At 48.1% G+C, this 71,053-nt stretch overlaps 1 protein-coding gene across 1 annotated transcript; it reads left to right on the plus strand.

The window, feature by feature from the left end:
- Nucleotides 1–1,842: 1,842 nt before the first annotated feature.
- On the plus strand, nt 1,843–22,770 carry TRIM29 (tripartite motif containing 29). Its single transcript, XM_050323234.1, has 9 exons — nt 1,843–2,735; nt 9,525–9,620; nt 10,768–11,001; nt 11,348–11,546; nt 13,716–13,799; nt 17,023–17,082; nt 18,209–18,310; nt 19,368–19,444; nt 20,597–22,770. Exons 1-9 carry the CDS (start codon nt 1,881–1,883, stop codon nt 20,657–20,659), a joined length of 1,770 nt encoding a protein of 589 aa, XP_050179191.1. The 5' UTR covers nt 1,843–1,880; the 3' UTR covers nt 20,660–22,770.
- Nucleotides 22,771–71,053: the final 48,283 nt, after the last annotated feature.

Here is a 71,053-nt window from a genome sequence, read left to right on the forward strand (position 1 = left end):
AGCAAAACAAGAGAAACCAAGGCCACCTTCTTCCACATTAGACCTCTTCATACAGATGTTTTTTGTTCCTTAGGTATTAAATGCTGACTGGAAAAGCTCTACTGAGTCTCCTCTGTACACGTGAGAACAGGCACCTCCACCCTCCAGTATTTTTAATTACTTGGAGATCTGCAGGACTGTTGATGTTATAAAGAACAGCTCAGCCCAGACAGCCAGGGGGGAAGAAATACATGCATGTCAGTCAAATTTTTCTTTTATGAAATTGGTTTTCTAAAAAATAGCATTGCCCTTTCCTACTTGTGACTCATGAAAGACTGTGGCCCTATTAATAAAACAATGTCCATTCGAAATCACTGCAAAAGGTGTGGCCTTTCCCAACAACCATTATCCCCCAAAAAATCCTGTGTACTGAGCCATTTCTCATAGACAGAGTGCCATAATGACATCCAGGCAGTCAGAAGGGCAGGATCTCTAAGCCAAGAGTTGTCTCTTTTTCCTCCAAAGGAGCTGCAGACCTGGACTTTTCCTCCACTGCTTCAATCACTTCCAGCAGGGGTTTCATTACAGATGTTTGATGAGACATCATTACAGCTAAAAAATCACATTCTCCAGCAACACCACCATTGCATTCTGTGAAAATTAAATTAAGCCCAAATCTTTGGCGTGGTTAATTTACATCCTGGGCATCAATCTCAGAGAAATCTCACTGAAATCCAGGGCATAATCCGAAATGATGTGATACGAGATCAACCTCCTCCTTTTGAAGCTGCCAGTGCTTATAAAGAGCCTTTTCCTTCTGAAATCTGTGATTCCAACAAGGGAGCATTTCCCAGGAATACAGCAAGTGAAGCCAGATCTATTTTTAAAACTTAAACCTTTCAGTTCTTTTTTTTTTTTTTTTTCCTTGCAAGAAATATTTTGGCCGGGTAGCTGCAAAATAGTTCCTCTTCCAGGTGTGTTCCAGGTGTGTCTCTGAGCTCAGCGTGGACATTTATGGGAAGAGCTACATGGGATCCACCTGAACCCTTATCTCCCAACACACAATGGGGGTTTTTGTCTTACTGGGCCTGTTTTGGATATTGCACGGAAGAGCAGGACCAGCCTGGTTTTTCTTGAGGCCAGCTGTGTTGTTCTGATGGATTTCCAGGTCTAGATGGATGGATGGACCTTGCACAAACCCAAAATAAAGATAATAGGGTCTCTTAAAGCCAGTATTAACCATATTTCCCCTGCCTGTCCTGCTGAGCACAGTGAGCCCTCGGGGGAGCCCCGCTGCAGAACGCTTCATTCTGGGCGTTCGTTTTAATTACAGCCCTAATTATTTTTGGTGCATGTGGATGACCCAGTTAACAAACCCATCCTGGGCATCTCGTGGGGCTCTCCACCCCTGCCCCTCTCTGCAAGGAGGGAACCTCAGCTCCTGGCAACAGGGAGCAGGATTATTTTTGAAACAAGCGGTCGGACTGGTTGCCACATCTTAATGAAAATGATTTCTTCTTCTTCTTTTTTTTTTTTTCAAAAGGCATTTTCTATGTATATAAACAGCCCTTCCTCCCAAACCTGGTTAGACAAGAATGTTCCTGGGTGTGGACTGCCTTGTATAATTAACTGCACAGCTGTAGCTTCTGATCCCTCAACGTCTGCTCCTTTCTTCCCCCCTCTTGCATCTCCCCAGCACAACCCAGGCTCTCTCCTCCTCCTCCTCCTCCTCCCCGCGGGAGCTCCAGGTGCGTCACTTTGGGCAGAAGGTTTCCCGCATTCCACAGCCATTCCCTGCTGAGACAACGACCGGGCAGGAGGAACCCGCTTTGGAGGGGGCTGAGAGGCAGGAGCTTGGGGGGAACCAGTGAGCACAGAGGCCACCTTGCCCTGCTTAGACCATGGAGACGGGGAGCGCAGCGAGGACAAACGGGACCGCCGGGAAGGCCGAGGATGTGAAGAGCCCAACCACGCCGAAGAAAGAAGAGGAGGCGAAGAAGGCGACGAGCCCTGGCGGGGGTGAGAAAGAAGCTATAAAAGGCACGGGCGGCGCTGCGCTGGAGACGGGGCAAATCAAGAGCTCCCTCTTCTCTGGGAGTGACTGGAAGAGGCCCATCATTCAGTTTGTGGAGTCATCCGACGAGAAGAGGTCAACCTACTTCAGCATGGACTCGGCTGACTCCAAGAAGATGCAGTATGCCAGCGGACAGATAGGAGACATGAGGAGGCCAGCCCTCTCCTTCCCAGAGAAAGGCGACCTCAGGAAGTCCCTCTTCTCCTTGGATTCCAAAAAGAGCTTCCTGCCCAGCGACGGGGAGGGGAGGAAGTCCCTGTTCTCTGCGGGGCAGATGGGGGACCTGAAGAAATCTTCTCTGCCTCTGGTGGAGACGGGGGACCTGAGAAGACCCTTCAACAAGCCGGACAGAGCAGCTGGCTCACGGCCCAGGGTGAAGCTCGAGGATGTTCTGTGTGACTCCTGCATCGACAACAAGCAAAAGGCTGTGAAGTCCTGCCTGGTGTGCCAGGCTTCCTTCTGTGAGCTGCACCTCAAGCCCCACCTGGAGGGAGCAGCTTTCCGGGACCACCAGCTCCTGGACCCCATCAGGGACTTCGAAGCAAGAAAATGCCCTGTGCATGGGAAGACCATGGAGCTGTTCTGTCAGACAGACCAGATGTGCATCTGCTACCTCTGCATGTTCCAAGAGCACAAGAACCACAGCACAGTGACGGTGGAGATCGAGAAAGCGGGGAAAGAGGTAATTCTCTCTTTGTTTCGTGCTCCCAGCAGTCTGTAGATGTTGATGTGACACCCCAGCCTTTTCTCCAGCCTGCAGTCTCTGCTCAGGCCATGCCTGTGTGCAGTCCTGGGGTGCAGGGGTGGTGGATGGGAAGTGTTTAGCAGAGGACTGGTATTACCTGGGTGCTGCTGTGATGGGGCTGTTGTTCTCCTGAGGGCTGGTTGCAGCAGCACAACGCTGGTGGTGTGTTGCAGACTGGATTGGGGGATGGAGAGTGTGGTTTCCACCCCTGGTTGCACACCTGACTTTAAGCAGAAGCTGAATCAAAGCCCTAGAAAAACCCAGTCTGGAGTTTTGATGGTGTTTGTGTAGTGCTACCCACAGTCAGAAGGGTGGGCATCAGGTTCCTCCAGGTGGTCAGATCAGAGGCTGCTAAAGTTACTGGTGGGTACTGGGTGACTGTTGAAAATTGCCATCTCAGCTCCTTAGAGTGAGATTATGGGTGTTTTACTTATCTGTTATGGATATAATAATGAACAGTGTCAAGCCACACCTATGGGAAGAGGCTTTTGAAGCTTAGATGAAGAAAGAACCCTGGTGCAAGCACAAAACATGATCATTTCCCCTGGAGTGCTGCTACAATGGGTTTAGAGGATGGACATCTAAGGAGATGCAGACAGGGCTCTCTAATGAAATGCCTTTCACCTTTGTTTGCTCAAAGCCTCATGCTGTTTGCTTTCTGGGTGGGTGGATGATTATTCCACAAGATCAGGGTCTCACCAGGTTCACTGCTCGCACATCCCCGTGGTAAAAGCATGTCCTGGCCTAGAAACCCTCCAAGCAGACAGGGCAGGAGAGGTGGCAGAAAGGAGACCCATGAAATGATAATGGCAAACAGTGTGCCTGGAGTCCCACAGCCGGTCCGTGGCAGACACTGGAAGGGCACCCAGACCTGCTAAATCCTATTCTCAGGCACAGCCCCAGCCAGTGCTCTGATGTGGTGAGCAGGCAAATACAGGTACCTGCTCTTAGAAATTCTGGAGTTACCCTCAACTGGAAGAGCAGTTTCTAAGGAGCTGGCAAGATTTATCTCCCAAGGCTGAAAGAGCATCTTATGCTGAGCTTATCTCTGTCTCCCTGTTTGGTCTTTCTTGCCATGTCATCTCCAACTTGCAGCTTTGCCGAAACCAGACAAAGCTTTTTCCATGCCCCAGCCTTTCTTCAATTCCTGCAGGGCTTGCCAGCCTGCTGTTTGTTCCATAATTGCTTCTCCTTGTGGTTTTGATGTCAGCTCTGAACATCTCCCAGTCCTGACACGAAGCTGTGTCTGGTGTCTGCCAGGGTGTCCGATCCCTCTGAGCTGTTTCTGCTGGAATGAGCTTAACAGTTGCTTCCTGAGGAAGCAAAGCCAGCCAGATCTTCTTCCTGTGGCTGGATGGATCTGCAACACTTTGCTTTTAAAGATTGAGCAGATTTACCTATGATTTAAGTGATCTTTGATTTCTCCCTCCAAGTTCTTGGAGTCCTTGTGCCGCTCATTAGCTCCACTCTTTAGTTCCTGCACTGTCCCTGTGCTGATCCTGCTGCTGCTGAGCCTGAAGGATTTAGGGCTTTATCAATCTGAATCACACACATGTGCAAGTTTCTCCTGAGGACGAGTTCTGTCCTGTTGTAACTTGAGCGAGTGTTCACTCAGACAAAAACAATTAACAGAAGAGCTGTTGCTTACAAATGTTTATTCCTAGCCCTGGTTTATTCACCCTAGGTGGAGCCTTAGCAAGAACCACAAAGAGGAATGAGCATTTCCAACCCTTTGTGTGTACCACCTCCCCTTATCAAGCCTTGCAAATTAGAGCTGGAATGTGACCACAAATTGGAAAAGTGGCCACTTTGAGGGCCTTTGTGGAAGGGAGAAGCAAAAGACCCACAGCAGGTCATCCCTATCCCTGCCCCGTTTTCACGGCTTGGAATCCAAGCAGCTCCAGGGTAGCTTTGCTACCTCCAAATTTGCTGACTGTGCCACTGGACTGGTGACCAGAATATAAAGAGAGCATTTCACACAGTGGTGATGCCAAGGATTAACTGGTTCACCTGCAAGGATTCCCCAGTCCCTGGCTGTTCTGTGACTCCAAAACTGGAGGGGATTCCAGGAGAACTGGTGTTTTTATGTGGTGCTTGCACTTAAGCCTGACTGTCACTCTGGGTGCTCAGTAATTTGGTGGCACAAAACTGTCACATCATCAGGTGGTTTAGGTGCATCTGTCCTTTTGCACCAGTGGAAGGCACAGGGACTCAGACAGAGCCATTTGTTCTGAGTTTCCACCCAGTGCTATTTGCATATTTTACCCAGCAAACCTTTAATGCCTTCCCCAAATCCACTTGGCATTAGTTTCCTGCTGCAGATTTAAAGGAAAAGTAAGCCCTGCACCAGAATCAGTGCAAGAAACAGCCAAGGAAAAATCTGTGAGGCTGGGGAATAACCACTCACGCCTGAGAAGTGAGAATTGTCTACAGCAGCTTGTACACTCCAATAAAACCCCTTGGCCAGCTTGATTCATCAGCAGAACCAGAGCCCCCCTTGCAGACAGCATCCTTCATTCTGAAAGGGGATCCTTCACTCCAAACCTGTTTTACAGGCCTGTTCTCAAAAACGAGACAACTTCACCTCTGCCTGCCGGTCCCAGAGCCGTAAATAACCTGCCATCACCTCCCCCAGCACCAGCCTCGGTGCCCAGTGTGGCAGGCCAGCTCTGCCAAGAGGCACTTTGGTTTTAGTTTGCTTTATTTCTCTAAGCCTTCACCTTTAAAGAAAGGTTCATGTTGTAGCTCAGGTACAGGGGGCTGCTGTGCAGGGAGGGGAGCTGGGCGTTCCTGGGCTCCAGACTTCGCAGAGGCAGAACCAGGGATGGATCCGGGGGGATTTCCATCCCCTCTGCCTTGCTTTCACTGACCAGGGAGCAAACAGGGGTGTCTCATATGGCAGCGTTCATGGAATGTCACGGGATCAGCATGGAATGCCAACATTCCACTGATGCAGTGTGGCTGTGAGACCTCATCTACAGCAGTTGTGGGTCACCTGTGGACATGGATGCTCCTTCCCCAGAGGTGGTGCAGTCACTGCAGGATGCTCTTCCTAGCTGGAAAGCTGGAAAAGTGACCTGCTGCGAGCTGGGATTGGAGTAGATTTGCCTGTTTGCCAGCTTTCTGCATTAATGCCTCTCCAGTGAGGGCAGAATCCAGGGAAAAATCCATCAGTTTGCAACTCTCCAATCCACCAATCTGGAATTCTCTTCCAACTGTGCAGAGAGCCTTTTCTGGCCTCTGCTCCCACAGAGGCATTTTTGCAGGATGCTGGCAGAGATTTTAGCCCACTCAGGGGAAAATGCAGTTGTAAAACCAGCAGAACTGATACCTCCAACAAATTCCTGACTTCTCAGCCGTGTCCCTTCCAACACTGGCCCTGCACTGGGACAACTCGTTTGAACAGCACTTCTCCAGCTTCATTACTGGGTTGGGATGTTGCTGCCAGTAATTAGCACAGCTCTCCCAGGCTGGTGACACAGGGGTGTTCCCTGATTCAGCCACTGGGTTCCCAGAGCATTAAGGGCATGATGATGCTTGCACTGCTGCCTTGCAGAAACGAGTCGCATCATGATGCAAGATTCATAATCTCAGGTCCTCTCCACAGCCCAAGGGCTGGGTACAGTTGTGGATGTTTAGTTGGACACTCTGAACTTTCACTTAGGCCTCTTGGCTGGCCTAATTAACTCAGGCTCTAGCAGGGGATCCAATCTAAGCTCAAAGACTCTCAGTGCTATCATTTCTCAACTTGCTCTGCTCAGACTGAATGGTCCAAACTTGTATTTCCTAGATCTTCTTCACTGTTACTGTTATTTCTGCACTGTAGGGACTCCCCCTGCCATGGGTGGTGTTTCTGTGTTATCTGTCACTGGCATCTTCTGAGCCCCAATGGATTTGTTCTGGAGAGAGAATTGGGGTTTGTAGCCCCTGGAATATCTGAGAAATACAAAGAAAGCTGGGAGAGAAGTTTCCAGCTGGGATGAAGTTGAGGTGACTGTGCCCAGTACCTGTAATTATACATGTATGTGATATACTGGACAGCTGGACCAGCCTTTCAACCAGTCCCAGGCTGAACAGGGTCCTAAAACCATCATGAAATCATGATGTGGTCCCTCTCCAGAGCACCCTTACGAATCCTTATGCCCATGTCACCAGTTCTTGCACTATTCCAGAGTCTCCCTGGACCTCCTCTGAACACCTCTTTCTATGATTTTTTTTTTTTGGTTGTATTTTTTAATGTTTGTAGTATCACACAACCACACCTCCCTTCACCTCCCCTGCCCTTGCTGGTGTCTGTGCTGGTGTTTCCTTTTGCCATCAGAAGGGGTGTTTTAACCCCTGCCAAACCTGGATGAGTGTGGTATTTGCATTCTGGCGATTGGATCTATCTCTGTAATTTCCATTTGCAAGTCATAAATCTCTCACTCTAAATTGTTGTGTGGGTCTGCCCTTAAATAGTTGTTGCATCCCATCCCAGAGGCACCCAAACTATCTTTCTGGGCCAAGGGATGTTACAACTGCAACAAGCTTAGTAGCACTTTTGAGCAAGTAATAGTTTCCAAAACTCCTTGGAGATCCATCTTAATTAAAAAGGACTATAAAAGTATCATGTTGTTATCACCACCTTCCAGCCATCACCTGACTTTTTTGGTTTTCCCTGATATCTTTCTCTTCAAATCCCCTGTGTTTGGGAGTGTCTGTGTGGCTGTGAAAGGTCTGCTCTCCTCCAAAAAAATCCCTCACATTCTTGCCACAAGAATATCCTGATATTTAGGGATGAGGAGGGAAATGATTGCTCAGGAGATGTGCTTTTTGAACTGCTTTGCTAACAGTGGATACCATCTGCATGTAGCTCTGTGGCTCAGGAAAGCAACTTGCATTTTAGTGTGATTTCTCACATTGGTTAATGCAGTGCAATGGGGAAAAAATGATCTAAGAATGTTTTTATCTTGTTGTGTTTTCCTGCTGTGCAAAGAGTGTTGATCCAGAGGACATTCTCACATGGATTCCTCCAAGTCAGTCTCTCGAAAATGTGGAAACTATTGGATCAAACTCATGTCTTTGCTCTTTTGATCAGTAACAGAGAAAATTTTCTCATCTTGAAACGTGTGTGGTTGCCTGATGAACCTGTACCACAAAACCCTTTCATATGTACCCTGAAAAAGATGAGATTCAGCTCATGACCCCATTCCATTCACTCCTGAATGCTGTCAGGGTGTTTGGATCATATTTAAAGGGCCAACAACAAGGACAGTGACAGTGTGAGCATGCAGCTTCTCTGGCCCTGAGACACTTTTGAGTGCATTTCTCTTTTTGGTTCCCCTTTCTCATGTTTTACAAGGCAGCAAAGCAACTGTGGAATTGCTCTCCCTCTGTAAATGGCGAATGTCTAAACTGGAGCAGCAGGAGTCAGTGGCTGTGCCTGATTCCAGCTCAGGGGGATGCTCAGACTCTGCTGTGACCGGCACCAAGACAGGAGCCCTGATGGGCTGCTCTGATCTGGGCTGCTGGACACCTTGTTGCCTTCTCTCCATCCTGAGTGGAGAACTGGGAAGTTTTTAACTCCCACTCTGAGGGTGATCAATAAAGACCCAGATTTTCATGCTGTGTTACGTTCCTGGACAGACAGCTGGGCGAGGTGCGTGGGAGCGGATTAACCCATCCAGTATCTCCCCTGCCTCTAATTATTGCCCTCAATACGAGTGGGTTTGGGTCATGCAACCCTTTGCCAGCAGATCCCACAGGAGCAGCAGGTCTGCAGGACTTTTCTGGCACGACACAGCCCGGCTGTGAACACGGGTCATTTTCTGCCAGCTGTGTAGTTCCTCAAGAGCTCTGGGCTGAGTGTCCCACAGCCAGATTGCCTGTAGTCATAGCTGTGCACGCAGGAAACGCAGGAACACCTTGAAACGCGTCAACAAAGGCTTTGTCATGATGTGCTGGGCAGGTTTGTGGTGAGTGTGAAGGGCCCAGGGAGGGGCTGCCCAGTTAACGGCACAGGGCAGTCCTGACAGCCCAGCCCTGGGCTCAGCCCTCAGCTCCAGTCCCATGGGCTGCCCTGCAAGTGTCTGCTCTCAGCTCCTCTGGGAAGCCAGTGCACAGCCAAATGCAAATGAACCCCAGTGAAGTTGCTGATCTAAGCCAAGCAAGTTGACTACACCTCATCCCTCCTCCTTTTGTGTGCCTTTTTTTTTTTTCTTCTTTTTTTATTTTATTTTTTTTTTTCCAAGCATTCCCCAGCTTCATCATAACATGAAAGCCTCTCAATTCAGAGCGAATTAATCCACAATCCTGTCCAAACAGAATTCCTGCCGGAGGCATCATCCTCTTGTTGCAACACTCGTCAAACGTCATTCCGTAATTAGATGAAAACTGTTATTGCTGCAGAAGGCACACCCTGGGACGGGCCCTGCCCTGCACACACAGCTGAATTTTGAAACAGGCCTCTTCCCCCTCCAGCTCATGACTCTCATGTGATTAAAGGAGGCAGGGTGGAAGGTGGGTGCTGGTGCTGAGGGAGCCGGCTCTCCTGACCCAGCCGGCGGCTCTGGGCTGCTGTCCAGTGGCAGCACATGATCTCCATCTCAAGCGGTGCCAGGAGCCCGTGCCTCGCAGCCACTCCTGCTCGGGGCCAGGCGCAGCAGAGGGAGCACAGGGCTGCTTTGAAGTGGGCCACCCTCAGCCCCAGCTCATGAGACTCCCTCCTTCCCTCCCCCTCTCTCCCAGGCCGAGCTCTCGCTGCAGAAGGAGCAGCTGCAGCTGAAGATCATCGAGGTGGAGGATGAAGTGGACAAGTGGCAGAAGGAGAGGGACCGTATCAAGGTGTGTGTGAGATGTTAAAGCCTCTTATTGCTTTCTCTTCCACTCTCCCACATCCTCCTTTCCTCAATTTCCCCGCCACCCCCAGCTCTGACTCACTCCATCCCTCTCCCAATCCTTGGCGACAGAGCTCCTACTGGAGCTGCCTTGCGACACATCCCGGGGGAGATCGAGGAGAGGCAGCGCAGCCTCGTTACAAAACCACCCCAGGCACCTCCCTGCTCTGGGTGCCTGGTGGTTCTTCAGTCCCCAGTAGCCAGGCAGAGTCAGAAACAAAGGTGTGCTGCTCCTCTTCCCGCCAGACCACACGCAGGGATAACCCGCAGGAGGGCTCTGGATAACCCAAACTGAGATAAGGCAGCACTTCCACCACCAAACACCTTATTTATAGTGGAACAGCTTATTTCCATACTGATATAAGGCTCCTTTATAATTCTTTCACCCTGGTAGGGGTTGGAATGTAGCAATGGTATTATGTTGGGTTTTTTTCATTTATGCCCTAACTGAATAGAGCAGTGAAAACACTATTTGGAGACGCCCCAGAAAATTTGCATAATATTAATAGACAAAGCCATTCTTCTCCCTTTCATGTGGTGCACACACAGTGGCTCACCAGTCCTGCTTTTCATCTGCTTTATTATTACTATTATTATTACTATTATTATTATTGGAAACCTGACCTAGAAATTTTAACTCTGAATATAGTTACATCCACAGTCTTTCTGAGGAATATTTCAGAGGGACCTCGAGGTCAGGTTTGTAAAAAGTGTTTCAGCACCTTTCATCCTTTGAAATGGGAGGAATTTGATGTTCAAATTGTTGAGGAGCCAGAAGCGTGATTTAGAAGGTTAAACAGTGTTTTTAAATATCACCTAAGAGTGCAGTTTATGAATTGGAATAAAAGATCTGCTCTTACAGTCGGGAAGACATCATGCCCTTTGGAGTGCATACACATAATCATTGCAGGAACAACTATTACTTCTCTTGGCACAACTTCTCTGGTGCTAAAACTTGCATACCTGGAGTCTCCATAGTCTTGGACATATCCCCCTCTGTGTCTCTCTGTTAGCAAAGTTGCTCCCTGAAAAGTTGAATATTTTCTTTCTCCCGTGTCTTTTCCTGCTCCTCCTCTCTCTGGACTGCCCCTCAGAATTACACCACCAACGAGAAAGCCACGGTGGACCAGCATTTCAAGGAGCTGATCCGTGACCTGGAGAGGCAGAGAGACGAGGTGAAGGCTGCCCTGGACCAGAGGGAAAAGATTGCATCGGAGAACGTGAAAGAAATCGTGGATGAGCTGGAGGAGAGGGCAAAGCTGCTGCGGGAGGACAAGGAGAACAGGGAGCAGATCCACCAGATCAGTGACTCCGTGCTCTTCCTGCAGGTAACTAAGACTCCATTGTGATTTTCTCTTTTCCCACTGAAGACAGGATTTGCCCTAAGGACAAGTCCCAAGTGAGTTTAACACGTGTTCACCTTCTCCAGTTCAATGCACACCCAAGTCAGGAGCTTGCCTTGACACTTGAAGCTGTTTCTGCTCTGGGAGGTGAAGAATGAACTTGGACATGCAGGTTGTTTTACAGGTGGCTACAGCTCATGGACAGAGCATTTGTCCTCCCCTCTTCAGCTCTCATACTTCTTGGAGCCTAAGATTAGCCAGTTCCCTGGGATCTGCCCTCCATCTCTCATGTTCCTCAGTAACCTCTGCTCCCTTCTTTTTATTTTGGCAGGAATTTGGGGCTCTGATGAGGAATTACGTGCCCCCTCCCTCTCTCCCAACCTACAGCGTGCTGCTGGAAGGGGAGAGCATGAGCCCATCCATGGGGCTCCTCAGGGATGACCTGCTCAACGTCTGCATGAGGCACGTGGAGAAGATCTGCAAGGCAGACCTGGGCCGCAACTTCATCGAGAGGAACCACATGGAGAACGGTAAAACAGCCCAGAAATCCTCCCCCCTCTTTCTCCTTCCCCCATCACTGAAAATCTGCTGTATGAAAAGTCTGGTTTTCCAAGTGGAGAGGTCTCCAGTTTGGGGTTCAGTTAAGCTACAGCTGGAACTGGGATAAAACTCCCTCTGTTCCTGCCTGTCCTGAGCCAGAGGGCTCAAGGGACACACAGGGTCCCCACACCTCAGTGCTTCTTAAGGACAGCTGATGTTTCTCAGGTGAATAAATGGTCATTATCACAGCAGGGCAACGAATCTTCCAAGGTTGTAACCCACTACCTTTCAGTGACTCCCAATTAGCTCTGAATAAAGGATTTATCTTGCATCAGGCTCACACCTAAGATTAGGAGGATGAAGAGCAACCAAGGTTCACTTCCCACAAGCAGCCTTTGTAACCTTGGGCATGTTGCTTAATCCCATGAAATGACCTCTTGCCCCAAGAATAACAGGGATGGGAGTTAACAGTTATCTCACCAGGCTGCTGGAGGATATAATCTATTAGTAATTGAGGAACCCCAGATACCAGAACAATAAAGGTCAAGAAGCTGGATGCGTAATGTGAGGATAAATGGCATCCTGCTCTTCAGGAGGGTGTGTGGCTCAAAAAGATGCAGGAATAACCTCAAGTCCAGTTCATCCGAATCTGCTGCAAATCTGCAAGATCCCTGTTAATTCACTCAAGCTCACAGCACTTAACATTCCTCCTGAGTTAATGCACTACACTGTCTGGTGCCCCCATCTTCCATGAGACATGACTTAGATGGACCAGATACTTCTGGACAAGAGAACCAACCCTGCAGAAAAGTACAGAGACCACACTCCAAGTGCTCCTGATGCACAGCTAGATTTTAAAACTCCCCCCTGCCCTTAAAGTAGTACCAGGAATTGAACATTATTTATCTTTCAACAGTTAACACTGCCTCAGTCCTGCTTATATTAATACTCCACATGCTGAGAAATTTGGCTATAACTTGGTACAAGTAGAGGACAAGCAGCTCAGACCCAAAAATCCCTTCTGCACGTTTTTCACCTGAAACATTTTGCAGAATTTCCATCTGCTGTGCTGGTTTTTGCCACTCCTGAGGCTAATAATACGATTTGGCTTGGCCACTTGTGCAACCCAACAGTTCTGGTAGCTCAGGATAAAGACTGACCACTCCTTGATACTTGATCACTTTTAGTTGGGGTCTCCTCCTTTTACTGGTGCCACTGGTACTTGAAATCCGTGGAATTCAAGTGGCAAAACATTTCTGAGCAGGGCAACTAAACCCTGCCAGAAACCTGGGTACTTCCAGAGGCTTTACCAGGGATTTAATGGACACAGCTTGGAGTCTGCCTAATGAAAAGAACAGTGGTATCCACTCAGTTGGGAAATGTTATTTAAGGTGAGTCTCAGGAACTTCAGAGCTCTCCCTTTTCCAAGCTACAGTTACACATGAAAGAGGGCAGCACTCTGCACCCAGTGACTGCAAGGAAATAGCTCCACAATTACTTAATGGATTTAATTAACTCGGACTCCCCCTGAGTCACTGCAACAAATTCATTTGCTACTGGCTTGATGTTCTGGTGTAAAAACCTTCCCAGGAAGAAATACTGTATTAATGGAATGAAACCTGCTTAATAGCAGACTCCAAAGGGAATCCACTTGCTTTTAGTTGTCATAACAGGTACCTACGTAGCAGAGTGGCAAGGAGACAAATAATCAGGAAGCATCCAGGGAGTTTAAATAACACAGAAATAAACTGGAGAAATAAAATAAAAGTTTGTTCAGTGACTTAAGAATCAAAGAATGGAACTATTTAAACACGGGAACCAAATCTGTCTTCCTTGCAGAGAACAATAGGTTTGTATAGGCCTTCAAAGAGAGTATTTTTGTGAGCAAGTGTACTGATAAAACATCATTTCCTGTGGATCAGTGTCAGAAAACCAAACCCAGGCTGTGAAAGAACTGTTAAAAGAGCAGATTTCATCCACTTTGCATGAGGCTTGAACCGACCAGCCTTGCCCAAGAGTCTAGAGCTGTTTGCTACTTTATTTTAGCATCTTCCTCTAAAAACTGGAGGAGCAACTGAGCCTTCCCAGTTATCCCCTTCCCCCTCCTGCCCTCCCTCTCAGGGCCACTCAACTTCCCCCTCCCTGCTCTGCTTCTCCAGGTGACCACCGGTTCATGATGAACAACTACGAGTGGAACCAGCCTGACAACCTGAAGAGGTTTTCCATGTTCCTGTCTCCCAAAGGTATGGCACCCTACATACAGGTGCTCAGGCTTCCTCCAAACACAGCTTAGGGAAGGATTCTCATTGATAACAAGTCCCAAAATTTGCTTTCCCTCCATCCCACTGCATGTTTATGCCGAGTCTTCCCTCCAGCTTACAGAGCTCTGGGAAGGTTTTGCCTTTTCATCTCAAACAGGGCAGAAAAAGAGAAGAGCTGGAGTGGCTGAACTCCTTCAAAGAGTGTAGTTTGTGAGTGTATGGTTTTAAGATGTCTCGCTGGGTTAAAGTCAGTGCTGTTCTCCACCCAAAGCTTATCTCACTGTGCCATCAAGTGTGAAAGCTGCTCTAGGCTTGCTCTGCATTAGGATTTTACTTTCACCAGCAAACATGCTTTCTCCTTGCAGGAAAAGGACAGAAGAAGTGAGAAATGTATCCTAAAAAAAACAACCAGGAGGCTGGAGTTCCTTTCTGAGCTCTGACAACAAGAGCCCTGGTGATTTGCTTATGTCCCAGTTGTTGCATGACCACGACAGGATGAGCCTTGGGAGGGGATGAGTGTTCTCAACACATTCACTTCCCAAATGACAATTGCCATTTCTAAATCAGCACCAGGGCCCTGCAGAGCGAGGAGCTGAGGGTGCTGAAAGCCCAGGCAAGGCAGTGCCTGGGGAAAACAAAAGGGCAGGAAGGGTAGCACAAAATAAGCCACCGAATTTCAGCCCTGCCAGCGTTTGCCAGAGGCTTCCAGCTGCAGAGCCAGCTGGTGGGCAGGGATGTGCCCCAGCAATTAGCAGTGGCACTGCCCTGAGGGTGTATTCCTGCTCTGTGCTGGGGTTTCCTGGGGACAGCCCAGCTCCCAACACTGAGCCCTTTGTCTGGAGCTCCCCTTTGCCCTTCTCCTCAGCTCCCTGCCCACGCCTGGCAGCTCTGGCAGCCCTGCCTGGCGCCCAGGGGGTGAGGGGGTTGTTTGGAGCAGATGCCAGGGGCAGGGCTGGCATTCCCAGGCTTCAGCAGGGCTGTTTCACACAGCCCCCACCCCCAAGATCAGGGGGCAGAGGGGCATTTTGCCAGAGGTTGGTTTTGCGTGGAGCCTGTCTCCAAACACCTCAGGGCTTTACAGACTTTTGCAAGACTTTTCAGCCTTGAGGGAAGTTTGAAAATTAATTCTAGAACTGCACAAGCTTAACCCAATCTCTACCCAAAAATGGGAGGCTTTGGGTTCAGGTGGGAACAGCCCCACGTGCATTTGAAGAGCGTGGATGGGAGGAACAATGCCATCCTGCTGTCACTGGGAAAAGCCATTTTTGGCAGTGCCACAGCACTGTAGTGCCTGAACTCCCCTCTGCTCCTCCCTGGGAGTAAAAGCTCCCTGGCTGCCTGCTGGGATCCAGCATCCCAACCTCCTGAAGAGCCAGGAGGGATCACCAGGGACTGCGAAATCCAGGGTTTCTCCTTTAGTGCTGTCTGCCCTGAGCACTGGGAGGTCTGGAAAACGTGCAGTTCAGTGGCCCCTCAAATACTGGGGGAGCATTTATTCCACCTACACATCCGAGAGCACAGCCTGTGCTGCCTCCCACATTCCTCATCCCGTGTTTTCTACCAACAAAGTCACTTTGTCCAGAACAACTAAAGCACGTGGTTGCACTCAGAGCCTCTGCTGAAATGGGGTTTCTCCAGCAGGGTCAGGGCTCCAGCATGACAGAAAGGATCCAGCTGCTGAAACCACACTGATGGGGAATTTGGGAGCAGAATGAATCAGTAGGCAAAGCAGGAGATGTGACCCACTTATCTGGCTGGCCTGATGAATAATGCAACATAGCCATCATCATTTCACTCTCTGGAGCTTTCTGTGCTCTCCCCACGTGTCATGTCCAAGTCCAGCACTACAGTTCATTGCATCTTTTCTGAGGAATTCTGTGAAATGGGAGGAGAAAAAGAGGACCACCCCTTTGCACTGTGTCATGTGCACAGAATCCTTGAGGATCTCATGAGAGTTTAGTTAACACACCCTTTTTTCTGGCTTGGTTTGGGTCACTGCAAACTCTGCCTGAGGCCACAGTGGAAAATTTTCTGGATTGAGGAATGCTGCCCAAGTAGTGCTCTGTGCTAATTGCAGTGACCTAAACTAAGAAACTGCTTGGATTTGAGCTGAGCCCATAAGGTTTTAAGCCCTGCTTAAATTCAAGGAGACTTCCACTGCTCTTGTCATTAAAGAGAGTATCATAAATAATGGTTTCACACTGAGAGGAGGTGTAGGTTAGATATTAGGAAGAAATTCTTTATTCAGAGGCTGGTGAGGCCCTGGAACATGTTGCCCATCCCTGGAAGTGTCCAAGGCCAGGTTGGACAGGGCTTGGAGACACCTGGTCTGGTGGAAGGTGTCCCTGCCCGTGGGACATCATCACCACTGGATGATCTTTAAAATCCCTTCCAACCCAAACCATTCTATAATTCTAGCATAAAACATTTACCTGCAGGGATGGCATAATGAGGCAGAGGGGAGACATAAAATGTTTCAAAAGATAGAGGGACAATTTTTTTTTCAACTGCTCGATGCTCCTTTCTGTCCTCTCCCACTAAGCTTTCTTCTCCTGATGCTGCAAACAGTTTGGCCAAAGCCAGGAGGAGGTTGGAAAGACCATCTCGTGCCTTTGGAAGTCTTTGGGTGAAGAGCAGGAGGGACTCAGGCACCCAAGAGAGGGAGAGAGAACTGTGTAAACAGAAACAGGGCTCCTCCAGAGCAGCAGCCCACAGGATGGCAGCATAGCAGCTCCAAGTGTTCATCTTGGCTTTGCTTTACTGGGAGCCCAGTGCCTCACAAAAGGGCTACAACAGCACCAGGGTGAAGCCCTGGAGGACATTGCCTGTCCCAGTGAGACAGCCCGTGCTCCTGAGGGAAATGTTCCTCCCTTTGCATCTCCCGAGCTCTAAATCCAAGCTCTGCATGCAGATCCCTCTGCAGAATAGTCCTGTTGAGTGGACAGACCTGAGTTGGCAATTTTCTGCAGCTCAAGGCAGCTCTGAGGCAGGGAGAGCTTTGTTCTCTACATGAGAAGTCTGTTCACCATTCCCTAGAACTCAGGGAAAAAAAGACCAGGCTTTCCTGTGCTCCCTGCACCCAGATTTCTGCTCTGGGGTTGCTCCCAAATCGGTGGGGACCTGTTTCCTAGAGCAATGCCAGGCCCAAGCCTTGGAGCCAGCTCACCAGGAGCCGACTGCTGAACTGGATGCTCTTGTTTTACAGCCAATTTCAACCCACGATCATGGGAATTTTCCTCCTTCCAAGCGACCGAGGAAACACTTGGTACGGGTAATTCCCACTTCACTTTGAGAGGATCTAACCCCCCGTGCCACAGCTTTCTGGCTGCCTAACCAACCTCTCCTGCTTCCCCTCTCAGCTGTCCTGTCACCTGTCAGTCACTGTCTCCCAGAGCTGGCTGATCAGCACTGTCTGCACACACCAAACCCAGGGAGAGGCATCCCTGGTTCTCCTTGTTCAGACAGTGAAAGGAGGTGGAAAACACAGGAGCCACCAAACCCCCACCCACAACACTCCGTGTGGAGGCTGTGGCAGAACCAGGGGAGGACTCCAAATACTCCCAGCCAGTCTCAGAAGCACGAGGCTGCTCCTCTCCATCCCACAAACAAACACCTTTTGCTTAGTTCCTAAGTTCTCAGGGACTGAGAGGTCGCTCCCTGCCTGCACAGCATCCAGCAGGGTTGGGGAATGGGGTGCTTTGAGCACCGAGAACCAGCAGCAGGGAGCCTTTTCTTCCCAGATCCCCATCTTCCCTTTCCTCACCTGTATTTTCTTTCTTTGCTTCATTCATGCTCAGAGGGTCCAGCCTTTCCCTTCACTCAAGAGGCAGCCACGGCCACCCTACCTGGGGTTGCTCTGGTGACTCACAGGCACACCCAAGTCATTCCTGCTTGCCATGCCACAGGCAGGGCTGTCTCCCTCTCATCTCTCTGCTCTCAGATTCATTCTGGCAGCCAGGGCCTGACCCCGAGGAGGCCAGGAGGGGAAGCCTTGCTTTAATTTCCATGGGCTTTGAATAAAGCCTCAAACTGCTCGGAGGCAAGGGAGCCTTGGGCAGCCGTGGAGTCATTACTCCTGTCTCTGGAGATGCCCTTTACCTGCGAGGAAGCTGCTGCTCTTCAGTCACACCTGCACTCTGGGTCTCTCCAGAGAAAGGCTCTTCCCTGCCTGGAGCACTGGGATCACTCCACACTCACACACTGTGCACACCAGGCTGACTGCTCTCAGCTGCCCTTTCTCGCCCAGAGAAGAGGGACAAAGCCTCTCGTTCCCACCCACCCCCAAGCCGGTCGGAGGCAGCTTTACAGGGGGTGTGTGTTGAAAATGCTCGGGCTGCTCCACTGCAGCCTGTGGGACACCGTGGAATAACACAACCTCTTCTATCTTCCAGTAGGCAATGGTACTAAGCTGCCTTTTCAGTTCTCCTCGGTGGGACAGAATCCGCCCGGTGACTTCAGCAAACAGTCTGACGGGAGCCTCTTCACTAAGACCGGTACTAGGAATTGAGTATTCCCCCTTCCTCCTGCCCCTTTTTGAGCTGGTAACACACTTCATCCTGTTCTTGCTCCCCCAGAGAAGGCCTGGAGCAATGCTGACTGCCAGTCTCTTAGATACCCGCACATGCTTTCACGAGCAACTCTGCTGAACCAGGGCAACAGGAGTTTATTAAGCAGTGTTAGCAACTGTTATGAAGTTTTATCTAGTGAAGAGGTGAAGGGGTCTAAAATTTCGTTTGTAATGGGTAGAGACAAGTTTTAGATGATTTTAGAGGCGAGGAAGATACCAGGGAATGATGTCCATGGCCATTTGCCCCTCCAGCCTCACCAGTGTCCTCCTGAAAGATTTAAGAGACACTGAGTACAACCTTAAAAAAAAAAAATAAATACACAGTAGCTGCCTGTCCTCTTTCACCTGAACCAGAATCCCACATTCACCATCTCATCCTCCTCTTTTCACGAGTTCAAGGGCACCAGAGGTGGAATCCAAGAGCACCAGCACCTGCCAAGGAGAGTCACAAGGAGAGTTAGTAATTTGCAGATGGAGATGGTGGGGAAAGGCCATTGTCTGATACCCTGAAACAGGCTGTGACACAGCAGGGCTGGTGTTATTTTTGAGTCAGAACAGAGCTGGTGTGGTAGAAGGGGGTTAGGGCTTATCACACCGCCAGAGGTGCTGTCATGAACCCCAGGCCTCAGCTCTTTGCACTAATTAAACAGCCCAGGGTGCTCTTTGCAAGAGTCAGAATGCTGAGTTTGGGATTTGGCCTGAACTTAATTGGTCTGATTGCATTCCACCTCCCTGCATTCCTCAGACGTTTTAATTAGCCAGACCTTCTTTACTCCCTTCTCCCTAACTGGCTGGGTGGTGGAGTTGGACTCTGTCTGATGGCTGTTGTGTCCCACCCCAGCAATGGCTGTGTTTCCATGTTTAAGCAATGCAATACTAATGATGTGGCACTTCCAGTCCTGCTGCTCGTCCTGACGCTGGCCAGGGGACACGGGGGTGGTGGCAGGGACTGATCTATAACAGGCTGTTTTATGTTGTCACAGCTTACCCTTCCATAGTGAGACATCAGTCTGCAAAGGTGACGCCACAGACATGGAAATCCACTAAACAGTCTGTATTGGTAAGAAACATCTCCTTGGTGTGAAAGCTTGTGCACATCTCCAGCAGGAGAGCTGCCTCTTGCAGGGACAGCTGAGAATAGGGATGGGCCCTTTGGAAATGGGAGAGGAAAAGCTCCAAGCCAGCAGTTCCTGTTAGGGGTGCAGAATAACCCCCCACCTCCACAGCTCTGGGCTGTGGGGATAATCAATACTGCAAAAATGACATTTTGGAAAGATTTTGCCCTGCACAAATACTGTAAACACACATATGCTTATCCCACACACTCACCAGTTTTTTCTGTCTCCCTTCCTTGCTGATGCTCACATTCGTAGTGACTATTTTATTTTTATAACCTCCATTCACCAGGTAGCTCTGAACCCAACAATTGAGCTGATAAATATAAGCATTTAAAAGTACCAAAATAGAAATGCATGCTCTGGACTGCAGTGTCTCTGCAGGAGCTTTCATGGTCTATTGGTCCAATAATCTAGCTTTTAAAATAGCCTTAAATGTGTATTTAAGTAATATACATTCTAAAAGGTCTGTAAATATGAATTTTCACAAAGGAGCATTCAGTTTAAGGAGGAATGTCTTTTTAACCCCCAGGAAGTTCTTTTAAACGAAGCCCCCCCTCTTCCATATCTTAATTATATTGGAAATTAAAGCCATAAAATGAAAAGAATTTCAACAAAAGGGAACACTGAGCAGGAGGTGTGGGGCACTGAGCAGCAAGATGGGCTGGGTTTGCTCTGCCCATCCTTCCTGCTGTTCCTAATATTAAACTGGTGCTGCACAAGAAAGGGCCAGTGTGTTTCTGTGAGGTGTCTCCCACACTCTGCACGTGAGATCTGGGCAGTGGATCAAACCTAAGCCAGGCTGGGCATTGCAAAACCCAACTGTTCCTGATTTCCACGCTCCCTGCTTCAGTGGTGTGAGCATTTTCTCACCCAGGCTGCAGGTTCTGCCTTGGCCAGTGCAGCCAGTGACCACTATAAATAAACAAATGAATTGGCTGTTGTGTTTGCAGCCCTCCAGAGGCTGCACAACACACCTTTGCCACGAGTTGCTTGTTGTGATGGTGCAGATAGGAGTGAAGAGCCAGGGTGAGAGGTGTAGGTGGCCAGAAAGAGGAGGTGGGTCAAACTCACGTGCCCCAAATTCTCCATTGCAGTCACATTACCGCCCCTTTTACGTCAACAAAGGCAATGGAGCCACTTCCAACGAGGCACCTTGATCCCTGAAGATTTAGGGAAGAGCTGGCAGCACTTGGAGTGAAGACTCAGCTGCGGATTTTCATGGATGTACCTGCTACTATATTAACCTTACTGCTCTAATCTCTGCCAGGGAGAGGGAAGGTGCAGCAGGGAATAACCTTTGCTAGAGGAAACAAGGACTTTTTTGTTTTGTTTGTTTTTTCCCAAATCACCCAATTGCCTTGAAAGCTCCGCAGGCCTTAACAACGTAACCCCCTCCTCTGCTGTCCCCTCCTCGTCCCCTGCCTGTTCCCCTCGCTGCTCTGCCTCTCCTGGGAAGCATGCATGCTTGGGTAGCACCCCCTGTGTCCCCCCTGTGTCCTGAGTGGGTTTTTAGGAGCTGTTCCAATCCTGGTGAAGGTCCCAAGCTTGGGGAGCCCAAAGCTCTGCCCAGAACGGAGAGGTCCCAGCCAGCCACTGGGAGCAGTGACAGGCTAAAAGCTCTTCCCATGCCTCTTCTATACCCTGTCACCCACCCTCTTTTGGGGACACCCAGCCGGGGGCAGGTCCAGCACTGCCACCTCCCTGCATCCCTGCAGGTCCCACCACGCTTCCCCAGGGTCCTCCACCAGCTCAGCTCTGCTCCTTGCCTGCCAAAGAGCCACGACAGGATCTCTGCAGAGCTGCTGCAGCCCAAGGCCTGCTGCTGGTGGAGGGCAGAGAGGCTTTCCATCCCATTAAAGTGCCCCTCCAGCCACCTTTTCAAATTAAGAAATAAAAAAGAAAATCCATCCTGCTAATACAAGATTGATTAGATGCCATAGGTGTTGGGTGCTTTTCTGTTTTCTAGTGGTTTTTCTTAATTCCCCTAAACCAAAATTGATTTATATACTGTAGTTCAGGTATTTTATTTTTTTTTTCCCCTGCAGTGGGCAATGAGAATTAGTCCAAAGTAGCTCTTTGCTCAGGATAATATTTTTTATTTGTCCCCTGGACAGATGAGTCGCATCAGCACCCAGCCTGCAAAGCAGCCAGGGCTGGTTAAGCGTTCCATCATCTCCCTGAGATGATTTTTCCCTCTCCATGGACAAGCTGAGGGGTTGTGTCCATGCTGTGCAGAAGCCTCCCCGGGTCAGTCAGTGGGAGCAGGTGGCCCATGGCAGGGTCAGGGCCCTCCAACCTTGAGAACCGAGACCTAACAGCTACTTTTCATGGCTTGCTCTGCCCCTTTCCTGCCCCCAAATGCCTCCAGCACCTTGCTGAGAGAGGTCCCACCTGTCATTCCCTGAAGATTGTTTTCTGGCTAATCCCTGGGCAAAGATCCTGCTTTTCAATGCAGCACGTACAGAACTGAGGCTGAACGTTGGTCGCTCCAGAGTACTTGAAATGTCACTTTATTTTTTTTTTTTTTTTTTTGCCTTAATGACCAGAGGGGGAAGGGGCTGGTGTGGTAGGGCAGGATGTGAAGAAAGGGAAACTATGGGATAGAGTTGCTTGGGAAAGCCCTGAAGGGTTTGAGTATGTGTGTGAAAGGAGAAAACGAGTCCCCTCCAGGTCTCGCTGGTTTGCCCTCTGAGCAGGTTCCAGTAATCACTTGGGTTCCAGTAAAAGCTTCCACCACCTCCTCTTCATGTTCCAAAATGTGTCTGTGATCCCCCCTCCTCCTCCAAAACCGGGATGTTAAAATCCCCCCTTCCCCACTGCCCTAGGAAGGCTCTGTGGTGCCAGCTGGGCACTGCCCCTTGTGACCAGCCTGAGGACACAAACGTCCCTTTCCTGCTGCTGTCCCCTGCCCTGCCCCACCTCTGCAGCCCCCACAGCCTCTTTGCTCCCCGTCCCCTCCTCCAAATCCTCACAGACCTTGCACACACAGCTTTTCCCAGCCCGTGGAGCTGCTCCTGGGAGGTTGCCAAGCCCCCACCCCACCCCCTTCCAGCCCTGCTGGTGTCCCCCTTGCCCTGCCAGGGGAGCACAGTGGCACCTCTCAGTCCCGGGGATCTGTCAGAGAGGCTTCAGATGTGTTGTGCATGAACTGTTTTTATCATGTTTGTCTCGATCAGCAAAGCAAGAGGAATTCCAGCTCCTCAGACAGGACACGGCTGCGCTGATGTAAATGAGGCCCTTCCCGTGTGCAACACACGCACTGCAGAAATAAAGGAGAGAGCTCCATGTCCGACCAAAACCAACTGAGGTCTGGCTTTGGTGTCTGTGTGTTTTGTAAAAGGGTCTCAGTGAGGTTAAAGCCTCCGAAAAAATATTCTTTTTTTCCGGCTTTTTCGCTGCTTTATGGATGTTTTAAGTCAAGGTCAGTGAAAATTCCCACATCCACTCAAGTCCCTTCATGCAAAGGCATTTTGGGAAATCCCTCAGCCTGTGGCTCTTCCCTGCCAGAGTTACACCTCAGCGATTCCCACTGGAGAAAAACACTTGTTCACGTAGGCACAGGCCAAAATCAGACTGTGAGGGGACTGTTTTGCCCCACCATACACCCAGATCTCCCCATAAGGTTTGTTCTGGGCACCATTGGGACCCTACACCCACTTAAACCCCCTGGAGACCTCTGGTTCTGCACAGCCCAAACATCTTGCCCACATTGTGTCTTCTCCTGCCCCACAGGGAGAGAGTAAAACCCTTTTGGGCTGCTAAAGATGCAGGTTCAAGGCCAGACACACCCTGACAGCTGCTTAAAAGAGCAGTTGTACGTATCAACCTGTGGGGACAAGAACAAAAGCAGGCAAGGATTACTCATTTACCCCAGACAGACCAAGGCAGGGAGCTTTCCAGAGGATGACTGGCATAATCTATCTCCCAGGTATTAGATACCAGCTGTTTTTCCCCAGACTCATTCCTGAAGAGCAAGGATGCCACCAATTCACTTGAGCAGCCAGTAAATCCTTCTTGTTTACCCCACATGGGAGTTGGCACAGAGGAGAGCTCAGCTCTTCCCCATCAATTCCACTCGCTGCCTCCATTACTGTTATTACTGTGATTAAAAAGCAATCAAAGGGAAATCTTCTTCCTGTCCTGAAACTGCTGCAAAACATCTCAGTTCCACCATTTAAGCATGAGAAGAGCAAGTTACAAGCACACCCCCTGCACTCCTGGACTGTGTGACACCAGAAAATAATATTGGAGCTCATGCCCTGAGCAGTCAGAGGCAGGGAGCAGTGTGGGGATGGAGTAATGAACCTCAGAGCTGCGGGGCTGCCTCGTGCCTGCTCGGGGGATCCAGGCAGAGCAGCTCCAGACACGCTGGAATGATCTTCACAGCCTGCTCTGAGCTCAGCACCGCCACCCCCAGCTCAGAGGATGGGATGGCTCCTCTCCCTCTGCTCAGGCAGAATGGGGAGGGGTTGGATCTCGCTCAGGCATCGGCTCTTCATCCCAGGAACATCCCTGAGAGAGGGGGGACAAACCCTGGCACAGGTTGCCCAGAGAAGCCGTGGATGCCCCATCCCTAAAAACATCCAAGGGCGGGTTGGTTTGGGCTCTGAGCAACCTGGTCTGGCTGTGGGGCTGCTCCCAGGGCAGGAGGAGGCTCTGGGGCTGCTCCCAGGGTCTATCCCAGGGCAGCAGGAGGCTCCATGGACATTCCTGGGTCTATCCCAGGGCAGGAGGAGGCTCCATGGACAATCCCAGGGGTTCTATCCCAGGGCAGGAGGAGGCTCTGGGGCTGCTCTCAGGGTCTATCCCAGGGCAGGAGGAGGCTCCGTGGACATTCCCGGGTCTATCCCAGGGCAGGAGGATGCTCCCGGGCCGGTCCTGCCGGCAGGTGTCAGCGCTCCGCCGCTCCATCGCTGCCGGGACTGATTCCATGAATTTCCATGAATCGCCGCCCATCTGACCGCAACCACCGCCTTTTGCCCCTAAAAGTGAGCGGCACCGACTGTCACACCCCTAACAGCGACTCTGTCCTCAATCCTTCCGTATTTATAATCCCAGGCTCCCAGACTGGAACGGTGCCCAAGGGAAACACCGGTAACACGGGGACAGAGCCACTCCTTGGGTGTGAATTCCCTGCAATGTCCAGCTAAGAATCAAGGCAACCACCTCCAAAATATTCCCCTCTAAGAATCCGTTCAGCTCACTCACTTGACTCCTGTCACCAGAGCAACACAGGCCACCGTTTTATCTTTGTACCTATTAACTATAAAGTTTTAAAATGAACAATTCTTCGGGGGCATAAACAAGAATTACGAAATCTAATTGCTCGTGAACCTTTAAATTTTGGCAATATATTATAATGACGTAAATTTACCACTCTCTTGCACAAAGATAACACAGAGATGAAGTGTTTGAATTTGCTAATTAGCTGGCATAAAATACAGGGATGTGTTCTTAATGAAACTATTGGGATGTTCAATCAAAGACTATGATAGCTCCTGAATTTTTATTGCCAAGAATCTGATCTTTAGACTTTTAGCTTGTCAGCCCTTGATATGGCTCCTTATAGTTTAATATTTCCCTTAACCTGGAAAAAAAAAAAAAAAAAAAAAGCTCAGCATTTAAGGCAGATAAAACATGCATGGGTAGCTGTGGTAATTAATTTGCACATTTTAGTGCTTTTAAACTACTAATCTTACACACCTCCAGCAACCACATATCTGGCCCTGGAACAGTGGCCACGGGCTGTTGGGCAAAGCTTCTTATATATGGGAGTAATGAAGGATAAACGTTTTGTCCTTTCAGTTTCTTGTTATTGCTGGATCTTCAGTGCTTTGTAAACATGAGTTTTCAGCCCTTTCTCCCTGAGAAGGCAGGTGAGCGTGGCCTGCAGTGCCTCAGCAGCAGACAGAGAGGCACAGACCAAAGGGAGCAGCTTCCCTGGCACTGCTGATCCTGAATCCTGGGCTCCTGGCTGTGTTTCAGGGAGGATTTAAAGCAGATTCTGAACTTGGATGAGCTCTAGGAAGAGCTTGCCAAGTCCTAGATGCCCCCAAGTCCTGCTGAAGTTGGGGTGGGCTATCCCAAGGCACCAGGAGGATGTCAGGAGCTGCTCACCAACTCCTGGTCCACATCAGCTCGCACTGATTCCATCAAACAGCTCAGCACCAGAGCTGCCTCTAAACTGCTTTTTAAACTCTGCAGCTCATGTGCCACGGGACAGGTGCCTTGGTTTTACAGAAAGGTCTTTCTGTGGGATCCTACGTAGAAACCCATCTCAAACCCCACAGCAGGAGCATCAGCGCCCAGGCCCTGCCTCTCCCTGCTCCAGCAGTCTGACAGACCCCCATTACCTTTTCACATGCCATTTGGCTGCTGTCAGAAGCCAGAAAGCTGCTTAACAGGGAAACCTTTAAAGGCCACAGCCTGCCCATGTGTGCTCTTTACGTGGAGCTTCCTTCAAAGGAAAGATTTACTTCCCATTTTCTCCTCCTGCTCGGGACCTCCAGGGGACGATAGTTCCACAGCCGTGCTCTCCTGCCTGCTTATGGATTCTGTGAGTACTTTCCCACTGCAAATCCTGGAGGATTTAATATCCACTCTGTAATCTACTGGCACCAACAGGCATTATCTAACTAAACCTTAAATTGAAAATGCTAGTCTTTTCATTTTCCCCGAGCCGTTGTGAAAAAGGCAGGCTCTCGTAGTCCGGTGTAATTTAGTCTCCCTCTAATTAAAATACACCAGTCAGCTCGCCCTGGCACCACACTCAGCTGGCTGATGCTGTGAGTGTCAAAGGCATGTCAGGATGTGTGTGGAGCTGGCAGGTGGGACAGCAGTGCCCCAGCTCAGCAGCCTGACTCTGCTTGATCACTCACCTCCATCCTGTCTCCCCACGAGGCAGGAGCAGCATAGGCTGGATTCTATCCTCTATTTTGCTCTCATCACTCAAGTTTTGGCTCTGCTGGGGCCTAAGTGTTGTCACTGAGGGCATCCAGCTCCTTGTCCCAAGCCATTCCCAAATCTCAGCACCAAGGAAACTGTTCAGAGTTTGTTTCTATAAGCAGTGGGAACTGATCCCTGTCCCCAAAGCCACCCTCAGTTCCCAGGCATCAAATGGCAACCAGAGTGGCTCCCTGGCTGGGCCAGCAACCACACAGCACTGGGCTGGCAGTGGTGACCAGCAACACTCATTTATGGTTCTCAGTTTTAGTAGGAAAAGGTGAAAAGCCTCAGTCCCCATCAAGGCTGTTGTAGGTATCAGGTTTCCACATGGCTGGGGTATAGATCCTGCTCTGCAATAATCAATCCCACTGACACACAGCAAATGGGAAATGGAGACTTTGCAGGGGGGAGTCAGTCAGGAGGTGCAAGAACAGAGGCAGCGTTGGAGTGAACTGCAGAGCAAGTCCAGCTGGCTCAGGAGCCCATCTGACAGTACCAGCTGGGTGGAACACACCAGGAGACAGATGTGGGGTAAACTGCCTTTGGGGAGAGCTATTTCCTCGTCACCCCATCAGTTAGCACTTAGCTTATGTCCTTAATTAACACCACTTTTAGTATTTTTAAATCCTGCTCACTGCACACCTGATGTGGCTCCCTGTTAGCAGAACAGCAGCCTCTGGTGCATTTATCTTCCCAACACTTCCAGCAAAGGTGAATCCCCGTTTTACAGCCACGGGGAACAGAAGCAGAGAGAAGGTGAGATCTGCTTAAGGTCAGAAGAGTAGTTTGTGGTCTGACCTCCAGCCAGGAGAGGATTATTTCCCTCCAGTATATCTAATCCCATTTCAAATCCCACTTGTCCCTCAGCTCAGGACTGTGGGCAAAGAGCTCTGCACGGTAAAGCTTTGGGAACAGCACGTGGTGCAGACATTTTAGCACATTTGAGAACCACTTGGCACATTGAAGGTGTTAGCAGTGCAGGGAGCACAGGGGTCACAGCACAGCTCCCCCTCCCAGCTGGGAAGCCTGAAGGCATCGTGGAATGGTTTGGGTTGGAAAGGACCTTAAAGATCATCCAGTTCCATCCCCCTGCCGTGGGCAGGGATACCTTCCACTAGCCCAGGTTGCAATGCTTTGGAAAGGATGGAAAGATGGAATAACACATGTGATAAAAGAAGTAGAGGAACCTAAGCAGAATAATGTATTTTTTGGGGGAAAAAAATAGTATGAGAAAATGAAAGTTTTCCCGTCTGAAACACTTATTATTTGATGTACTTTTAAAGGAAAATAATTTCAGGGAGAAGTAATGACTGAATATTCCCAAACCCATTTGCTTCTGCTAAAAGAACAGCTGCATGTGAAGGAGAGGGAAATAACCAAGAACAAAAATCTCATCCCAGCACACTCTGATGTTCAGTAGGCATAAGGGACTTCTGCCCTTCATAACTAACATAATAACTTGGTGTTTTCATTACCCAGAGAAATTATTAATCCCTGTTTGAACCTCTCTAGATGCTCCACTTCCATCACTTCCAACACAGCGAGTTTGACTGAAATATGGAGAATTAAAAAAGGGTCTGGGACAGAGGACTGGCTTAGACTAAGGAAATATGTGAATAAGGTAAGAGATCTGGAGGTTCTCAAGGCCAGGCTGGATGGATCTCTGAAGGTGTCCCTGCTGATCTTTAAGGTCCCTTCCAACCCAAACCATTCTGGGATCTCTTTGGGTACAAATGAAAATGCAGAGCTGCCCTGTCAGACCCAGCACAGCAGTTCTGGGCACCCCTCTGTGTTACCACAGCCCCAAACTGCTCAGTTTGCAGCAAGACCTGCCAAGATATTCCAAACTGCACCAGCCAGGTAGGAGTTCAAAGCTGTATTGTGGTGCTTTGTTATTACAGCTGTCAAGGAACATCTGCTGATAGAGTTATGGCCAGTCAGCTCAGTTATGCTAATTATTAGGAGGGTTTTTTAGGGCAATATCTTTTCATTTCCTAGATAAGAGTGTGCACAGTCACAGTTGCTTGGCTAATGAGTGGTAATTTGTTAAAGGAGCAATTATTTCATTAAGCACTCCACACTTTCCCCGGCAAAGGGGAGGAAGGGTCCAGACTCTCCAGCTCCCAAGACACTCCTGTCACTTGTGGTGAGGAAGAATTTATCTTTTGGTGCCCATTGCAGGCGACTAAAACACGACAAGGAGGAGTCCCTGTGCCAGCCAGGCAGCAGCACAAACTGAGGCACATCAACTGAGGAGCTTCTGGGCTGACAAAACCTGATGGCCACATGTCTGGGTGACCCTTTTTTCCCCACCCTGCCCTCAGCATCTCCCAGAAATGTTTGGAAAAGCCCAGCCCCAGCCAGGAGCGGGGCTCCCTCTCCAAGACAACTGCACATCAAGTAGAAATCACACAAGCCCTCTTGATAAGCAGCAGGCAGCCCTGCTCCTGCCAGCTAAAGAGATTAATGGAAATGCACACAGACACAGCTGGGCAAAATCAAAACACTGAGCAGAGACTGAATGATGCCACTTAATGGTAAAATGTCTTCGAGCCTCCCAGTCCACCCAGTGCCTTTCCCTTGGCTGCTTTGGCCACGGGAGGAGGAGGAGGAGGAGGAGGAGGAGCACCAGCTCAAGGACAGGTAGAGCTCAGAGGGCAAATCCAGCCCTCCAAAAGCCAGGTCTGCACGTGCCTGACATCCCAGCCACCAAGGGCCAGGAGATTTTGAAGCACTGGCTCTGACAACAGCACAGTGGCCACCACCACAGGCTCTGCTGCCAACCAGTTAACACCAGAGTGGCTGACCCAGTGCAGCCTGTGGTTCACCCCACCCACAGCAAACAGCCCATGAGACCAAAAAGGGAGAAACCTCCACGGGCTGTGGAGGTGAAATGAAAATAAATGTGTGGTGCGTTCAAAAGGGCTGGAGCAAATTTTATGTGGTCAGAAGGAAAAGCCACTGAGGGTTTAAGTGCCTGTGGGTTTCCTGCTCCCCCTATAAAAACCAGGGGGTCTTGAGACTGAAAAAAAGGTGGAGGGTTCTGTCATAGCTTCCCCCACACTGAGCTCCCTGCACGGTGGAAGGGAGATGGGCAGTGATGCAGCTGCAATCACTTTAAAAATGAAATTCAGGCACAGGGATTGCCTCCCTGGCCATGCCTCATTTTCACCCTGTGCACATCTCATTTGTCTCGTTTCTCACAAAGTTCTGTGTGGAATTAAGGGGAAATGTGGCTGTCCTGGCTGATGCCCCAGCAGCAGTTCCCCAGAGTCTGTGGAGCTGTGGGCCAGGAGAAGGATCCCAGCAGGCACCAGCTGGATGTGTGTGAGGAAGCAGACTTGGGACTGCTGGAAATGCTTTGGGATGGCTCTGCCCCACAGCCAGATCTCATCTGGAACCAGTAAACCAAGCGTGGGCTGGCTGCAGTCACACTGCAAACAACACCAGCCTGACTCACCTCGTGGGAATTTTCCCAGCAGGCAGGAGCTCAACCTGCTGTCCCTGAAAGCACAGAGACCTCGGGATGACCAAGAAAAGGTCGTGTAATTGTGTCAAACCACCCTCCTTCTGGCCACTAATCCAGGCCAGGTTGTGAACTGCTTAAACTCCACGTGACTGAGCTGCTTCCCAGGGTTTCCTGATGGTACCTGTGCACTCCAAGGGAACACCCTTCATCCTCCAGGGACAAGGATGATGTTATCACACCAGAACCTTTGTGGTTTCAAAGCAAAGAACCCCAGAAATGCTCCTAAATTAGAGGACTTAGTGGGAGATGGAAGAAACAATGAGCCATTTCCTCCTCTGAGCAGCCCTGAGAGGGATCCAAGGAGTTGTAGAGCAGGGAGATGAGACAGGCAGTGACCAGATGCTGAGAGCCTTTGTGAGGAACTCAGAACCCCAAAATAGAAGCTGCTTACCAGCTTCCCAAACTAGAAGTGAAGCTTCTGCATTTTAATATTGTCAGTCCTATATACCTTTAAACCCCATTAGACTAAGCTCAACATGGAAAAACTTTGGTAAACTAACACTGGTCAGCATAATTATGGCTAGATTGTGGCTTCTGGCTGGAATCTCCTTTTGATTTCATGACTATTAATTGGTAAGAATTGTACCACATGGTTATGGGGCTCCAAAGCTGTTATTGTTCTTTCCTCTTTTTCCTCTCGCTTGGAATTTTGCTTGAGGGATGCAGTTCAGCTGCTAAGAATTTTCCTGTCTGGAAGCAGGTCCCTGGTGGGCTGGAAAGACAGAGCTGGGGCTCAGGCAGTGCAGAAACTCAGGGGTGCCAAGTCTGTGTTTCCTCTTTAAGGATAACTCCGTGTTTCGTAGCAGAAGGGAAAGATGCTTTCTATTTAAAGCAGGTGGGTTAAGAGTTCAGGAAAGGAGGATGAGAGGAGATCATGGGAGGAAAGGTTCTTGGAGATGTAGGGATTTGGGAGTGGAGATCGGCTGGCACTTGGCAGACAAGATATTAAAGGGCAATTTGTTCTAAGAACTGCTCTGACCCATCTTAAATCAGTTCTTTGGAGCCTCCCCTGAGGTACCACAGTAATTTCCTTCAGCTTTTACTCAAAGGCCAGACTCTCCTCTAGGCAACTTCTTTTTCACAGGTTGTTTTGGTGATCTTAAATGGCAATTGCATTACCAGGAAGACCAGTTTCCTTTATTTCTGCCAATCAGGGCAGTACAAACTCTGTTACCTGCCACAGAACACAAGTCCCTGCCCGGGGCTGTTGTTTCAGCAGCATTTAAAGCCCCAAGTCCCACTTAAATCTGATGCAATGGGCAGATCCCCAGCTGGTCTGAGGCTCCCACCCCTCCTGCAGTGACTCCAAGAGCCTGTTTGGCCTCAGCTCGGGGGGCAGAGCAGGATGTTCTTTGTCCTGGCTCACCCTGAGCACATTTCTAAGGGGGTCACTGCTCCAGAAATGCCTCTGTGGGTCTGCTCTGGAAGTCTTTCCAGGTGCCACGTCTCCACCAGCAAATGCTCTACATTTCTGTGGCATCCTGAGGGTGTCTGTGTCTCTAAAAACACAGCACTGGCACCCAGAGTCCTTGGGGACACAGGATATGGGCACGTGTCCCTCTCGTCTATTATTCCTTGCTCCATTTTCTGCAGGCAGCCCTCATTAAACTGCTCTTTCCAGGCATTTCTAGCTCTAGCTAAAAAATCCCAGCGTGTCTCGCTGCCTGTTTTCTGCAGTGTGGGGTTGGGAGCACCCTGGCTGCATCTATTCATCTTTTATATCTTTCAGGCATTAACTAGTCCCACCATGTCCATGTCAGGTGCACAGTGTTCAGAGAGATCAGACTGCTGATCATCTTTGAAACCCCTTTTTTTTCTTCCCCCCCCCCCTTCTCATATCCCTCTTAATTGAGTGATGCTTACCTTGCCCTCCCCCTTTTCAGCATATTTGAAAAACAAAACCACTGGTTTGATTTGCATGTAATTCCCTCCCCCCTCCCCTTTCCTAAGAGACCACAGAGATAAACCTCCCAGTCCCAGCAGCAAATCAAGAAATCCTGCAGTACAAATAACTAAAAATATCTTTTACAATAGTCGTCTTGGTATTTACATATTTGCTCCCAGTGTCCCCATCTAATTAGACTCTGAATCCCATATTCACTTATGCTGGCAGAGAGCTGCATTGTTTTCCTCTTTTGGGTCTGTGACTGACTGGAGGGCTGTGGTATAATCCCATTTATGCCTTTGGAGGAGGACGAGGCAAAAGCAGAGAGAGCTGAATACTCAAGTGAGGAGAAACCTGTTTGCAAAGGCTGTTGGTAATGCAGCTGATACTGTGGATTCTCTGTGCAGGGCTCAAATTTGGGGTAAAGACCAACCCCCTCATAAAACATAAGAGACAAATGTAAGAGAGAAAAAAATGCCTGGAGAAGCCTTTAAAATAAACCTGAGCTTTCTTCTCTGTAAAGCCAAGCAACTACCTGAATATCTATCCCAGCATCAGGGTCAGGTTTATTGCTGTTGCACCTGCTCAGATTATAACAAAAGAAAACCAAACTAACCCCATATTTTTTCATGTTAGAGGATTTGGTTTTGACTAAGGCTAAAGGGATGGGAAACAGCCAGGGAAGAAACTGTGAAAATACAGCAGGGAAATGGAACAACCTGAAAAGATGTGAATTGGGCAATTTTATTCTCACTCACTGCCTCTGTTTCCCAGCCACGTGAGGGGAGGATGAAAACATCTCCATCTGAGGGACAGGACCGAGCTTGCTTCAGCAATGTGTGCAAAATCTGCCTGCTATTCTTGCCTAAAAGGGGCTCCTAAGAGGTGTGGAGCCTTCCTGAGACACCTCTCTGAAAGTCTCTCTTAACCCACAGCAGAACCAAGCCTGCAATTCGGAGATCTCTGCAGAAGGACTGTTGTCAGAAAACACTCAGCAGAGGGGAGATGGTGGTTGGCAGAGAAACCCTCTCTGTTGCTGCTTTTCCTCCCAACTCAAGGCTCACTTTCTGCCCCACCAGCCTCTCTGTGTCCTGCTGTCCCTGACCAGGGAGGGATGGAATGGAAAGATTCTTCCTCAAGATGCATTTGCTGCATTTTCTCTGCATGGGGAATTATCTGCCCAATTCTATACCTTGTCTGGGTAAATTGGGATCTTGCTGACCCCTAAACAAGGAAAGGAGTCTCACACCTTAAGAACCCTCATATACTTTGGGACTATCAGGGCTTGAAGGAACACAAAGCCATGAAACACTAACCCGCCTCCACGCTGCTCTCCCACTGAGGGGAATTGTAAAGGAGGCAGCAGCATCAATTATTGATCCCAAATAGAATTAATAAAGAAAGAACATTTATTACAGCTGATAAAATGTTCCATGTGAGATCTTTATCCTCAGGTCAGCAGCAGAAACAAGACAACAGCAGGGAGCTCCTTTTGTGCCAAACGAGATTTGAGTCCTTGTCTCTCCCAAGATGCTGCTGAGGACACGGAGAGACTTTCCATCACACAACCAAACTCACAACCATGGAATATCCTGAGCTGGGAGGGACCCACAAGGACCATCATCAAATCTGGCTCCTGGCTTTCCCCTTGCCTGGGGTGTAATTACAATTCAAGGCTGCACTGTGTTGAGTGTTTCTCACTTTTCAGGTTGAAGATGGTTTCTTATTTAGCTCCTTCCCAAGGCAAAGATCCTCCAGGGACTCCACTCACCGTGGGCATCTCTGACAATGACACAATTTTCTCCCCCATCCCCTCGGTGGGCACGCATTACCACACACATAAATATTGTCAGGGTGCATAAATCTCCATAAATTAGCACCCTCAACATCTAGTAAAGCTCTAATCAGCAGAAAAGAACAGATTGGAGATAAAGGACTAGATCAGATTGCATCAAGCCCGTGCAATTCTCTGAGTTCTGCTGAAGTTATTCTGATTACACCTGATTCTCCCATTGCCTCGAGTCAGGATGTTTTATGACCTAGTTGCATTTATTTGTACCCACAGACTAACCTGCATTATAAATTATAGCAAAAGGAGGGGATATTTTTCTCCTTCTTCCAGAAAGCTTTACATTCATCAAAGTTAATTGTAATCGGCCTTTAGCTCCCATAAATAATCAGTTATAGTGCTGAGACACAGCATAAATCCACCCAAATTATGCTAACAAGGAGGATTTGGGAAAAGTTTAATCAAAGTTTTGATGTGGAATTGCAATCAGCAGAAAACTGCCGTATTTTAAAGGTCCCCAGTCATCTCAAACCTCCTAAAACCAGGAAACAGTGGAAGGTTGAAGGGCTGGGTGGTGGAAACCAAATTATCACAGCAGTACCATGTGTCTTGTTGCTGCCCAAACAGTGGGGATGAGGGCATTAAGGAACAGGAAAACAAGGGTTTGGGCATCTATTCTGGATGTGGTTTATCACAACCTTCCTGTTGCACAGCAAAGAGCAGCAGCAGACACCTTGCTTGGGCTTTTCCCCAGACACCAGCTCAGCTCCAATCCATCACTCCCAAGAGCTCCATTTTGCCCAGCAGCTCCCATTCTCTCCTCTGAAATTTTTAATGGAATGTGGGTGCCCCACAAAGCCAGGGTGGTCTCCTCCCCTCTGTGTGTCACGGGGCAGAAATGGGATTTTTTTGGACTCTCAGAAAGGCCCCTGTTCCTCCAGCCCTTGCTGGCTGGGTGATAAAAAATACCAGTGCATCCTCCTGCTGCCAGGGTTGCTCCAGGAATTGCCCACATAGACAAATTCCTGCGAAGTGGATGATGGGACTTGTAATTTCATGTCTTGCATTGTCAGGGAGCCACAGCAAACTCAATCAGAAGTTGAGACCAGAAGAGAGAGACACGAAAAAAATAAGAAAGAGAGAGATGTGTGTGCCCAGATATATATATATATAGATATGTCTGGGACAAAATGATGGCTGAAGCATCCCTGTACCTCAGCAATAGGAAGTGTCTGCTCTTGATGAAAAACGGGACATTCAGAATGTGCTGAGAAAAAGCAGGAGCAGGACTGGGAAGGAATCCAGCTGCCAAATTACAGCGAGGAAAGATCCTTCCAGGCAACGAGTCCCAGCTCTGATTGAGTGGACTTGTTAATAAAAATACACTGGGGGGAAAAAAAAAATGAAATAGAGAATCCTCTCAGATAAGATTTGAGTCCTGCCTTAAATCCACGGCTCCATTTGTGAGGTGCTCTGCCCTTGCAGGCTCAGCAGGACAGCGGAAGAAAAGGAGAGAGAGAAGTGAAAACAGCCTGGAGAGTATCGTGTCCCTCCCCAGGTGTGACACAGAGCGGTAGAACCACCACAGTTCTAAAACATCTTCCCACTCCAGTTACTTTAGGAGTGCACTTTGTTTTGCTGGCAGTGAAAGCATCTCCTCAGCTGTGTAAATGAACACTGGGCAGCATTAGCAGCCGTTTCAGGTGCAGGGTTTAATTGCCAGGTTCGGAAAACACCTTTAGTGGCACGTGGGGGAGGATTAGAATTGGGCCACGAGATGGGACTGGGGAAATCCAGAGGTCCAAGGAGGCAGGGGGAAGGATGTAAATGGTGCAGGGCTGTAAATGCTTTCAGGCACAAACCCCTGCTACCTCCTGCTCCGAACTCCTCACACTCACAGGGATGTGAGTCCACTGGTTTTCCTGTCCCAGACTTGGGTTTCTCTCTGCCCCACTCCTTTTTGTCCATCCCTTTTCCCTGTCTGACCCACAGGGAGTTTTGGCAGCAAAACCAGTGACCAAAAGCAGTGGGATGAGAAGAAAACAACGGGAATACAGGAGCGTTTCCAAACGCTCACAAAGCCTTTTTCGGATTTTGAGGCCATTTTTCAGCCTCTCACACGCTGTCAACTCCTGCTCCCAGGGCTCATTTGCCACCTGAGACCCACTTGCACGTGGCTTCCCAAAAGTTTAATGGAGCAGGGATGAGGGGGGAGGAGCTGGAGAGCCTCAGTGTTTGGGGGAAAATGTTTGCTTCCTTCAGTTCCTTTGCAATCCTTCGTCCAGCACCGCTGGGCTGATCCTGTGCCGGCTCCCCGTGCTCCCATCACCCTGAAACCTAAAATTCCCAGCTTTTCTGACTCCCAAAAACTTCCCACCCCACCTGTCCTTGCTTCACTTGGCTGCTTGGGCTGCTTTTTTTTGCACATGAGCACGGTGAGAGCACCACTGGAGGGCCCCACAAGTTGTTTGAAGGAGTCTATCCTATATTTGCCACCCCCTGGAGTTAAAATATAATGAGCTCTATAAATAATAAATAAATCAGCAATTCTTTTTCATGTCTTTAGAAAGGCTATTCTCTAAGGCTACACAGCTTTTAGAATTTTTAATGGGAGTGCAAGGAGGGGGGAGCTAGAGAGTTTTTCTACCTGATTTTAAAGATAAACACATGATTCATGGAGGTGAAGCTTTAAGAAAAGGAGGGGGGAAAATCAAGGAAATCTGATGAAATCATCTCTTTCAGTTCAGTGCAAAGACAGAGGAGAAAAGTGGACTGAGTTTTGCTCGGAACCTCCAAAGAGAAACATTTACTCCCACCAGGCAAACAGCTCCTCTCCGTGTAACACAGTGTTTGAAAACATGAGCTCAGTGTCTGACACATCTCCAAAAAAAAAAAAGGAAGACACTAAATGGGGAAGAGGGGACTGATTTGTGCTTATTATCTTGGGCCTTGGGAGTCTTCCTATGTTGGGAAAACAGTACAAACTTCCTTTAGGGTCCTTCAGCTCAGTGTACAGGGCAATGGGTATTAATAACACAAATCCCCCCAGATCTGAGAGGTGAATACACCAGGTCATTTCAACCCAAATACCCTTGATGGAACCAGCACATCTGAGTGGAGGAACAGCAGAAAAAAAAAAAAAAATCCAATATCACCCCCCTAGGTCCTGTCTCAGCAAAGCTTGCTCTGCTTGCTTCCTTCCTAATGAGGCATTTTACAATGCTGAGGAGAGAATTCCCTGGTGGAACAGAAGCACCAGGGTGGGATTTGCTGAAATTTATCCACAGTAAGATGAAGGCAGGCACACAGAGAGGGGAGAAAAGGTGGAGAAACGGATGGGAATCAAGTTGACTTGCACTCCGTGTTTGCAGTGTCCCTATTTCCATCAGCCCCCCAGAGAACAAACCAAACCAACACAGACCTGGGGGTTTATTTATAAGAATTTCTGTTTGGCTACCCCTGACCCAGCAGAGCTTTTTTTTTTTTTTTTTTTAGCTTTTGTTTTTCCCTGAGAATCAGAACTAATCCTGCAGGATAATATTAATGTAATCAATATGATTATGCCCATGAGAGAATGTCAGCCACTGTGAAACAGCACAGCCAAAGGGATGCAGTAACAGAACAAAACCAAGGACAGGAGCTTATTTTTGGATTTGTTTTGTTCTTCTGTCATTTTCTATCCACTTTCCCTTGTACCATGTAAAACAGAAAGAGATAGAGTAGAATTCTTGGGAATTACCAAAGAAAGCCAGTCTTTGCTTAACAGAGAAACCCTGGCTTGAAAATCTGCTCTTCAGGCAGTTGGAAAAAAATACACCTGAAGTTCTGATTTCCCTGCTGAACCCCAGTAAGTGGTGCCCAAGCTGCCTGTCAGTCACTGGTAGGGTGTCTAATTACCTGTACATCACCTAATTACCTCTCTAATTACCTGCACCACTCTGACAGGAGATTATCAAGCCAATCCTGTTGCTGCTTGGCTGGTTGGGCAGAGCAGAACCAGAGTGTGGCTGTCCCAGGACATCCTTTCCACGTGGAATTGATGAGCACAGAGCGGAGGCTTCACCTCCCAGCGTTTCTTTGCACTTGAAAAGTCCTGAGGCAGGCACAGAACAAGCAGAGCACCTGAGATCCAGAAAACACTTCCCCACAAAACTCTAATTAGGTGATTCTTTTTCTGGTGCTCCCACAAGCCATACCTGGATGGGAACTCGAAGCCGAGGCTGTATTTGTGGAATGAGTCATTTCCTGCCAATTTGGGAAAACCTGGGGTTTGCTTTGAAGGCGTGGGGGTTTTCTGTCTTGAGTGCTGCAGAATGCAGAGCTGGCAGGGGGGGAATTGTCTCCAATAGAGCTGTGTCTGCATTTTGGGTTGCTAGGCAAGGTTCTTTCAGCCTGAGCGTGGCTCTGGGAGCAGCTGCAACGCTGAGGAAACTTCTGCTAAAGTTCCCTTTTTTTTGGAGGTCAGCATCTCCCAGTCTGCACCACCACCAGCCTGTGCCTTCATTTTCTTAAATCTCCCATTACTGTTTCTTCTAAAAGCTCTGAGATGGTCCCCAGGGGCCATACAAGGGAACAGAAATGGAGTGAAGATTAAAATGCTGATCTGGAGCTGCTGATGCCCCTCAGGAGTTACACAAACATCCACTTGGAACGAGGCCCATCTGGATAACAGCGAGAAATGTTCAAGAGCAAACCTTGAAGGTTACTCAACACACCAGCTTCCTCTGGGTTTTACATCTTCTTTACTTTCACTCCTGGCCTGGAGACCTCTTTAAGTCTCTGACAGGTGAAAGCTGCCCCTGCTCTGGGGATTATCTGAGCCACTGACGGCCTGAGAAAGCTCTGGATGCTCTTCCAGGATGTCACAGTGTCACAGGGAGAAAGGGACACTTTCTATGGGTGGTTCAGCTCCCCTGGGGTCAGACGTGCCTGACTCCTCCCGAGTTTGGCTGTGGATGGGCTGGTCTCCCTGCTTTGCTGTGCTCAGCCCTCTCTGTCCTCAGGCAGCTCACCCTTTCCTTCACCATTTCACCACGTCCTCCTTTAATGCCTTGGCTTTTGTCACAGGTCTTTGTGTGTGTCTGTTAAATCTGGGCAGGAATGTGTTTGAACATTCAGCCAGATTAGCCTGGGATTTATTTATTCTTTGCTGGGACCTGCACTCCAGCCCCTTGCTGACACGATATTAATTGTTTCTCTTCCTTTATCCTTCCTCACAAGGAAGGGGGGGTGGGGTGTGAAATGAAGAAAGCCTCCTATGTCTTGCTAACATGTTTTGTCTCCCCTTTGATTCCTCACCAGCCTGTTGCAGCATCAATACCCCCTTTGATCTGCTAAGGCTGGTCCTTCTTGCCTCCCCCCATTACCTGCTCTTCCCTCTCCAGGAACATGCTGGTTTCCCACTCTCTCCTGCTGAATTCCTCCTTTTCTCCCTGGCCTGCCAAGCCTCACCCTCCTCAGACTTCTTACCTCGTGCCCTTCTCTCTCCTGCATCAAAATGTCCCGTTCCAGGTTACCAACCCCACAGAGCACCATCCTCTGCCTCCAACCTTTGGGTCTGCACACGAGTTCTCACATTTATGGGCTCAGGGTGGGTGCTGGCATGAATCTGGGATGCATCCCCTGGCACCTGGCTCCTTTTTGGAGCAACAAAAGCAGCAGCTACCTAGTGCCTTTCTGCTGGCAGGTTATTTATATGTAAATGCCTTCTCTGTTTCGCTGCTGCTCGTGAACACAACAAACAAACCCTTCCGTGGAGATGGGATGTGGGAGAGAGGCACACCAGGGCCTTCAGATCCATCCAGCAGAGCTGGCACAGCGTTGTTCACAGCCAATTAGGCATTTTCAGGGAGGAAGGGATGGCTCTACAGCGAGACACAGCTCGTTAACCCGGGACTGAGGCTGGGAGCTGGGAGTTGGGGAGCAGAGGAGAAAAGCCCCTAGGAGTGTTTTCAGCTACAATCAGACTCTGGTGAAGCACCAGCTCTTGCCAAGCTCTGTGTCAGGAGAAAGGCACCACTTGGATCCCTGTTTGGTTCCTGGAGAAGATGTTGCACAGTGATGTGGGACTGCAGTGACATCAGCTGAGCCCTTCCTACCCCAACCCTGCCAGGGGTGTCCCTGTCCCCTTCCTAGAATCCAACTGTTGGTGCCACTTCCCTCCCAAAGCTCTTCATGAGGTCCAAAGAAACACCTTCTCCACCATTTTTGCCTCTGTTTTGTGTGGTGCAACGTGTGTGCCCAGTTTCTGAGGCCATTATCCATTCAAGTGCACCTCCAGTCGAGTTCCCTGGAGCCCCTCCAGCCCGGTGGAACTCACAGCCAAGTCCTTTGCAAAATGAGCTTTGACTAAGCAAAAATTGGATGTTTGAAGATCCTTAAATGAAAAGTCTTAAGAGTGGCTGTTAGAACTGGAGATTCACGGGCCTGAAGAGGCCACACTTGTAAGGAAAACTCCTATTAGGCTGCAATTTCTGTATGAGCAAAATTACGGCGTTTTTAAAAGCCCCATAGTCTTGAGCTTAACCCAGAGAGGTCCTGGATCCTTAACAAATCTTCTCAGCTGTCCATTACTGCCAAAAGTAGCACCTGCATCCCCTGCTCTTGATTTAGCACTTGCAGTAGGTGTTGAAGGCTGCAAATGTTTGGTTGGTTGTTTGTTTTTTTTTCCCTGGGAAGACAGGACCAGAAGGGGAGAATTCCTGAGAGGGATCTTTTTTTTTTTTCTGGCAAAAACAGTGACTAGTTTATAACTTGTACCTTAAACTCACTGGAAAGGTGAGGTTGCTTTCCAAAAAGTGTGTCTGAGTTACCCAAGAACAGGAACTGGGATGTCTCTGCTCTCTCAGATCTCCCAGCCTGCAGACCCAGAGTCCTTTGGCCTCACCACCAGCTCCCTCAGGCCATACATGTTCCTCCCCCCACTTGAGGAGCTGCTGTCCCTTAAGACCCCACCTTGGCACAAAGGGCAGGAATTCAGGGACACCTTTGCTTGCTGTTCAGGGCAAGCAAGGAAAGCCTCCATCCAGAGGCTCTGCTCTGGCTCCTGCCTCCCTCCACGCCCCAGGGGCCATCCCTGGTTCCCAGGGCTCCTAAGGAATGTTCCTCCATGGGTTGGGCCACGTCAGACCTGCCACTCAATCCCTCCACTTCCCCAGAGAGGGCTGGAGGCAGCTCCTGTCACAAGGGGTGTCCCTCACCCTGACAGACCCTGTCAGCTGCCACTTCCCCTCTCCTGACAGCATCAGGAAGTTCGGAGGCTCCACAGAGCCCCAGGCACTCAAACCTGTCTTTTTTCAGTGACTCCCACTGCTGTCTAAGAAGGGAGTGGTAGGAGGAGGAAAGAAAGAGGGAGAGAAAAACCTCTCCAAGAAAGAGGGAAAGATCAGGAGAGTTCAGCTGAGCAGAGCAGCACTGGCCACCAGCAGAAGACAAGACATGCAATTCTCCCTCTGACCAGCTATTAAAATACATATTATTCACATCTAAAAATATGAATAATAAAATTATTACTATTATACCAATAGTAACATAATAAAACATATCATTTCATTAGACAATATTTATATTTATATTTATATTTATATTTATATTTATATTTATATTTATATTTATATTATGCTGAGATAGTATAATCTTATTGTATTATATATGTTGAGATAATATTGTATTATTATATAAATAATACAAATCTATATACATAATATATAAATCACATCTCTAATACACACAAGATGCTCCTTCCCCTTCCTCATCCCTTCACTACCCACTCAGCAATGCCTTTGCTGTGGAAATGGGACCTTGGCAGCACTTAAATAAACTCTGGGCCTGGTTTGCCTCCAGTTTCTGCCAGCTGAGGTCAGCAGCCCTCCCACAAAACTAAGCTGGCATCACCTCTGCCTGCATCCTGCTCCTCCAGGCACCTGCCCTGTGTTCCACACCCTTGTCCAGCCAAACCCCTGCCCTGGGGTCTGGGAACAAAGCTGTTGCTCCTCATGTTTTTGTGTGCTGGTGAAAACACTGGCACAGGTTGATAAACACTGGCTGGCTCTGAGGAGCTTGTGATGATCCACCCCTCCTCCAGAAACCCTGTTCTCACTGCAGTTGTAATTACAGCTGAAAACAGAAGTGTTGGTGGGAAGTTGGTCCCCCCAGCCAAGCTGACAAGAGCAGCTGTTTTGGTTTCCTGGTTTCCTCTCCTCCCTTCACCTCTTGGCTGCTGAGTTATCGATGTGCCTTCCAAAGGCACGGGGCTGCCAAGCCCTGAGATGCCTCTTTTGTCGTCTGAGTGGCGTTTTGGAGCTTTCTTACAGTCCAGAGAAGCAACTTGCAAAGCCAAATCCTTGTTTCCTGTCACAGCTCTCCTGAAAACGGCCTTGCAAAGAAACCAGTGAAGCAGCAGCTTTACCTGGGGCTGCATCTGTGGCCCGTGGTGATAAACTACCCTTGTTCCTCGCCTTGTTTCTGTCTGTGTTCACTCTCTGTCTCCTGGCACATTTAATTTAAACTGTCTGAGGAAAAGACCGTCCTTCTGCTAAGTCCTTATTCCCCTCTCAGCACCAGAGGGATTGAACTGTACCTGAAGCTCCTAAACAAAACAACTCTACAAGGGAGATAATTATCTAATTTACAGCAGCAATCCCATTATAACAACACCATCAGCCGTGGCATAAATGGGCCCAAAAATCTCTGCACTCGGATTTTCCCTTCCTCTTCTTCTTTTTTAAATCCCTGCCTCATCAAAGCTGGGGAGTGTGCTTTGGGGACTACTCCAGATTTCAAGCCTGCTTTAACACTTTAACTGCTTGTGACAGAGGGAAAGGACACGTGAATAACTAAGGAAGTGCTGATTTCATGCACATTTGTGAAGACTGAGCAGAGGAGAAGGGGATCTGGGTCCTGAGGTTGCCCTTCACGACTCAGAGAGCCTCTCCACCTTCAGCCTGAGCTTTTTGGTGAAAGGAGAGTTTTAACCTGGCAGATGGTGCCTCTTTTCTCTGGGGTGATAGAGGAGGGATGGGAAGGTGAGCCTTCCCTGGGAGTCAGACCTGCAGGCCAGCGAGGAAAAGGGATGGAGACCTCTCCCCTCTCCCAGGACTCACTCGGCAGATGCCAAGTGAACCCCAGCAGGGCACAACCAGGCAGAGGGAGCAGCAAATGAGGCTGACAGGCTCTGTTTGCTACCCTGGAGAGTGAGTTCCCCTGCAGAGATGGGGACTGTGATCTCTGGAGGAGCCTGTCAGACAGCACCGGGAGCCGGGCGGGGATTTATGCTGGCAGGGGCACAATCCTTCACTTCGATGACACTCGCTTGCTTAATATTTGAATCATGCTGTTAACCCCGAGACTTGAGACACACACAGGCTGCTGCCACCCTCCCCAGCGAGCCTGCCCTGCAGCCAGTGCCCTGCTGACACGTTCCAGCACAGCACACACCGAGTTTTCCCGGCTGGGCTCGCGCGTCACGAGGCGCGTCACGCCCGACACCGAGGGGTCAATCCATCCTCTCCCACTGAATCCAGGGAAACAGCACAGAACAAACGAGGGGCAAAGTCAAGGTCAAGGCAGCCAGGGCTGCAGGACTCCCTCCTGCATCCCTGCACATGACCCAAGTGCCACATCCTGTGGGTTTTCCTTGCAACTCTTACAAATGACCGGCAATAAATGCAAGATTTGTGGGCTCATCTGTTGCCTAACGAATTTCCTGCTATTCCCAGCACTGAGGATATTTTTTTATGTGTCCTGGTGTGGTTTATTTGCTCTCCTCAGGTTGGAATCATTGGGGTTGGAAGGGATCTTTAAAAGCTCATCTCATTCCAACGCCCTGCCGTAGGCAGGGACACTTTCCACCGGACCAGGCTGTTCCAAGGCAAGTCCAACCTGGCCTTGGACACTCCAGGGATGGGGCAGCCATAAGTTCTCAATTCCAGTGCCTCACCACCCTCACAGGTTACTTTAGCTTGGGAGTTTTTGGCCTTGCTGTAAATGTGTGATCCTAACACGCACCTAATCCTAAGGAAATGCTTCCAAGGCTCAGGCACAGAGAGATTCTCTGGATGCTTGTGGACACATCTACCATGGGACTGCATATTTGCAGGGAGGGGGCTATAGCTGATGAGCCAGATGGTTGCTTCTAATCCAGGGTCCTGTGTTATATTAGTGTGAGCTGAAAATTTGTATGGATCACATCCAAGTGATGTGTTCATTGGATGCTTGTTCAGTTCACAAGAGGAATCAGAGCAACTCAGATGTATAAATGGATAGGAAAGAGCCAGAGAAAGGCAGAAAACTATTAAATGCTTTCCTAATTCTCTAATTCAACAGTCAGAGAGATGAATACTGTAATGAACTGAGTTTTCCATGAGTAACCTTCAGCTTAATGAAGTCCTTTCTAGGAGAAAAAGAAAGCAAAGGCTTTGAGGACTCAATCTTGAGAGGGGGATGCAGATCAGCACTGGGCTGAGCCATGGTGAGCCCCAAGCCAGGGATATTACAGAGCAAGTGGAAAAGACATCCTAGACTTCACTTCAGGTGCAAAATGAGACCCCAGTAGGCATGTGGGCTCTTTATACTGAGGCAAAGTGATAAGGAAAAGACCCTTTAAGGAGCTTAAGGAAACTGGACATTGTGAAAACAAAGCCTCCTGAAGTCCCCAGATGATATAACCAAGGCTTTATTGGCAATCTGTGGCAGTACAAATATCTGATTCTTGGCTGGACCCACGTTTAAGGTGAATATAAAGTCAGGTTTCTGCACTGCACATCTGCACATACATTCTATAAAAGCCTTGCTTGCTCACACATTAGTGGGCAGCAGGGAGGGTACATGTGACACTAATAAAGTCAAAGTTCTGCCATAAATTCCTTTTGGTTGCAGGCATGAAATGACTGTGATTTCAGCAGCATTCCTGAAAAACTGGAGCAGAGATGAGGCACTTGTGCAAGCACTGATTGGAGCTCTGTGAGTCAGGACAGGGGCCTGGAGAGGATGTGAATACAAGCACATGCCAGAGCTATGGAGTCACTGATGGAACAGGCACAGAAACCAAGCCTGGCTTTGCCTGGTGCTGAGCACAGGAATCACAGCCTTTCCCAGTGAGATGTTTTCCCTTTCTTCCCTCCACCACCATGAAAACAGCTCCAAACCGGCCTCAGCTGGACGTGCAGGGAGATGGATGATTGATGCAATCAGCTTCTGTGTAATTAGCGACCAAGGCAATAAGGGCAGTCTGTGGTGGTCCACTGGGGGTCTAATAACCAGGGGCATGCACGTGCCATTTTCACACACTGCATTTACAGCTCTGCCCGTGCTCAGGTGACTCAGAGCCATGAATAGCCCCAAAGGCTCTGTGTTGCTGTTCCACGAGGCCTTCTGGGGGAAGATTGCTCAATGCCACAGTTCCTGTTTGGATCAGAAAGGCCACACACAAAAAAAGAAATGTACCAAGCTGTTGACTTAAACCCGCCATGCAGTTCCTGCTCTTTTCATTTATCCCCGTTTTGCATCCCTGTGTTTTGTCACAACGTGGACAAAGAGCCTCGCCTGCCGAAGCCAGGAGCGGTGCCAACAGAAATCGATAGCGCGATGATGAATTCCCTGTGGCTCGGGATCTGATTCCCAATCTTTTATCTGAATTTACCGCATCGATCGGTGGGGGGGAAAAATGAATTACAAATAGAAATACAAGACAATTAAATGCTTTACAATTAGCGCTGGGCCTCAAGAAAAACGGCTTAAAGACGAAGGGTGGAACTCGGGAATCAGCTTTTGTTTCTTCCTATTTTTGAATAATATCAATCCTTGTGTTTCAGTGCTCAGACCAGCCTGTAATTTGTGTGTGTTTGGAAGGAGAAAAGAGTCCCAGTTATCCACTGGTGATCTCCTCTCCATCATCTGGAGCTGTTTGTTGTGGGAGGTGAATCCACTGCTCTGGTAGACCCATGGCTTGATGATCCTTTGAGGCTGTTTCTCTGGTGAGACAGCCAATTATCTCATCAAAAATCTGGAATAACTCCACTGGCTCCCATGAGAGTGGGGAAATCTGGAATAACTTCATGCAGTGGGTTCTTCCAGCCCGAAATGGGCATCAGGGATGGGATATTTCAGTCTAAATTAGGAGGGCCTCTAACACAACACCCACTGGGCACAAGAGGTCAGGGAGCACTCGGGATGCTGTTTGGAGATGGTGTGACAAGAACATCCCTGCCAAAAAAACCCCAGTTGCAAATTAGTTCCATAAATCTCTGCATTTGCTGGTATCATTAAGGATTTATGGATGTGGAAAGGGAAGGGAAAGGGCAAGAGAAGGGACAATTGGATTTATTCCTTGGAAATAAGAGCAAGGCATCCACCAAAGATAGAGATGTTTTGGGATAAGTGGAGCTTTACCTTTAGGCTCTGCTGTGGGGACACACTGGGCTGGGATTATCCTTGGAAAGCACTGGAGCAAAATTGTCTAGGGGCATTTATTTCCAATCCGTGAGCACCTATGAGTCTGATAACTCACTGTGGGCTGATCCATGGCCAGAGGTCACTCTCAAATCTTCATTTATGTCAGGTAATTCAATGCATCATTGATTTCAATCGAGGAGATGCTTATTAATAAGATTTAGTGTATTGGAGTAAGAGTAGCAGAAACACCAGCTACCCCATCAGAGTCATCCAGAAAGCTGATATAACTCATCACATCACTCCATAATGTTCATTAGGTGCTTGCCACAGCTTTCAAAGTTAACAGCTTGCTTAGGACATCTTGCTCTACTGCAGGTCTGAGGATGTGAATGGTGTGAAGAATTCAAAGGCTTCTCCATTAGAAGAGATTAAAAATATTAAGACTAGATTAGTTCAGGGAGGGGATGAATAAAAGGTGACACGATAGAGGCATGTAAGGCAATAAATGGCACAGAGGAGGTCAGCTGGAGGCTCCTGGTTTTACTTTTCATGATACAGGAATCCAATTACAGTAAAGAGTACTCATTTGAGGCTGATAAAAGGAAATACTCTTTTCAACTGCTGTGCAATTAGGCAGTGGCAATCAGGGCTGTGAGTGGCATAGATGTAGAGAATTTAGGATTGCCCAAAAAATGGGAGTGTTCACGGAGGCAGAACAGGCATCTACAGCAACCTGGGCCAGGGCCTCACCACCCTCATACAACGAATTTCTTCCCAATGTATAATCAAACCCTAATTTCACCACTGCTGTTTATTAGCACATCAGAACATGCTCTCCAGATTAGGCTCCTTTTATGCTGGAAATTGTGTGTACACATGGTAAGATAAATGCTGCTGGAAAGCCCTTGTGATCTCAATTGAAATTAAGCACAACAGGTCTAAGGAACAAACAAATGCAGCAACAAGAGAAAATGGATAAAAGCTCCAAAGATAAGAAGTGTCCAGAGGCTCTTCCTGTTTGGCTTTTCTTTTTTTTTTTTTTTTAATAAGAATCACAGTAAATGAATTGCCTGGGAAAAATGTCTTTGACACTGTTTTAAGCAGATAGGTCGCTGGAAAACAAAATCTGAGCTTCATAATCGTTGGTTTATACAGGAAATCTACCACTGGGATTTATGCTTATCCAATCAGGGATTTAAAACATGCCATGTAACTACAGACAAGAATCAAAGCTGCTCCAAATACTCTTCCCAGACACTCAGAACTGACAAGCTCTGGGCCAAGATTTATCAGTAGAAACTCTTTCTGAATCTCATGTTGCCAATACACACGTTTCAGAAAGCTGCAACCAGAGTATTCCCAGGAAGCAAAGTGGGTGAAACTGCCACTAAAAATTCATTTTGAATCACATGAAGGAGGACCTGAATGGGACTGTTTTCCATTTGAAAATGCCATTCATTCAAAATCAAATTACGTCGTGAAGTCGTGCTAATTCTGGCCAGGGGGTATAAAAGAGCATTGACAATGATGAGGTGTCTTGGTCTGGCAGTTTTAGAATAACAGTCTCTGAAGTTTCTTTGTGAGGTGATTTAAATTGTCATTTATCACTGGATAAACTACAAATATCAACACTGAAAGCAAAGCAGTCCAATTCTGAAAGCTGACCAAATTCCACTTAAAAACAGTTGGTTTTCTCTCTCTCTCTCTTTTTTTTTTTTTTTAATCTGCTCCTGTTATATCACTGCTTATAAAAACCTCCTCATGTCTGAGCTAAATGTATTCATGAACCCATCTGTTAAGTCCTTTTTTAGCTGAAACAAGACGACATGGGCTGAGACCTACAAAAAGTCATCTGCAGGATGAATAGCACCTCACACTTAAGAGCTCACAGGGAGGAAATCCTCCCCGTGGTGGGTTTTTCAAACTGATTTGGCTTCAAAAATCCGAAGGTTTGGAAACATCTCCCCTTCCCCCTCTCCGCTTTGAAGCAAAATGAAGGGAATTCTTTGCATGAGTGGCTGTTTTTAATTCCCACAGCCTTTAACCCACACAAAATCTGATTTTTTTTTTCTGACTAGATATACCATATTCGATGCCCTTCAGTATAATGAGAAGAAAACTGAACTTTTTCCAGACCTGCATTCCCAGCAGAGCCTTTGCCCCCTCCCTCTTCTCTGCCCTCTTCCACAACTCGCAGTGCCCAGTGAGATTTGGGGATTTCCAGCTCGCAGCGGAGCCAAAGGCTGCAAAAGCGAAGCAAAACTTGGCCATTCACGGGGGAAGGCGCTGGCTGAGGGGGATTTTGTGGTGATTTGTATCTGTGAGAGGGGATTCTCGCAGCCGGAGGGGGATTGGCATGACTGGCAGCAGCCACTCCAGGGCTGCCAGGCAGGCACAGCAAGAGAGACGCTGCTGAAAAAGAGGGACGGAAGGAAAACGGCGGCGACAAAGGTGTGAATTCAGCCCACACAGCCCTGGAAAGTCCTGCTCGTTTCCTCCCAAAATAGGCTCTAAATGCCGTGAATCACCCAATTCCCAATTTAATTCCGAAAGTTATTCAAGAGAGGGAGAACAACAGAGGAACATCTGTGCTGGTGAGATATACTGGGACCCAGATACTGAACATTATTTTAGTGCAAATTAAACTTTTTTTTTTTCCCTTTCCTCATTTTTGCAGTCGACAAGGACCTCCAGACAACTAGGGGAAGGAAATAAAAGCATTTAGCAACAGCTCAGTGGTTGCTTTTTCCCAGACAGCTGCTCCAGCAAGGTTTGTGTCTGCCCAGAGGTTACACTTGACTAGTTGTGCTAACGACAGCACCAAATAACATCAGAGCAGCTCTTCTGGAAAGGACAGACATCCTTTTATCCCCCTCCTGCTCTCTGTCATAGAAAGGCCTGGCTTGGAAGGGACCTTAAATGTCATCCTGTTCCAACCACCAGGTTGCTCCAAGCCTTCCCCACAACCTTGTCCCATCAGGGAAGGCTGGATGCAGCTTTAGGGATCCTCTTGTCTGACACCAGGACTTCCAGTTCCATCCTGGAGGCTCCTCAGGATTGGAATGACATCCTGCTTTGCTGCCAGTCATGGCACCATGAGGATCCCTGTGCTCAGTAATGGTTTTGTGGCCACCGTGCCTTGGAAAACTCCCTGAGAAAAGAGGCTTTAAAAGAAAATAAATCTGGATTTCGGCAGAGTTTGACGGGACTCGACAAACTCAGACAAAATGCTGGGGAGGGCACTTTAACTTTAAATGCTGCTGCTCTGCATGGGCTCATTAATTAAGGACTCAAATCAAAGCATCCCATGGATGTCTCCCGTGGTGGCCAGGCTGTTCAGAGGGATGCTGCTGCTGCTGCTGCTGCTCTTCCAGGGCTGTTACTGCAGCACACACACGGGCTCTGAGCTCACAGAGGCAGGAGCAGCTGCTCCCACAGGAGCTGGGAGGTTGGGAGAGCAGCTCCAACAGCACATCCACACCGAGCAGCTCCTGGGGCTGCAGCAAATGCTCCTTCTTTAATGACTCTTTTCCTCTTTGATTGATCAAAGAGCCCCAGCTCTTTGCATTACGAGGTGGGAAAGGTTTGGTTCACGCAGGAGGTTGTCACGGGAGGACTGCTGGGTAGAGAGGAAATTCTGGTGCTGTGGAGGAAAGGGGTGGGGAGGAACAAAAAGCAGGGAGAGAAATATTCCCTTCAAAAGCTCATTTTGGACTAAAAAGCGTAATTTTACACGGTCATATTATATTTAAGATTATATACTGAGATAAAAATACATCCCTGAGTGTTAGGTTGGGCATTTACAGTCCTGGTTTGGAGATACACAGATCCCAAGAACAAGACAAATCTCCATCTCTTAGTAGTCCAAGTAGAAAGTCCAGACACTCCTGTCCTGTTCCTCATTTCAGCCCAGTGGGGACAGAGTCTTCTGCCTCTTTCCCATGTTTCTGCAGTAAAATTGGTTGCAAACCCAAAAGCAGCCCTGTCACCTTGGTGGGAATTTTCTAGCATTGCTGGTTTCAACTTCTTTCCCTCCTTTCCTCAGCAAACCATCTCCAGTTGTCCAGCAATTCTCACCTCTCTCTGCTCCTCTCTCCCCTTCAAACCACTCAGAAAGACACTGCTGGTGGTGAATTCCTGGGCAAAAAAAAAAAAAAATCATCTTCTTCCTTTTTCTGAGCCTCTGAGTTTAATTAGGCTCGTTCTGCACCTGTCTTGATGACACATGAAGGAAATTAATGGAACCAGCAGCCATTTCAGACTTCCATGTGGCCTGTGGGAGCCTCCAATTACTTCCACTATTGGGCTATGTCAGGGATAAGAATAAAGGACTTTAATTATTGACCCTGCTGTGCTGGGGAATGGCAAGGAGATGGATATTTGGCTGCATCACGTGATCAGGACAGGATCCTGACAGCAGCATTTGGAAAGGAACACAGCAAAGGCTGTCAGGAGCAAATAAATTCTGAGTCTGGAGCCTTCCAGCAGCCTGGGAAAAAAAAAATAAAAAATCACAGGTCTGCCTGGGCTGGAAAATGAGCCAAAACAACATGAGGAACAGGGCTGGTAATGCACATTGGTGAGCACTTGTACATCCCAGTCCTAAAATAGAGCATCTGAGCAGCCACAGACACACCTCTCCAGGCAAAACTTCTGACTTCCCTCCCTTTGGCTTTGATCCTACAAAACTCCACTGACCTTGGTGAAGGCACGACCTCGAGGGGGAGAGAGGAGAGATTTTATGTGCAAGAAGGAACATGGAAGTCGATATTTTTTTTCGACAAAGGTGTTTTCCTGCAGTAAAAGGCTTTTTCATCAGCATAAAGAACAGAGATGAAAAATAAGAGAAAGAGGGTTCTTCCTCTGTATTTTTATGGAGTATCCAATGAAGTTTTATAGGGAGTGTTTGGCATCTGATGAATCAAACCCAGAAGAGAGAGGCTTTGTCATATCTGCATCGAGGCAAGTCAGTATTCCTGCCAGGCCAGCTCTTCCCCATCAGCACAGCATCACCCTGTGCTGCCAGGCTGGCAGAGCAGGGCTGTGGGGACCTGCAGCACACACCTGCCCCTGTCGTGCCTCACATCTCCCAGCACCACGGCCCCCAGCTCCCGTGGAGGGTGAGTGGGCTGAGCACCATATGGACAGACACGAGCCACTCAGGGAGATAAAACATCCACTTGGGGTTGAATTAACCAGGAGGCAACTTTTTAGTTCCTTTCCCCTCTCCCTGCAGCTTATTTCCCTGTGTCAGCTCACAAGAGCACATCCAGCTCTTGGAGTGCAGGGCACTTAAAGCCAAGACCCAACCTGGCCTTTCCTGGGGACGCCTGAACACCTGATGGTGGGAAGTGAGGGAATGAATTCCTTGTTTTCCTTTGCTTGCCTGGCTCTTGCTTTACCTATTAAAGTGTCTTTATCTCAGCCCACGGGTTTTCTCACTTCTACTCCCCCTTCTCTCCAAAGCCTCTCCCCCGTCCCGCCGTGGGGGACGAGGGAGCAGCTCCTGGCTGGGGTTAAACCACGACGTGTTTTTCAAGGCACATCAAAACAATGAAGCCTGAAACGCTCTGTGGGTGTGTGTGACGTGTGAAGGACAATTTCACTCAATCCTGCAGCTGAATAATGGCTCTTTGGGTAATTAGGAGCAGATATTTTTAAACAGATTGGTCCCTCCGGCTGAGGGCAACTGTAAGGTGGAAATCAATCCTGCACAAGTATTATATTAATTTCAGAGATCTTTGTCTCTGTGGATAAAAAACCCACTGTCTTCCTGTGAGCGTTGCAGTGATGAGAACATTAATATTAGATAATTATGACTTTGAAAGATTAAATGAAAAACGGCGGTGACGAGGAAAGGGCATTATGTTAAATAAAACTCCTGCCCATGGAGGCTGTTAACACTCATCTGTTGACAGATACAGGCTGAAATAATAAAAGCAAGAGGAAGGGAGAGGTGGGTTCTGTGTCTGTCCAAAGTGACAGAGGTGCAACTGTGAGGCAGGGAAACAGAGTTAATCACACAGAAAAGGCACTGATCTCCACCAGGAATGTTTAGCCCCTTTTTACAATGCTGCTCATCCTCAGAGCTTTTCATCTGCCCGGGGCATGCTCAGGGTTTTGATTATGCTCACAGCAATAAAAATACAGAATCTTGCTTTGAAGCATCTCAGGATGTCAGGGAGAACATCTGCCTAAGATCCACATCTATGATATGGACAACTCAACCAGCAGGGAATCAGAATATCCTGAGCTGGGAGGGACCCACAAGGATCATCCAGTTCAGCTCCTGGCCCTGCACAGACACCCCAACGATCCCACCCTGTCCCCAGGAGCCTTGTCCAAACCCTCCTGGAGCTCTGGCAACATCTGAAGTCAAGATGAAAACTGAGCATCTGAAACTACAAACAAAATTCCAGGCAGTGACTAAAGATGTGGGGATAAAGCAAGGATTAGTGAGGGAAGGATGAGAAGGCGGGGATCAAGCTGAGAGGGAGGAAGGAGAACTGGTGAATTATCCACACCAAGGAGCAGCAGCACATCCAGCTTGCCCACCAAGGCTGATGCTGCAGCTCCTTCCAGACCCAGAGCCTTGGCAAGGAGCTTAAAAAAAATCAAAAAAAGCGGAAAAGCAAATCCCCAAGATCATTCCAGGGGTGTTCCTGCCTTGCAGAGTCCTTTTCCTCTCCAGGTACCTCTGCCTCAGGTAGAGCTGCCAGCCCTGAGGGGCACAGAGAGCCCCCCAAACCCCAAACCCTGCAGCCTCACACATCCTCCACTCTCTCACATTTCCCTCTCATTTCAGATTTTTGCCCCTCACGCCCTGGATGTGCCCAAACCAGGTAGAGACTGTACTTAAAGGAGGTAGAGCCCAACCTGTCCCTGCCTGTGTCCTTTGCTGAAGGCTAACACAGGGCAGAATTTTAATTGCTCACCCAGCCCCATTCCAGGGCATGAAAGAGGCATGTTTTCTTCCTACCTCTTTTTTTTTTTCCCCATTTTGCTTGCTCTGAAGGAATTTTATGAATATAAAAACCTTACCACTGTGTAATAAGCACAATCCTCTTAGAGCGAAATCTGACAGGCACTGAAGGTATCTTAATGGATGCATTATTTCAAATGTTCCCTTCTGTTTGATATCTGGCAAGCAGAGGGAAGCATGATTAGAGGGTGCTGGGGACATTGTATAGCTGCCCTTCCTTCCCACCTCTCCCATTCAGATTATTTCCCCTCTGTGACCTTTAGAATCTTGCTCTGATCTGGATCTGAACTAAAATTTGTGACCCTTTGATGAGCAAGGTAAAAGAGTTTGCGTGTGCCAAATTCATTTTCTTCTCCTTTAAAAAAAAAAAAAAAAAGATTTCTTAAATAAAGCTCAACAAAATCCTTTAAGCCAGTTGCTTTTATCTATTTTTATATGGAATTTAAGGATTTGTGTCTTTTTCTCCCCCCCCACCTCCCTGTTGGTTCCCTTGTGATTGAATTACATCAGGAGCTGAGAGTTCCAGCATTCACTGGTGCTGTAGTAAAACTCTAAAAGAGGCTGCCTCACACAGCAGCAGTGATTCTGCTGGTGATGGATACAAACCTCTCCTAAACCCTCATTAATGTTTTAATGCAGGTTTTAATCTGCAGGCCGCTGAGATGCTGCATTTTGCCAGCTCTAACCAGGCACTGATGCCCAAGGTACCAGGACACCCTGTGATCAGCCACTGCCTTCACCCTTGCCCTGCCCTCTTTGATGCCACAAAACATTGTGTTTGTAAGCAGAACAACTCACAGCTTGGGCTAAACCCTCACCGCTCTGCCTGGAGGGACATCCCGTCAAGGGATCCCCATCAAATCCCTGATTATAATAATTAGGCCAGGATGATGTCGAGCTAACGAGCCTGTGTTTGAGATCCTTCATTACCCCTCACTCTGCTCCCCAGCTCACACTCAGCCTAAAGACAGAGCCCTCCCTCCCTCCTCTCCCCAGCAGGCTCCTGGGATTTGGGCAGCCGGGATAACCAAAGGGAGGGAGATTCCCAGGTTATCCTGGATTTAATCGAAATAAATTAGGACGCGCCAGAGGAAATTACGGAGCTGCAGGACGCAACACAAGGAAAGCTCCGCAACTTGGACCCCCAAAAAGCCGATGGAATGTGCTCTGGATTTGGGATTTCACAGCCCTGAGCAGCTCCTGTGGGTTGGAAGAGCACGGCGAGGTATCCCTCCCTGGGGTAAATCCCACTCACTCAGTGCATCCCTGTGTTCCAGAGGCACAGCTGGATGTGAGCAATTTCCACACGGGATCTGTGCTTGCATGTGGGTATGGAATCACAGGATGGGGTGGGTTGGATCCAGAGCAAAGCAGAGCCTTGTTTGGGATATGCCATGAGGATCAGTCATCTGCACTCAGGAATACAGGGATTCAGGGGCAGATTGAGAAACACCACCTCATCCTCATTCCCAAGATCTCAGAAAGGAAGTGGCAGGTAAGACAGGTAAAATGATGGTAATGTTCCTTCTCTCTTTATCTCCCCATTTCCCCCCCCAAAAAAAAAAACCCAAAAAACCAAAACAAAAAAAACACCCACCACCACCAAAAAAAAAAAAAAAAAAACCACACCAACAAACCAAACCAACCAAAAAAACCAAACAAACAAAAAACCAAAAACAAAACCCAACAAAAACCGAAAAACAAACAAACAAACACAAAAACAAAACCAGAAAAGAAAGGAAGGAAAAATCTCAAAGCTCAAAAAAAAAAAATACCACATTTTCTCCGTTAAGCTTATTGATGGTCTCAGCAGACCACAGCAAGATCAAAGAGAGGGAGGAAAAATCTGCAGCTAATTAAAGAAACAACCGAGTACAAGACAAATATCAGAAAGCAACACAAAAGCCTGACAGAGGTGGGGATGGAGCCACAACCAGACCACACAAAGCAAAATCTTCAGCACTCTGGAGGCTGCAGGAGCAAACAGGCTCTGCCTCAACAGGGTGAGGACAAACTCAGGCTCAACCTAAACACCTGGCCCAGGAAAGGTGTTCCTGCAGTGTGGATCCAGCAGGGAATGGGACAATTCCCTGTGTGGCTCCCTCTGCCAGATCCCAAGGGCTGATCCAGTGCCTACCAATTATCACTGGCCCAACCTGCCCTCATCTCACTGCTGCTTCATCAACCACTGCTCTGGAGCTCATTCATCAGGTTTTTAAGGGAATTTTGCCCATCCAAGGCCCTGGATGCTCCCAGCAGCATCCTCAGCCTGTGCCCACAGCTCTGCCAGGAGAATGTGACTGCAAGGGAATTGTGTTTTTTTATGGTCATTGGAGCGTTTGTTTAAGGCTGGGTTTTTCAGAGGTGCTAAGCAACTCCTGTCACATCTGAAAAATCAGAGCCAGGAACATTCTGTCAGCCCAGTGTCGACAGGAGGCTCAACAGGACAAGATTTAGTGCGTTCCAAAAGTGTTTGCAACTCCTGGCTGTTGGTAAACACTCACACGTCCCCCTCGAAAGGAACACATCTCCCGTGCAGATGCTCTTCCACGTGGCCAGACCTGCACAAATGCTCATCTAAATTCAAATTAGGAAAGAGACTTTATTGACATGACAGGCACTGCGAGCACTGCCAAAACACGAGAGGAGAAAAACCTGTCAGGGGGAGATAGGATTGAGCAGCCAGGCTGAGCGTGGCCCCCTCCCCTCCACCTGCCGTGGGGAGGGTGTGGAATGAGGAGTGGGGGAAGCAGCTCTCCATCACCAGCTGTGCCAAGGTGAGCTGGGGCAGAGTCCTGCCCTCTCCTCTCTCCCCACATCCCTGGCACCCACTGAATCTGCTCTGCCCTTTTCTCCTTGCCAGAGCACTTTCTGGAATGCTCCTCCATCCATCCATGCATCCAGCACAGGCTGTTCCCTCCCTTCCCTGGAGTATGTTTGCTTCTCAGCTATCACACATTCCTGTCTCCCCTTGTTGCCTCACACCTCTCCAGTCAGGATGGGGAGCAAGCCAGAGCCTCTCAACACCCTGGCAGGGCTGATGGAAACAAGGCACCAGTGGGTTCTGCACCCACTGGAAGGGCTGCAACCAGCTGAGAGCAACATTTGTGAGAATTAAGGGGCAAAGCTGCAGGGTGGAAACAGCTGGGAAGAGTCCAGCACCTCAGAAGTGAATCACTCAGAGAGGGAATGGAATTTCCTTCCAGGTGATGAGGGTGCAGCTGATGGAGACAGTTGTGGTTGGGAAGGAATTCTCCTCGGGGGACCCTGGCAAGGACTGGAGTTGAGAAAGGAGGACAAGGAAAAAATGTATTTTTCTCTTGAGCACAAAAGCAAGAATTCAGTGAATGTGCTGCTCAGCTCTGTGGAAATATTCCTGTGTAACAGGTCCTCAAGTCCCTACAAACACCAACTCTGAGTGCTCCCTGTGTCTGTCTCTTGGTCACTTGAGCTCCAGGAGATCTGGGATTCATCTCCAGGATGGATGTGCAGGGCAATCCTGAGCAAGTGCCTTCCCTCAATGTGCTTTTGCCGATCCCTCCAGTTCCAGAAAAATGTGGTAATGGTTGGATTGAGTCAGGCTGTGGATCCATTGAGCCCCTTGCTCATCTCAAAAAAGGGATGATACACCAGCAAATATTAAGGAACAGAACATGCAAACAATTATTCAGTGGATTATAGAGAGCAAGGAGCAAAAATGCCAAGAGACTTCATTTTATGCATCTGCAGATAAAAGCCAAAGTGTAGAAGATCAAAGCTAAATATTGCTGCCTGCTGTGTGCACGTTGACCTGTTGTTCTGCACCACTCAGATCTTTGTGCTTACAGGAAAATGCAAGTTTTTTATTTAAAAGAAAGAAAGAAAGAAAAAAAGCTTTAGAGAAACCATTAAACCAAAAGCCACTTTCAATTCCAAATGTTCACAGGAGCTGCCTCCACAGGTGACTGCTAAGGAGACCTCTAGCAAGGGAGCACGTTTTGTTTGCATAAAACCATCAGCCCTGCAAATAAAACTAGATATTTATGGCTTAGATTTCCCCTCCTCCTCCCCAAGATTTCTGTGAATCTCCTCCAGCCACCAACTCAACAGTGACTCACGGGCTCATCCCTGGGTTGACACTCAGTGTTCCTCACGTGGCTCCTTTTTCTTCCAGAGCACTGGGTGACTTTGTGACAGCCCTGGGAGGACAAGGACCTTTAAAAATAGCACCTCTGGGGCATGGAGACCTGTGCTGGAAGCAGAGAGGCTGCTGTAGGAGGGAGAGCATGAAGGGAACCCACTGCTGAAGGCAAACATTGCAGGGGAGTGTGGTGGGCTGGCACAGCAGGAGGGAAACCTGTGCTTCCATGGCAATCATCACATCCAGCCTCACAAACTCCTCTCCAGCTGCTGCCCATGGACAATAAGTGTGTTCCTCACCACTAAATCCACTCTTGAGGCAGGGCATGAACACCCACTCCCACCCAGCTCACCTCCTCTATCCCTCTGCCAGCGTGGGGCTGGTTGGGACAGCACGCAAGGATGAGATCAAAGGGGTTAGGCCAGGGAAGGAAGGAAGGAAGGAGAGCACAACATCCATCTGAGAGCACTGACACAATTTTAATTAGATGGCGAGATGCAATTACTCATCTTGGAGTTTTGCCAGCCCATCTTTGTGAAAAAAAAAAAAAAGCCACAGGTCTGAGTGGACAAAAGGGTTGGAGACCTCTGGTTTTTATCTGTGAGGACACACAGATCTCCTGCTCAAGGACAGAGGACAGCAATCCAGGGGGGCTGCAGGGCAGGCAGGGGGACATCCACCATCCAGAACAACCCAAGGACAAGGGAAAGAGCAGCTCTCTGGTGGAGCAAGCACAGGTAACCACTGCTTTGTGCACTCCATGGTCCAGCACGGTGGGGAGAATCAAGGGACAGAGTGCAAAACACAAGCACAAAATGGTAAACTATATTTTGGGCCGAATTCTGGGCTTTAGCATGCTGAAAACCTGGCTCTCACCAAAAAAATCTTCCATCTTCCCCTGCTCCCTCACTCTATCTCTACATTTGGATCATTCAGTGTCTCCTCTTCCACGGGGAGCTCCTCTACACAGCACCACAGTATTGGAAGAGCTTTCCTTAATCCAGGTTGTGGATTCCTCGCTCCTGGAAGTCTCCAAGGCCAGGCTGGATGGGGCTTGGACCACCCTGGTCTAGTGGAAGGTGTCCCTGCCCATGGCAGGGGGTGGAACTGCATAATCTGCAAAGTCCCTTCCAACCCAAACCATTCAATAATAAAACATTTGCTTGCAGGGATGACAGAATGAGGCAGAGGGGAGACATCAAATGTGTCCCTGCCCACGGCAGGGGGTGGAAGGAGATGAGCTTTAAGGTCCCTTCCCACCCAAAACCAGCCTGTGATTCCACCTATCCCCACTCAGATCCTGGCAGTAGGAGAGGAGGGTGTGAGGTTGCAGGGAACAACATCCCCCTCTGTTTGCCCCGTAAAGGGAGAACTGAAACGAAAATGCAGGCAGATAAATCCTGAATCCAGCCAGGCAGCCACGTCCATCCCATGGGAAGGGTTGAGTTGGAGGGGCTCGAGTTGCCTGGGCTGATTGCAATTACACCATCCGCTGGCTGGCTGGAAATGAAATGAAATTGCAACAGAGTTCCAGCTTTAATTGAAATTTCCTGGGATCTGTTATTACACGGCAGTGATTGTTCTGCAGCACTAATGAGCCTTTGCTCAGATGATTATCCAAGTGTCTCTCCAGTTGCTGTTTCATTATTGTATTATTAATGATCAGATAGGACTGTCACAGCTGAGACACAACTCGAGCATCAGACGCGAGGCAGAGCGGGGATCAGAGCACACAAACACGGCTGCCTTGACACACATCCCCGGCCAGGAGGGCTGGAGCCGCACAAAACACACCCTGCAGAGCGATTTTGGGGGGGTGGTGGTGAGGGATTTCGTGTTTCTCTGCACTGTTAGGCTGAGTGAGTTATGCCAGGATGGTTGGAGTTGGGAGGGACCACAAAGATCATCCAGTTCCAACCCCACCACCAGCACCTCTCACCAGACCAGGTTCAGAAGGGATTCACACAAACACAAAACACTCACACAAACCTCTGGGGGGTCCTCTGCATGTTTGTAGGGGACAGAAGAATCACTCCACTGAGCAACAGATAAACAGAAATATTTAATTCCGATGTGGAGTCAAATGATCTGAAAAGCAAATGTGTTGTCAGAGAGAATCCAGCACAATTCTGTGCAAAATTCACGTTGTTAAGAGTTTGCTCCTGAGATGTGCTGAAGTCTTTCCATGGTGCTGAATTCTCTGAGCCTCTCCAAGTGGCTGGGCTCTGAGCACACTCAGTATTTTTCAGCATTCCTTGCTGGAGTGAACAGAGCAAAACAAATGTAAGAGTTTGTGCCTGGCTGTGTGGGGGCTGTTGAGGAAGATGGTGCTGTCCAGACTTTGTCTTCCAGGAAAGAGTTTTGTCCTTTCTGGGATTGCTCATTTTGTAATGACAGTGGTAAAGCTTTTAATTTCTTTTTTTTTTTTTTGGATCATTCAGTGAAACAAGGACTGTCATTTTCTCCTCTCCTGATTGATATGAAGAGACTCCAAGACTCCTGAGTGTCCCTGTGGGTCAGAAATCCCACCAGCCCATCCCTGCTCACCCTCCTTGACTAACCTACAAGAACATTTCAAACAGGCTGAAACTTCACTCAAACAACTCCCAACAACATTGCACGTGTCCCCAGGATAATGTAAATCCTTAAAATACCCAATCCCTTCCAGTTTTGGCCAAAATCCAGGAGTTCTGGCTTTGCTTGGTTGTGTTGCTTTGGATTTTTCGTGTGATGTTGGGTAAAATCACTTCTCTATTTCAGTTACTTCAGATGTAAAAAAAAAAAAAATAAAAAAATAAAAAAGGGCTCAAAAGTTTGATCCCAAAGCTGGGTGACATCTCAGTTTTCTTGTGAAATGTATCCAGAAACAAAAAAAGGAACAGTTTTAAAACAGCAGGAAGTAACTACAAAAATCAGGGTGAGTTAAGGGAACAGTTTCAGTCACAGAAACATTAGTAAAAAAATTCAGAACTGCCAAACCTTTATTTAATTTTGTCACTGCAGTTACTTTTAATTTCTTTTTCTTAAATTATTATTTTTTTTTCTGCTGTTCCCAGTTAAGCCAAGTGTGTTTTAACCCGTGAGGGAAAGCCAAAGCTCCCTTGGGGATGGCTCAGTGCTTCAGCTTCTATTAATCTTTTACTGGGGCTGTGGTGTCCAAGATCCTGAGCATGTCTTGGTAATTGGACAAAAAAAAAAAAAAAGAAAAAGCTTATTTCCCTAATGTTTGGTTTCACCATTAAATAAATATTCCAATATTTGGATAACCTTCTTCACCCAGCATTGCAGGAAGTTGTACAAACTTTATGGAGGAAAATACTCTGGGTAAGTGCTTGGTATTGTTCTTAATGCTGGTAAAAGACAATCTACATGTCCAGGAATCATTTTCTTAAAATCCTAGCAGAGATTCTTGCTCTTTTTTTCTCCTTTCTCAGAAACACACCACACACCATTAGATCATTATGGTCTATCAATTTGTCATATTTCAGCAATTTTTTTTCCTTGAGGATCCACGATGAGAAATCACTAAAAAGGTCTAAAACCGGAGAAAAAACCATTTTACAAAAACAGTCGCTCCATTTCCATGTCAAAACACACAATATTCTTCCTCCTTTGAAAGAACATTAACAATAAAAAAAAAAATCACATCTCCTCATCCTCCCCTTTAGCAACAAACATCTCCCCCCCTTGATTTTGGCACGTTGTGGTCCCAGGAATCTTTCTCAGGAATGGGAGTGGAGCTTTAATTTATGTGGCTGTTGCTTTCTCCACCTGAAATCACCCCCCCTTTGGCAGATCATCCTGTGTAGTTGTTTCCTCTGGGATTGGGGGAGTAAGGGCAGGTTTTGGATCTCGCTTTCCCGACTTTCCGGGCAAGTTTGTTGTATCCTGGGCTGCGTCAAAAGAAGGCAAGGGAAGTGATTCTCCCTGAAGTGATTCTTCTTTCAGGGTCTAAAGGGGCTCCAGGAGAGCTGGAGAGGGACTTTGGGACAAGGGATGGAGGGACAGGACACAGGGAATGGCCTCAGGATGAAGGAGGGCAGATATTAGGGAGGAATTCTTGGCTGTGAGGGTGGGCAGGCCCTGGCACAGGTTGGGCAGAGAAGCTGGGGCTGCCCCATCCCTGGAAGTGCCCAAGGCCAGGTTGGAGCAACCTGGGCTGGTGGAAGGTGTCCCTGCCCATGGCAGGGGGTGGGACTGGATGAGCTTTAAGGTCCCTTCCAAGCCATTCCATGGTTCTGGGACTCTAAGCCTGGATGTTGCCAGCAGCACCTGAACCAGCGGCTTTTCCAAGCTCCCTTGGATCTGGGAAGCCGAGCACCTCCCTGCTCAGCTGCACAGAAAACTGGTTTGCTGTGCACAAGAGCTGTGGGATTAGTTCAGCATCAAATAAAGATATGATGATGAGACAACACTGTATTAAATTGCTGGCCCAGAGTGACTCCCAGGGAGGGAAAGCAGCCCTGATCCGTGACTTCATCGAAATGTGCTTCTCCAAGTTCTTCTGCAGGCTATTCCCTGCATCCCCAGGCCATTAGCATGCCACACTGGCAGGTCAAGGAAGACAAAAAGGTCCCTGTAGTTCCCATCTGCCCCAGTAGAAAAGGATGAACTGATTATGTTCTACATTCAATCAGGAGAAAGAATCAATCTGTAATTAAGAGACTTCTCTCCCACCCCTCCGTCAGGTCTTTGCCTCTTCTCCCCTCCCATCCCCCACCAAACCTTCCAGCATGAAGTCAATTTAATGAGATTTCTCAGTAACAAATGGCCAGTTTGTAATAATTATATTTTCTTCTGCAATTGCTGTAAAAATGATTTAAAGCAGAGAAGGCTCCAATTTATTAAGCATCAAATTTTCTGCAGTGAACTTTTAACTAAGAGAAGAGTCTCGAGACTGAGGGAGCTTCCCTTCCCCACCCTGAGCTTTGCCCTTGCCCTAAAATATTGATGGTTTTTAGATAAAGCTTTGCCTCCTTTATGAAAATAAATGAATCCTGTGGCAGGCAGAGCCCAGCTGCAGCTTCTACCCTTTCACCATTATGGTTTCTTATGGGGTAAGAAGTTGTGCAGAGACCAACAAACCCACCCTCCACCAGCTGCAGTCCCAGATTTTCCCAGTTAATGTTGGCAGGAGGTGTCATTGCTCAAAACTTGCAGGTTTTCAGGGAAAAATCCAAAGCCAAAAGCAGTTCAGGTCATCAGTTATGGCAGAGCTGGGCTCGGGGAGTTTACAGGGATGCTGACAACACTCATCCTGGATAACACCAAGCTTGTGGCTCCCAGACCTTGGAGCACCAAAAACCTACTCCAGCTGTGCTCCTGTGTGTTTGCAGCTCTGAGGAAAAAGCCTTGAAGGGGAGGGATTTATTTCTCTCAGGTTGAAGCTCCACACTGCCAACATGCCCTGTCCACTGGTGTTCCGTGATCTTTGACAAGTCTTGGCTTTCCCTCCCTCCCTGCCACTAAAATTCCGCTCTCATATGTCCACAGTCCCCTCAATTTATTTATTTTAACCAACATGCCACCTGGAATTCTGAAGTGGTTGAGACAGAGCATCTGGGGGAGGACAGCAACAACATTCCAACTTTAATGCTTCACTGGAAAGTCACTTCACTGGCTTTGATAAATCACAGCACTCAAGTTCTGAGGCCACAGCTAAAACAGTCATTTAAAGTCATGCAGAAAGGGGGGGAGGGAGGGTTCAAACATTTTAGACCATTGCACTGCCTCAGCAGCTTCCTAATTAGTGCAGGTTTCATCCCATTTTGTACCTGGAGAGTGACAACAACAGAGCAGAAAAGATCTTGCCTTCAACTTTTTCTGGCGAGCCAGGCAAGTCTCGAGGGTTATGTTTTATGAGGAGTTGCCACAAATTTCCTGTGCAGTCAGGCCCCTCTTGGGACCTGCTGCAATCCATTATTAATAAAGGCAGAGCAGAATACAGGTAGCTGAACTTGGAGATCCCTGTGGAAAAGATGCTGGGCAGCATTAAAACAGGAAGGTGATTACAAAAAGGAGCCAAAGCAGAACTTAAGGAGAAGATCTGGAGAGGTCTGGATTTCTCCTGAATTCATTTTAAAATGCCAGCAATGATTTGCTGTGTGAGGGGAGAAGAAACATCTCAAAAAAAACCCAAACCTAAACCAAATCCCCTCCTCAAAAAGCCCAAAGATGCAGCACCCTGATATTTTCCAGAGCAGTCACACCAGATGGCAAAGGTCATAGAGCCACAGAATGGGTTGGAAGGGACCATAAAGATCATCCAGTTCAACCCTGGTTCTGTTATAATTCGGAGTCAGTCAGTTCTATTAAAAGTTTGACCCCTTTCCACAGCAAAGCCCACATCACATGCTAGGAATTGCCCAAACCTCTCCAAAACTGACTTGGCCCTTCCTCAAACCCATTTCCTTTTGGCCAGATGGGACAAGGAGGAAGTCATGAGTCCCCAGTGGAGCTGGTGAATGGTTTAAAATTACCTCATCCCTGTCAGCTGCTCTGAACAACACCATAATCCTCTTGTCCAGGGTGTGAGCAGCAGCCCCAAAAATAGAAGTGGCAGGAGAGAATGAGAGAATCGAGTCCACTACATGAGATAAACATATTTCTTCATGGAAAATCACGGTGAAAAGAAAAACAGAATAATACTTTTTTCCCTCACTTTGGAGGAATGAAGGTGAATTCAAAGAAAATCTGCCCTAGAAAAATCTCTGGAATGTGTCCAGAGAAGGGCAACAGAGGGCAAGAGGAGCCTCAAGCTGCACCAGGCGTGGTTCAGGTTGGACATCAGGAGGAATTTCTCCATGGAAAGGGTGGTCAGGCACTGGCAGGGGCTGCCCAGGGAGGTTTGGAGGTGTCCAAGGAATGACTGGACCGTGGCACTCAGTGCTCTGGGCTGGGGGACAAGGTGGATTCAGTGACCTCAGAGGCCTTTTCCAGCCCTGAGGATTCCATGATTCTGATCCTGTGCACAAGCAGCTCCCAAAAACCCCAAAGCAAAGGTTTAACCCCCAGTTAACTGTAAGTCTTCGCCGAGTCCTCATTTCGTTTTGTTTTGCCCAAATGCTCCTCACAACAACTGAGGATTAAAAAAAAAAGGCAGTTTTCTGCAGCACAGCAGCAACCACTGAAGCAGCTCCCAGCGTGGAGTTCATTGGAATGCAGACCAGCTACACCCCTTCCTTTTGCCTTCACCTGAGCTGAAAGGGAAATCGCTTCCACTGGCTGATTGACCTTTCTGCTGAACGGGCTGTCTTGCTCCAGAGCTCTGATCCATGACCCCCGTGGAAAGGCATGCAAGGCCGTGGGTAATCACAACCCAACAGGGCCATCTTGGCTGAAACAAGGGGATATTCTCGTGTTTGGCACCGGTTTCCTTCTAAAAGTGGCAAGAGAGATTCCCAGCAAGTGATCCTTCCTGACTTCCATCTCCCTGCCTTCCCAGGTGGAGGGGCTGGGTGCAGATGGAAGAGCTGTTTCACTGGAACAAGGGGCAAACTGGGGAGACAGTAGGAGACTGAACAAGTCTGGCTCATGGGGGAAGAGATTATTTTAATGAGACCTATTATATGAAAGATGATGAACAGTCAATGTGAAATCCTGCTGACAGGGAGGGAGTTTGGGCATGAAAAAACAAGATTTTCTACACCTAGCAGAGACAGAGAGAGCGAATATGAAAGAGAAAAGGACAGATGAAAGGAGCTGGGTCCCTAAATTGGCACAATTTGGCTGTTTCCTGATTAATAGCAGTGAAAGACGTGGCCAAGGGTTTTAACCTGCACATTGTTGAAATGCAGCTCCTTGTTTCAAAGCACACTTGTTACATGAACCTCCAGCACGCCTCCAAAAGGCTGTTAATTTAATTAATTATCCCTGGTAAATGGGCCCCTAAGGGCTCCCAGAGGAAACTGTGCATCTTGGCAAGGAAACAACAACTGACAGGAGCATCTGCCTTGCAGAGAATTACAGTGCCCACCTAGTGATGTTGAGCAAGAGGGAACCAGCCAAGTCCTCCTGCTCCTTCCCCAGGTGTGGCACAAACACCTGCACGTCCTTATATTCCACTTTTAGGCAACTATTTGTGCGGGCACATCCCCTGTTTCCCAGCTTTGTGTACGTTCACGTGGGTCACACACTCAAAAATGAGGATTTTAAGTGGCTGGCTTGAGAGTTTCTCAGGCACAGCCACCCCCTGCTCTGCCAGGTCAGTGCTCAGACAGGCAATTTTTGAAGTTAACTTTTTTAGGAGTTAACAAGGCCACTTTTAACAAAGTAAACCCAGTCACATCCAAGGAAAGGGACTTAAGAGTTCATCCAGCACCTGTCAATAGCTGAGGGAAAAAACAAAAAGTTATGCCTTGTTGGAGTCAATTTGATGGGAATCATCAGGCAGCTAAGTGGAGTAAATCAGGTGGATCCCAGCCCTTTCAGTGAAGCTTTGCCGATATTTGGAAGATGAAGACCAAGCTCAAAAGTCCTTGGTGAGGTCATTCTATGTATTATTTGCCAAGATCTCGTCTCCCTTACCTGGAGGAAGGTGTCACATACCCCTTGAAGGAACTATTTTCCTGTTGCTCTTCCTTACACCCCACCCACAATTTGCTTATTTTAAATTTTCTTTCTTTTTCACCTCAGAAACTGTACAAGTCTTGCAATCATTTTAACACCGTTCTCTGTTGTTACATAAAGGCCAAAGGAAGTTACCCTGGCCTCAATGTGAGTATCAGTTGTACTTTTCTCATTAATAATTTCACATTGGTTAGCACATACATTTTAAACATCCCTCCCCACACACACACTCTCCCTACAACTCCACTGCTGCAGTGGAACTTTTCACACAACCAGCAGCCCAGCTGTAAATGACTGATTATTTTTAGCCTAACAAGCAAGAGGACAAACAATAAAAGAGCAAGGATAATGCATCACGAAATGTGCTTTGTTCGTTTGTTTGACAACGGCAGTTTAGTCGCAATTAATTATGATAATACTCCGTGGCGTGCCCGTTAATGCTCTGTGGGGCCATTTGTTAAAGTCTCAGGAACACCAGGCCTCCCCTCCAGCCTCGTGCTGCTGCATTTGTACCCTGCAGGGAAGAGCCTGGTATTTTTTTGGGGGGAGAGGGGGAAAGACATTCCAACCAAGCCATTTCAGTGCCTTGGAATAAGCCCTGAAAAGAAGGAAGGGCAGGTGGGGAGGTCAGATCCCTTCCCAGATCCAGCTCTTCTGCTGTTTGCATGAATCCAGGGAAGGGCAGAACGTGCAGAGGACACGCAGGAAATGTCAGCTCTGTCCCCAGGTTTTGTGTTTAAGGCGAGATTTGAACATTTATCTGCCCTTGCAGGCACTGAACTCCACAGGTCCACGAGCTCAGGGCAGGAATGTTTCACTGGGGGGAGGAAGAAGGAATGCTGTGGCTTTGGGATCCCAACCCAAGATCCTTTTGGGTGCATCTCTCTTTCCCCCCTTAACTAAAAGTGTTAACAGGCTCCAGATGCGAGAATCAAAGGTAAGGAAAAGAAATAATGTTTTTCCTTCAAGCTTGGGAGAAAAAACAAGTAATTTAGCAAACATTACTTAAAAGAAGGGTTTCATAAAATGACTTGTGCTCTGCCTTTTTTTTCCCTTCTAAATTGTTTCTTCTTCCCTCTCCCCCTTAGATTTCCACCACTGATTGACAGCTCCCTGATAATAGATTCTCTCAGTTGGCAGACACTTTTTATAATGTTTCATTCATGGCACTGCAAACTAGATGGTCCCTCTGTACCTCCTCCAGTTTCTCTCCCTCTCCAATTGCCTCTAGGAAGGATGGAAACAAAGATTGCTGGAGTCTCTTGGGAGTGCCTCTCCACACACCACGTCCCTGCAGTTGGCATTAAAGTGCACTGGTTTCCTAACCTATCAACCTTCAGTGAAAACTTCCACAGTGACAGCAAAAACAGAGCAGGAAATTCAGATTAATGCTGTTTATCTCCAGGTATGAGATGTGTTTCTCAACCCAGCTCAGGTCACCCCGTGGTCATCCTGGGCACCACCAGTCCCCATGGCAGAATCAGGAAATCCCAAGCTGGAAGGGACCCAAAAGGGACCCCAAAAATGGATCTGCAGATCCAGACCAGCAGCAGCTCCCCAGCACAGCACAGACAGCTCATGTTATGAGCCTAATGTGTCATTTCTCGGGGAACCCAGGGGATTTGAACACTCAAGTGGCAGATTATTCAAATCAAAACTTATCAGAGATGAGGAGATAACCATACATTTATTTTGTTGGCAAACAGCAATTGCTTTTCAGCCTTGATCTCAATAAAATACTTTGCCTTTGTTGTGCAATCACAGCCTAAAACACAAATTGAAGAGAGGCTCAAAATAAGTCCATATTTTCTCTAAGAGCAATTTGCACAAACACTGTGTTTTTCCATGTTTACTTTGTTTGCCAGAATTAGAAGTGAAAGCCAGAGCAGCAGGGTGGAAGACACTCCCCTGGTTAGAATTACATCCACTTTTCCTTGGGGTTTTTCCCCCGACTGTGTAAATTTGGGGCTTGTTAACACATTACAAGCCATCAAGCATCACTTTGCTGCTCAGTCTGCTTGTTTCTGCTGCTTGGTTGTGGTGATGGTTTAACTCTGAGCAGGAGGTGGGGGGAAGCCTTTGCTCTTGAAAAGGATGGAGCTCCTAAATGCTTCAGCAGAAACAAAACATCTAAAAGCCTGTAAAAATCCCTGGAAGTGTCCAAGGCCAGGTTGGATGGGGGCTTGGAGCAACCTGGGATGGTGAAAGGTGTCCCTGGATGAGCTTTAAGGTCCCCTTCCAACCCAAACCAGTTTGGGATTCTATGTCTTGGGGGTCAGGGAGATGAGATTTGCAGAGATTTCAGTGCCTCAGGCTGTGGACAGCGTGATGAGAGTTACAGCACACACACCACAAACTGCCCAAACCCAGCTTGGCACTCCAGTTCCCATCAGGAAAATTGGGATAATAGGACTCTCTCGTCTTACTGGGGTGGAGGGAGAAGATAGAAGTTAAAGATTCACTGATGCTCCCCTAATACAGCCCCAGGGAGGCAGATAAGTGAGATTTTTCTCCAGCATTTTAGCAGAGAAGAGCTCTCCTGGCTTCAGTGGGGAAATGGAGCCAATTTGCACAGCCCAAGGATGGAGCTCTTGATGCTTATCTGAGGCTTCCAGGAGTACAAATGAGGGCTGCAGGTATCAGAGGCACGTCCTGCTGATTGCTGCTGTGAAGTTCAGCTCACAGCACTGGTAAAACCACGCGGAGTTTCGGGTGACACTGCCCTCAAGGCAGGCAGATCATCATCTGCACCTTGCTGGCAGGAGAGAGTGTAATGAGTAATAATTGCTCTGCTCCTGGTCCTGGAGGGAAGTGCGAAGTGCAGGGTCTGGAATTAGGTTCAAATCCGGGCTCAGGTCTGTGGTGAGGGCAGATTTTCCTCCCCCTGATGCCCTGGGCTGTCACAGCACCACTCTGTGTCTCCAGTGCAATCAGATTCCAGCCCTCTCCCTGCCCTCAGTCAGGACCTGCAGCCTCTCCACGACCCCCAGTCCAGAAAAATGTTCTCTTTTCAGTGTCTCACAATGGGCTGAGTTCTTTTTCATCACTTTCCCCCTCAGCAAAGCCCAAGGTTGCTGTTTTCAGACCCCCCCAGCTGTGTATTTGCCTGGATCTTGCTCCCCCAAGCCAGTAGCCCACATATTGATCTGTCTCTTCCCCTTCCTGCTCCCAAAACTGAACTTCAGTGAAGTTCCAGCACCTACAAGACATTTCTTCCTGAGAGAAACTCAACTGCCAAAGAAATCATGCCCAGCCCTTAATGCCAGCTTTATTCCATCCCTTCCTGTGGGTATGACCATCACCTCCCCCTTGCATGACCTTTCTTGGCAAGTTCCAAATAAATGATAATTTTATAAATATAATGTTTATAGATATAATATTTTTATAACTATTTATAAATTTAATACTCCTTCTGCCCTCCAGACCTTCATAGAACCAGCAGTCAAGCCTGTTTTGCAATGGTGGGTGTAGTTAAATATTCAAGAGGAGAAAGCAAGAACTCTCTGGTCTTAGAGTTAGAATCTAACATAGGAAATCTGACTTCCAGCTCTTCCCACATTTAGAAAGATTTGACACATTTTACAATGAAAAACCCTCAATCTCTCTACAAGGGAAAAGGGAAGACAGGGAGATATAGATGGGTTAAGATGCTGGACTTCAAGTTTGGACTGAACACAGCAGTTCTGCAAAAAAAAAAAAGACTGCCTGGCCAACTGTGGGGTGTTAAATCAATGCCTGATTCAGGAGTGAAGAGAAATGGAATAACATTCCAAGCTGGACCAGCAGGGAACATATTCACCAGGTGGAAAAGAGCAGGTTGCTCTGGCTAATTAATAGGTAATCAGGGCTAGAGCAGTAATTTTCTGAGTGATGACCGATTTACCCTCCGTGGGTTTCCCCTGGGGTGTCTCCTGTTCAGGTTGGATATTTCTTGATTGGGAGTTTTTAACTTTAGCAAAGTAAGCAAGGGCAGCTCCTATTTCAGCTTATAAAAAACCCAGCATCAAGGGCCCAGTATGTGGCTGGTGGTTGCAGGGGAAAAAAAAAAAGGAAAAAAAAAGAAAAAAAACCCCAAACAAAACCAAGAAGTCCATTCAGGCTCAAATCCAGGTTGGAAAGGACTTCAGAGGAATCCTTGAAAGCTTAACTACCTAAAACCCACTTTGTCCCCTTTCTGGCAGAGCCCATGGTGACAGCTGTAGCTCCTGAGCTGTATTGCATGCCCAGAGAGGTATGGCTTGAGATAATCCACAATTTATATGCGAAAAAAACCACCCATTTTAAAAAGATGCACAACCAAATAAACCAGGGCAAGAGTGGTGGCTGGGGACAGGAAAAAGGCAGACGGTTTGATACGTTTCCAGACAGTGCTGGGAAGTTGTTCCCCACTAAGAGGGACTTGGTGCCACTCTCTGAACAGGAGATGGAGGCAAACCTGAGGAAAATGCTTCCTGAAAGCTGTCCATGCCTTGAATGAGATTAATTGCATTTACCAACCCTTCTGCTCTGAGTGGTGAAGTGCCCCATCCAGTTAAACTTAGCCCCTACTTCAGCCTTAAAATATAGTTCTGTACTATAGCTCTGTGCTATATTTATATATTTCTGCACGTGAGAGGCACACCATGACTAATATATATAGTTCTGTGCTGTATCTCTGTACATATTTATGTATTTAGGCACACTAGGATAAATATATACATTTTTGTCTCTGCAGCAGCCTGGAGCTGCCCCGAGCCAGTGCACAGGGAAGAACTCAGAGGCATATCAAGTGGCTCAGCTCCAAGCTGGCACCACACGAGGTAACAGAATTTCTCAGGCAAGCACACAGGGGCCAGGGAATTTTAATATCTTCTTCCCCCTACAAGTAATTTCCAGTGTTTATGCTCTGCGGAGCTCCTTACGAGTGTCAGAGCAGAACAAATGTCATTTTTAATGGACTTGCTAAATCATAAAAACCATTTGGAAAATTGCATCTGATTAAAACATGAAAACCTTCCATTATTCACAGAGCAGCTCGAAATCAGCGGCGGGAGCGGGCTGGGGAGAAATCTGGGCCCACAGGACTTCATACCTCAGTAAATAAAAGCAATCCTACGGTGTTCTGCAGCCAAACACAGAGGCATTTTCCTGGAGAGGCAGGACAAAGCTTTGCATCCATCACCAGGTCATTAATCCTTGTAGGGACGTGTCCAAAATGCACCCCAACATGCACGTTGTCGCAGGGAATATCCCAAACACTTCCAAGCTGCAGGTCTCAGCTCCCTCTGGGAGAAGGCCAGAACAGTTCATTTCTGGGGTGGTTGTCACGAAGAATTTTCTGTTATTTAGCCCCCAAAAACCCAC

This window comes from Myiozetetes cayanensis, unplaced genomic scaffold, assembly GCF_022539395.1.
Source record: "Myiozetetes cayanensis isolate MyiCay16 unplaced genomic scaffold, myiCay2020 scf29, whole genome shotgun sequence".
Classification (NCBI taxonomy): domain Eukaryota; kingdom Metazoa; phylum Chordata; class Aves; order Passeriformes; family Tyrannidae; genus Myiozetetes; species Myiozetetes cayanensis.

What these genes read in the sequence shown, in the direction of transcription:
- TRIM29 (XM_050323234.1), top strand. Translation starts at nt 1,881, where the DNA reads ATGGAGACGGGGAGCGCAGCGAGGACAAACGGGACCGCCGGGAAGGCC. An exon ending in ACTCCGTGCTCTTCCTGCAG is followed by an intron (nt 11,002 to 11,347) that starts GTAACTAAGACT and finishes TTATTTTGGCAG; the next exon opens with GAATTTGGGGCTCTGATGAG. An exon ending in GAGGAACCACATGGAGAACG is followed by an intron (nt 11,547 to 13,715) that starts GTAAAACAGCCC and finishes CTGCTTCTCCAG; the next exon opens with GTGACCACCGGTTCATGATG.